This window comes from Triturus cristatus, chromosome 12, assembly GCF_964204655.1.
Source record: "Triturus cristatus chromosome 12, aTriCri1.1, whole genome shotgun sequence".
NCBI classification, from domain to species: Eukaryota; Metazoa; Chordata; class Amphibia; order Caudata; family Salamandridae; genus Triturus; species Triturus cristatus.
Genome location: NC_140595.1, coordinates 78705406 through 78777494, shown reverse-complemented (window position 1 = coordinate 78777494; position 72089 = coordinate 78705406). Strand labels below are relative to the sequence as shown.

Below are 72089 nucleotides of genomic sequence, written 5' to 3'. Positions count from 1 at the left end.
GGCCTCGAAAGGACTGAAAAGCGGACCCCGAGGGAGTACGCGTGGTGGCGAGACCCAAAGACTGGGCCGTAGCCCGAGAGTCCTTAAAACATTCCAGGGTGCTATCCGCCTTAGCACCAAAGAGGCGTGTACCGTCAAAGGGCATGTCCAACAATGTGTTCTGGACATCCCCAGAGAAGCCAGTAGTGCGGAGCCAAGCATAACGACGGAGCGCCACAGTTGTGGAAAGTGCCCTACCGAGAGAATTGGCTGTGTTAAGCCCACAACGAATAGTACATTTTGCAGCATCTCTCTCCTCTGTAATGTCTTGGGAGTGAACCGCCCGTGCTTCCACAGGGCACTGAGGTAGCACCTGTGCCACAGTGTCCCACACAGAATGGGAATGCGGCCTAGCAGGCATGCAGTAATCACCGCCCGCAACCCATTTCTGGCAGATATGAAAATCTTTTTCCCAAATTGCTCCAGTTTCCTAGATTCCTTGTCCGGAGAAGCAGAAGGGAACGCACTCGGCGAGGCAGAAGCCTGGACAAACAGACTCTCAGGTGTCAGGTATTGTGTGAGAAGGCTGGGGTCACCCGGCGCCGGGCGATGGCGGCGCACCACACCCTTGTCCACAGGGACAGCTGTGTTAGGTTTAATCCTGGTGCCTAACAGGAGATCAGTAAGCGCTTCATTGAAGGGCAGTAACGGCTCCACAGAGGAGGACTGTGGCTGCAGGACCTCAGTCAGGAGATTGGTCCTGATAGGTACAGAAGGGAGCTCAAGGTTAAGAGCCTCAGCTGCCCGACGCAAAACCACCGAAAGAGTCCCAACCTCCTCCGTGGCCACGGAAGAATGGGACAGAGTGCCAGGGTGTGGAGAGAAATCCAGATCTACTGGACCCTCCACATCGCCTTCCCACTCAGGCTCATCCTCGCATTGAGCTGCAAGAGGGTCCTCAGACCCCTCCCAGTATTCCCCTTCGTCCACCGGTTGCTGAAGGGGCCGGTAAGGATGAGGTGCCCTGGGAAACGGGATAAAATCCCCTCCAAGAAATGGAATGGGCGGGTAAGATACCAGTCCTGGGTCAGCGCCGTCCAGCGTCAGCGGCGGTGTTGCACCCGGCGCCGGATCCAGGGCTGGCGCCGAGGCCAGAGTCGGCACCGGCGTTGAAGCCTGAGCCGGCGCCTGGTCCAAGGCCGGAGCCGAGGCCGGGGCTGGCGGCGCCACAAGGTATGGTGCCGGCGCAGCCGAGGCCAGAGGCATCGGCATGGGGGCAAACCCTTCCGACGGATCCCTGGGGCCCGAAGGCGCTCCGGAGGGGCCCGAAGGCGCTCCGGAGGGACCCGGCGGAGCAAACAAATGGCGCACGGCCGACTAAACGGCCTGCACCTCGTCCGAAGTCGCATGCGGCCCTGGAAAGGGAGGGTAGGCCACAGGCAACGATGGAGGCTCCAACGGAGCCGCAGGGGAGTTACCGCCCGCCCCCTCCACTGCATCCCGCGACCCTTGAGGGGTAGAAGAAGAGCGACGACGCTTCTTCGACTTTTTATGGCGTCAAGACTTACCTGTCCCCGATTCAGACGAGCGATGCTGATGGCTCCGCGACCGGTCCCTTGACCTCCCACGGGATCGGGACCATGATTGGGCCGGAACCGATTGCCGGACCTCCAACAACTTTCGGGAACGCCCCCACAAAGCTTTCGAGCCATGGCCCGGCAATCGGGGCACGCCTCGGGGTCATGGGCGTGCCCCAAGCAGAAGAGACACATGTTGTGAGGGTCTGACACCGACAGGTTGCGGCGGCAGGCCCTAAAGGACTTAAACCCGGGCATCTCTATTGCACCAGGAGTCAAGCACACAACAAAAGAAGTTGTCAGAAACCAAGTTATACTTTTAACTAGGGGTACCGCTCTCTCTCGGATCTGTGCTGCTGCGCAGAAAAAGAAAGAACGGACGTCAGCGTGCGTGGGCGCGTCTAAGTAGCTCTGACAACGTCATCTCAGCGTCTACGATGCCAGCGACGTACGCGGAGCCGTACGATGACGCCTACCGACACGCAGGGGTACTGCTGACGAAAACTTTCCAGATCCAGTCTGACGCCTGGGGATTTTCTAAGGTAAGGAATCTATCACTAACGTGTCTCTTTCAGATCATAGGCTATACTAGAGATATGTTGAGTACTCCATAAGTGTCATATCTTAAGTTGTGCCACTAACTTGTGTGGAGTTGAGGGCGCTGTGTGTTTGTAATACAATTCTATCTGAGGGAGGGTGCTCCTGTGAAAACTTTTCAACTTAGTAGACTGTAATCATAAGAAATGCCAAACAGATACCTGCAGAGCCATTCAAAGCGGCCAGTTTACTGAAAACACTAAACTGAGCATGTCTCTCACACATCTTCATCCATCGCACTGCTAAGCGCTGAGTCCCATAACATAACCACACCTCAGAGGTCATCACGCACAAGATCGAAACATTTCTCATGTAGGATCGCAATAAAGATAATACCCTTGCAACCACACACCCTACATGGTGCAGCACGCTACCCATGTAGGCAAGTTCTTCAATGCAATGAGTAAATTCTGAACAAATGTTACAGTGCGACACAATACTTTCTCAACATTCTGTTCCCTGAGCGGTGGGTTCTCTCGCTCCGAAGGAGATGCTTGAGCAGGCAGTAGCTGCAGCAACGAAGGGCCAGGAGAGCCGGACCCTCCCATCACTGGAAGTATGAACTGACTTCCCAGAACGAGAGGATGAGGAGGGTGATATAACTCAGGAGTTATGGGAGGAGGTGCTTATTTGCATCAGAGAGAATTTGAAGTTTGCTGTCCCTTAACCTTCCAGAGCCCACGATTCGGGCTGCGCCCGCTTCAAGTCACTACTTGAATCGACAAAATGGAAGGCGAGGGACATTGGCAGGGGCACCCGGTCCCCAAATAACTCTAAATACATTTGAGCAAGTGTGAACCTTTTTGGATGCATTTGTTAGCCAGATCATAACTTCACCCTTAAAAACAAACAAAACAGGACCACTTAATAGTCCTAAACGTACATCTCGTCTATACATTACCGTATAAATCTTCTGCTCCAGATTATGTACCTGTCAAGGTATTATATCTAAGGAGACATCTACTTTGAAAGTCCTAGACTTCAGGTCCTGAAGAATCTGCCATTAACACACAGTGTCACTTGTCGTTCCTAACCCAAAAAGGTGAACACAAGTCCTAAGTTTTCAATATGTTATGTTATACCGTACTTGTATAGCGCATGTACACCAAAAAGGTTTCTTGGCGCTGGGGTAAAGAAAGGCAACATCTAACCAGGATTCTAGCATTATGTTTGTGTAAATGACCAAGCTTCCAGGAGCTTCCTGAAGCTCATGCAATTTGCTGCCAATCTAATTTCAGGCGGAGGTGAGTTCCAGGTATGGGGACCTACCACTGAAAATCTTGCCCCTCCCAGCCTCTTTCGCTTTAATCTTCGTACCATTAAGAGGTACACGTGGGCCTATCTGAGAGTGCGCTTCGGGGTACAGCTCTGGATTCTCGAGGATATAAAATTCTGGCTTTTATTATGAAGTGATAGGTGCTAGGCAACACAATAATTAAAGTAAATCAGTCTTCACTGGACAGGTTTTAATTTAGGAAAAGTCTTTCACACTTTTTAAAGTGAGGACAGACATGTCCACGATCGCGAAGCAATCCATGTCATGCCAAGAAGTCACCTTAGCATTAGGGATTGCCGAGAAGGCCCATCACTGGCTGGAGGGAAGCCAATCTGCCTACTAACCAATGATGCAGTAGGGCCCTGACTCAGAGGGATTGCACCAATGATGAATAGCCTAAACAGAGCAATCGACTATCTGTGTAATATTTGGTTGCGCTCATACAGGTTTGGTTGAAACACAGTTATCTCTCCAAGAAGGCATACAGTTATGTATCATACACATATGCAAGTCTTTGGTATAGTGAAATCAGTGGAAGTAGTCTAGCTGGAAAAAAAACATTCCACACACAATGCCCACACTAAGGCACTGAGGGGCATATGTTTAAGGAAGTGGCGGAGTGAGGCGTTACGCCGTCATGACTCAACGCCACACTCCGCCAATTTGGAAACGCAAGGCTGCACCATATTTACAATGATATGGTGCAGCCTTGCGTTTCCCCCTGCGCTGGCGCTACACTTAGCAGTGTAGCGCCAACAAAGGCACCCTTGCACCATAGTGCAAGGGTGTCTGCGTGCAGGGAAAAGATTGTTTATGTATAGGAAGGTCCTCCTTCCTGCACATAAACAATCTTTAAATGTCAGTTTATGACTTCTATGTGTGCTGCTTAATACAGCACACATGGAAGTCACAAAATGGCATTTTCTTTTTAAGATTGTTCATGTACAGGAAGGGGGACTTTCCTGTACATAAACAATCCAAGGCATTTTGCTTTTTCCATGTGTGCTGCACAAGGCGGCACACACGGAAAAAGCAAAAAAGAGGAGAAATAATGCATTTCTCCTCGTTTCGCCTACTTAAGACCAGGTTTTCCCTGGTCTTAATTTTGACGCTACCTCCTATTTATGCTGACATTGTACATAGGGGGCAGCGTCCAAATTCAATAGGTGTTGCGGTGCAACTCCCACCGAAACACCCTATGCCCTCCCCTTTCACGCTAAGTACAGGGTAAAAGGGGTTCCTTATTTACAAGGTAGCGTTGAGCCACGTTAAGTGGCTTAACGCTGCCTTGTAAATAAAGCTAAGCCCTTATCGCCACCACAAAGTCCGTAAGAGTGGCGTTGTGGTGGCGATAGGGGCTTGTACATATGCCCCTGAGTATTTAGTACCTTTACTAGGCCAGCGCTCTAACATATTCAGAGTGCAGACACCGCTTGCCTGCCGCTTCATGGTCCTGTTCCGGATTCCATTTTGAGGACGGTGTTCCACAATTGCTGGTAAAGAGATACCTAATTCCACACTTCGAGGAGAACTTTCTGTGTCTGGTCAGTATGGACACTCTTTTCCCTGTCCTGTTGGACAATATTGTGGTGGCTCTGGAGGATGTAACCCCAGAAGACCACATTCATGAACGAGGAGAGGCTTCACTGAAGCAGCCATACGTAGGGTGACCAGATGGTTCCACGTTTTCCATTTCTGGATTTTCCATTTTGGTATCGGTGCATTCTGGGAATTGTCGACTTGGCTCATTTAAATTGAGCCAATTGGACCAACTCACCTGATGACAATGATATGTAAAAGCATAGTCCAGGAATGGAAATGTGGTGCCACAGTGACATGGAGCCTTCTGGTCACCCTAGTCATACGCATCACTGAACTACTTCCTAGGGGCTAAATGTTATGGACTGTATTCCTTCCGGTTTCTCCTGGAGAAGGGTAGACAGAAGTATATTCAGAGACAGTGGTTCGATTCTGGTTCAGCCCTCATACCCAAGCCCAGACTCCCCAGTCCTCCGTATTTGGAAGCAAGATGTCTAGTCCCCTCATTATCACTTACAAGTGGGAGAGCAGATCTAGCAATACTTCAGTATCAGGACAGAATGCGTTTCCAGCCAATAGGCAATGAAGGTGATGGAAAGAGGATACGCCATCCTCAAAACTCTCCCATCATGTGGTTCTGTGAAAACTCAGCTTCCTAAGAAAAGAATAAGCCTTAAGCATTACTAATGGAGATCATCAATCTAGTATTGTCAAGGGGGAGAGCGCTGCATCATGGACTTAGTAGTTCAGCCTGAAGTTCAAAGTGTTGGAACAGTTGCAAACCCTCAGAATAAGAAAATCTGATCGCTAAAACACTTTTTGCAATGTACGAAATTCAATTAAACGTCTTGAAAAGGTTTTCCAAATTGTTAAATGTGTTAAGTAAACATTATGGAATCGTTATTTGGAAGGGGCATGTTAAGGGAGTCCCTTCCAAATGCTGTATCCTTAAGGTATGCATTATTGTTTTGGGACCAAAATCCGGTTGCAAAGCATTCCCATTTTACCACCAATTCAAAACTGATGGTTGGGCAGTCACAAACGAGAAGGGGTAACCCAGAGACCCCTTGCACTTTGAGAAAGAGGACAAAATAGATTTTTAGGAAAAGGTAGTGATCCATGGGACCACTGCCTACTCCTAAAAAAAAAAGTGTACATATATATATATATATATATATATATATATATATATTAAACGTGTCCAGATTTCCTTTTAGGAAGATTGCTATATTTAAAAGCAACAACAGACATAGTGGTCTGCTGACCAAGCAGGCCACCATGCCTGTGACTCTAGCCAATCGTAGTGGGTCGCAATTGACGACCTGCCTCATGTATATTAATGAGATAGGTCAAATTGCAACCTATTACAATCCAGAATTTTATGAACCGATCAATTAGTTCGTAGATTGGTTCGCAAATTCCTTTACATTCTCAAAAAGTTCATATGCAATTTGCGACCACTTTTTGCGAATTGAAAATGTATACATCATGCCCTTAGTTTGAAGGCCGGTGCCCCTCCTCGAGCAGAAGCTTCATTTCAAGTCCCTGTTAGAAAGATGCATTTCAGATTTGCAGCCCTGGTCACTTTCGTTTTCGGGTTCTCTTAGATTCCTAGACGGAATCCAGTTGGAGTCCAGCCTCTTCATAAAGAATTGAGTAGTTATTGAAAGTCTCCTCCAAGCAAGTGCTAAACATTCCCACCCGCGGCACTACAAAACGCATCTTTAGGGTTAGACTGCCACCTGCTGGTTTGGGTTGGAGTTATTTGGTTGCTAAATAAGCACCATGAGAAAAAAATTGCCTTTGATCTAACGGGCCTGTATAATGACGACTGCTATGTGAAACAATATTTCAAAAAGGGTTTTCGTTTTTGGTAACCCAATATATGTAGTTTTAAGTCTCCAAAATAGCTGAAAATGTCACCTCTATTTTGTGATACTAACGTGCTGTTTTACCTAGTCTCAGCATTTTGGAGAGTTAATAGTGACAGGTTCTAGAAAAGCATCTATGTATTTCGTCCCAGTTTTCCAGAAAGCGTGGTGTTAGTTGGCCATGTTTAAACCGTTTCCACTGACCACAGCTAGACCGTTCTTATGGTGTGTTATTAATATATCTTCATTACACTACCTTCCATTTTACCCTGTTGTCAGAATATTTTTATAGCAGGAATACAAAGGAGTTCTGGCCTTCTAAGCACAGCGCTGTGGTTCTCTAGGAAGTGGCCGCCATTTTAAATGGGCCTTCCGGCGAAAGGGGGAAAAAAAGTTCTATTTAGCTCCCCCTATAACTAGGAGTATCAATATTTCAAATTCTAGACTGTTCCTTGGTTTGATTGCGTCTTCTTGGGTTTTGAGATCTATTCGACATTATTCACCCATGGCTTCTATAAGGTCTGAAGGATAAACAAATTCCACTCCATACATCCAGGTGCACGTCTCAACCTCCTAAGCATGCATAAGGCCTTGTTAAGCCCGCCTCTACTTACTGCCATGCTATCAGGCATCTCAGTACCACACGACACACGATCATCTCTAGAGGGAACACGCATCTTCTACCCCTGGTATCATAATTGTGCATTTGGAGGATAGTAGGGATTCTGCGGCAGCCCCCTGCTGAGCAACTGTCTAGACTCGTTCAACATTTCTACTTTCAGTGTCTGGCTACAGACTACAGGCGCTAACGCAGCCCGTTAGTGAAGCAGGACACCGGCGTATCGCGGATGAGTGCACGTTTGTATAGTGTGGTCAAAGTAACATTCTGACTTTCTTGTGACAAAGTAGTGCCTGCAATGTAACATGCATGGTATAATGGCACCACCATGTGCATTAAAGGCATGTATTCTGAATGCAAGCCAGCTGCGTTGCATTTGCTGGTGCATGTTCATGTATGTGAATGATACGATGCACAGATCCAGCTAGCGTTGGAGGGGATGGATCCTATGCATACCTATAAGCAGGGTAGGATGGTAGGAAGGGGCTCGCCTGGAAGACATTAGCTCAGCCTTCACAGAGGCAAAACAACAGGTGAAGTGCAGACATCTGCATTCCTTACTTTTGGCCTCATGCCCCAAGTGGACGCCGAAACAGTGCTTTAAATGGGCCGGTACTTTCCCGTACGGAATACCGGCACTTTTTTATTTTGAGAGGGAGAGTACCGGCTATACTTTTAATTGGAGAGTACCAGCACTTCTCAGAAACAAGCAGGTACTCTGCTACAGAGTACCTGCACTTCTATTGTTCCATTTCAAGCACTGCGCGGAAACCAGTTGAGTATGTAAGTAATCTAGGTTTTTAACTGATGTTTGTTTTCAACATACCTAGCAGACGTGTGAGCATTTGCAATGTCGTCTATCATTGGATCCAGACATGTTTACATCAATGCCTTGTGTCTCAAATTTGCTGTTGCGCTGGGTCGCATATAAAGTCTGCCTCATCACCACAATTCTTTGTAGGGCTTTGATTCTGCTCATGTCGGTTTTAAAGTACCCAGAGACCTGCACGGCTGGGTGCCCTACAGAATGGAGAGAGAATTGTTAGTAAAATACATTCTTGCACCCTTTGTTCTCCAAGTCAGGGCCCTCCTGGTTGTTTTAGGGGGTCATCATTTTTGATCCATGCAGATTAACTGCAGACGCCATCTTTCTTTGAAGGGAGAAGAGCAGAAAAGGCAGTTCAGTGTTGGATACCACACCCAAGTCCTGGCGGATAAGCAGAGCCTGTGAGTGATCCTTTGATAACAGAGGACGACTATGGAAATCTAAGAGGGTATTCTGTCCCATGAGGAGGACAGAAGCAGATTGGTCTTAGATTCAGTAGGTTGTTTGACTTTAGGTTAGGCTTAAAGTTGTTTGGCAGATATGTGTTCCAATACTTTAGGGATACAGTTCGGTCGGTGATGTTAATGAATAACGCACAGAGCTCATCATTTGGTTTGTTGGCAGTAGTTTGACTTTGGCAAGCTTAACAACTTAGGGAATTAGACTCACATGAAAGATAATTTTACCAACATCTAGAAGTGTTAATTCAGCACATGGTTTGACCCATAAGATGATTCCACAAGGATCACTAGAATTAGCTCTGCTTTCAAGAATACGGATTATTTTGAACACCACTTTGCGATTCGTAACGGAGAAGCTGCAGGAACAATTTGGGCCAGTTTATGATCAGAACAGGAAAAGTATTTGAATTCACGGTTCGTTTTATTGTGATCGTTGGTCAATTTTCGATGTGAGATCAAAGATTCTGTATTTGGAGACTTTCAAGAGAAAAACAGTTTTATTTTCAGGCTTCATAACCTTCGGCATACAGTTTTTTTAGCCTCACGGGTGCTTGGTGTTCTCCTCTATCATGGATGTTTTGACGAGTTTGTCTTTGCCACTTGCTATTTTTAAAAAAATTAAACTATGATTTGCTTGATTAGTTGACCTGGGTCAGGTGTAAACCATTAGCGAACAAGATGTTTCAGCTTTGAAGTTTGTGTTTTCAACACGGTAGGACGCAACTCAGATAAGATATTTGGACTTGTGAACCCACTCTGAGACAGACATTAACTAGGAGAGAAAAAAGTTGCTTACTGTAACTAAAGTTTTCTAATGTTATCTTTTATAGATTCACATGCTTGAACACATTCCCCATCTTCAGGCTACGAACCATTACTGTAACTAAAGTTCTCTAATGTTATGTTTTATAGATTCACATGCTTGAACACATTCCCCCATCTTCAGGCTAGGAACCAGAGTTCTATGAAAGATCCACTGCTTTAGAAGTTGAGGTTTCTGAGTGTCATTTATACCACTGTAAAGGGAAGCCAGTGGTATTCTGAACAATTCTACGGAATCTTTGTTCACTATAATTAACGTATATGGCAGTGTTAAGTGAATGGTCATTCTCGTCAGTAAGACTGTGGAGATGCAACTGAAGCCCAAGCGGTCCAATGAGACAATTCAGGAACTTCAAAATTTTAGTAAAGTAGGCTAGTGAAGTCTTTATAAACGTTCTTGGTAACCTGGAAGTATATATCGTAAACCAAAATGATAAACTGACTTATTTGGAGTCGATTTGATAGAAATATGATTGAATGCGGAGTCCAGAGGTTTGCAGAGTTGGAAACGAAGGCAGACCCTTCTCATATACGACCAGTTCTAATTTGACATTTAATGCGGACACCTTCAGGAAGCATTGTATTCCCTGCTGTACATTATAAGGATAGTGCTAGTCACCATATAGAAGTACAGGGCCAAGTTCTTTTATATGGTCATGTAACTCAGAGGTGACTCACAGCATCCTTTTAACAGAATATTCAACAGAGGATATTTTTAGTCCTTATAATAAATGGTCACACCATCACCTTTCCGATAAACTGTTTACATTTTTGATGACTTGTTCTTTCAAACGAAAGTAATAATGTGGTGGTCAGACATGAAGAATAAAATCAGAACGTATGGAGTGAAATTAAATACACCAAAAAGCATTTTGTAATCTGTTGCAAAACAAGACATTAGAATGAGTTAAATGTTAGTCAGATTACAAATGCTGTAACTCAGAATGGGCAGAGGCACACAAAAAGAGATTTGCTATTACTTGTACTGGCCTATAACGTGCAAAAAATAAACAGGTTGCCAGATAAATATCTCATTTCAGCTGATCAGGGCTCATTTAAAAAAATTAGATCAGGAGGAAAATCCAGTTCTTATTTTTGTTCTTTTAAACTGCATCTGCAATTATGCTTTGCGACCTGCCTCTCACCTTGACTACTAGTTTAGGAAGCGGGCATTATGAGGTCACAACTCAACTATAATAGCTCATTACAGTGGAGTAGCTACTTCATTTTCTTATTACAAGTGACTAAGGACACAACTCAACAGCAACAGGGAAATTAGAGAGCATTTTTATAGCTGGATCATGTTGCACTCTGTCGTTGCGATGTCTATGGTTCTTAAATTTCTTGTTGATCTGAATTGATACAGTACTATGTGCATACGAAAACAAGCATTTGCAATGCAATAGGGTCGCATTATTAAAGTTTGAGCTACTGGCATTGCTAATAATAATGCAACACCAATAGCTCAAACATTCACTAATGCGAGACCTATTGCATTGCAAATGCTTGTAATAAACTAGCCCTTAGCAAGTTGTGCATAGTGAGTAGACCGAACCCTCCTTTTAAAAAATTGATACCATAAGCAGTAGCCAAACTTGCTTATCAATAAACATGTGCAAATGGCCACGCAAGTCAGTTTCTTTAACCCCTTCTATGCTCATGACGAGCTCAGCTCTTCATGAATCACAGTGGAGCTGTGCTCATGACTAGCTGGGCTCGTCAAAACGGCCGCGGCCCGCCCACGTGCGATAAATTCCCCCACCTGTGCGGGAGAATTAATCAGTGGATGGGGTCGTGACAAGCTCAGCTCATCAGGAGCACAGCTCCACTGAGAGTCATGACGAGCTGAGCTCGTGACGAGCACAGCGGCGCCGCGGCCCCCCCGCACCATGGGGGAATTACCCCCGGAGGGAAGGGGTTAAACTAGGATAAAGGTTAATCGTTCACATTAATATTTATTTTAGAGCAGGTACCTTGCAAGGAAGGAATCTCTGATGTCATTTGCAAATACGGTTAAAAACCGCCCTCATTACTGTATTAACAAGCACGGACAAAGCCAGCAGGTTACGCCTTAACAAAATCTATTGGCTCTGTCAATTGTTTTACATATTACACAGCACTAGAACTGCTGCGCAACATAGCTTATGGTAAAAAAAAAAAAAAGCGCACTGACGCAGTCAATGGTGCGTGCATCATAGCACTTTTTTAAACATTAAGCCATGTTTCACAGAAGCTCAACTGCTATGCAATATGCAAAAAAAAACTTTTGCCAAACCCAATAGATTTCATATAAGCAAAACCTATTGCCTTTAGCCGATGCAGGTTGTTCAAGTTGGCAGGTATGATGGCCTGAGTGAACTTGTTCTCCCTGTTAAGCAGGAAGTCACTATACCGGAGGAAGGGCTTTAAGTGGAATGAAAATAACTTGTGGGGGCTCCCAGAAGGGCATGGTCGATGTAATGAAGGGCATGGCTTAAAAACCCAAACTGAAAATCCATGCCCGGCATAGTGTGTCGCCCCACTGGCATTTTGCTGCTTCGTCATTCCATCCACATACAACAAGTAACATTACATCTACTACAATTAGACTATTGTCTTTGTCAATGGTTGTTCATTGCATAAGATAAATATGCTTCAGCGATGGCTTCGAAGTTGAGAGGGGTGCTGCTAAGAGTGAGAGGGCGCTGCGAGGGGTGAGAACTGTAGCTGGTGTGAGAGCGGCGCTGCGTGGGTGTGATGGGCGCTGCGAGGGTGTGAGGGGCACTGCGAGGGTGTGAGGGGCACTGCGAGGGTGTGAAGAGCGCTGCGAGGGTGTGAAGAGCGCTGCGAGGGTGTGAAGAGCGCTGCGAGGGTGTGAAGAGCGCTGCGAGGGTGTGAAGAGCGCTGCAAGGGTGTGAAGAGCGCTGCAAGGGTGTGAAGAGCGCTGCAAGGGTGTGAAGAGCGCTGCAAGGGTGTGAAGAGCGCTGCAAGGGTGTGAAGAGCGCTGCAAGGGTGTGAAGAGCGCTGCAAGGGTGTGAAGAGCGCTGCAAGGGTGTGAAGAGCGCTGCAAGGGTGTGAGGGGCGGTGTGAGGGGCGCTGCAAGGGTGTGAGGGGCACTGCGAGGGTGTGAGGGGCACTGCGAGGGTGTGAGGGGCACTGCGAGGGTGTGAGGGGCACTGCGAGGGTGTGAGGGGCACTGCGAGGGTGTGAGGGGCACTGCGAGGGTGTGAGGGGCACTGCGAGGGTGTGAGGGGCACTGCGAGGGTATGAGGGGCACTGCGAGGGTATGAGGGGCACTGCAAGGGTGTGAAGAGCGCTGCAAGGGTGTGAGGGGCGGTGTGAGGAGTGCTGCGAGGGTGTGAGGGGCGCTGCGAGGGTGTGAGAGGACACTGTGAGGTGTGCTGCTGGGGATGAGAGTGGCGCTACTAAGGGTGACAGGGGCTCTGCTAGAGGTGAGAAAGAGCTCCAGGTGGTGTGAAAGCTGCACTGCTCGAGCGAGAGAGGGCCTGGTGGGAGTAACAGATGTGCTGAAGAGGGAGCGAAAGGGTATTGTAGTAGACAAGCGGTACTTCGGGGTGAGAAGGGTACTAAGGGGTTCGGGGACGGAGGCTGCAAGGGGCAAGGGATGCCCTGCAAGGGGGGAGAGGGGACATTGCTGGTGTGAGAAGGGCACTGACATGTGCCTGGGAGCTGTGCACGAGAGAGGCTCGCTGCAGACTTCATCAAGGGCATCGAAGAGGTAGGCTGGGGGCACTACCAGAGTGAGGAGTGCCATGGCAGCGGCTAACAAAAGGATGGAGCTGATAGCGTGATAAGTGTGTAAACGGGTGCTCCTCGGGTGTGAGATTGGATGCCCCACGGAGGGAGGACAGGCATCGCGCGAAGGTGTAACTCGGGGAGTGATCAGAGGTGCGCGTCTGGTAGTGAGCCGTCACAGTGAGATCTTGAAAGGAGTGAGTGTGTATGGGGGGAAATCCCGGTCTACCAGGAGTGTATGGAATCACCTTGTGAAGGTTGCATCCGTGCAGGTGGTGGGGAAGCAAGGAGAGGGTGAACCAGTGTTGTAATGACTGTGTGCTGGCGGGCTGTGCGCAGCGATGGGGGGCTGCTCGGTGAAGGTGTGTGCAGCGTGATTGTGAGGGGACAGTGAGTGCAGGTAGTGTCTGAGAAAAACTGTCTGCCAGCAGTGCGTGATACGTCACCGGTGCCCTAAAAGCGCGCTGGTGCAGTAACATAAGGAGTCATTGCACATCACTGATACGCATGCGAAACACGACTGGGGAAAAACCAAAAGTTGCAAGCGCACCTTTGATGCTATCTACCTTACAATGAAGTAAGGGCTGACCAAGTTTACGCATAACTACTGAAAAAGGAAAGCATGATATCATTCTGAGGGAACAATTCATGCTCACCGCAGTGAATATGCAACATTTGCAAAATACAGTCATTATATACAAGAGCGCGCACGAGCACCGAATTACTCCGGATTCACGATCTGTAAAAGCATTGTGTCAGTTTGACAAAGTGCTGCAATAAATGTGCACATCGAACACAAAATCATTCTGGTCATTTATTCAGCTCAAAGTTCAACCAGTGACACGATGGCTGGCCCGGTCCCATAACTACAACCAGCACACAGGCTCGCGTGCACTTGCACACCCCATACAAACACAGAAGATACAAACATTCAACACCCGTACAACACCCACACACACTATAACGTACATCTCTTGTGTAAGAAAATGAAGAGGTTTGGGCATTTCATACGCTCCTGCGCGTGCGCCTCACTCGTAACTTTAGGTGAAGAGAACCGAATGCGCTGCACGTTTCTCGCCATTGGATGCCACAAGACTGGGGTAACTTCCTTTCTTGCCACTGATACGAACATCGAGATGCATTTGATGAGTGCGAGATAGAAGAAGCGGTTAAACTGGCCGCAGACATCCTCTGGCTCCGAGCAGCACGGCGGATTGATAATCTGCCTAATTGACTGCTTCTTGCTCCCGGGGACAGCTTTTAGTTTAGTTGCATCAGTTTAGTTGATATGTAAATAAACCAGTGGTGCGCGCATACCACAGAGGAGCGGGGGGAGGGAGCGCGGCAGCGAGGAGAACGCGCGCTGCTGCGCTTGCTAGCCACCGTCGGGAATGGGCATTTCAAAGGTGATACATTGTGCCGCCTTTGCCCAATCGCGTGCCGTAAATTTTTTTTTTTTTAAAAAGCACGCGCAAGCCAATGCCAGACGGGGAAAAGCAAAACCACACGCACGAGCGTGTGGGTAGCTTTCTAAACCCCGTACAAGAGGTCTTGCGCTGCGCGAGCACTGCTACGCACTGCAATGCTAGGCGCGAGACCTAAAAATAGTCTAAGCTGTGTAGTTTGGTTATTAACTGCACTGTTAATGGATTGAGAAACAACAATTATATCTATATGTAGTTTGTGCGCAAACCAATGGGATGTGCAATTCAGATGGCTTCATCTGTGCCAAAAAAGTTGCAATGGTATATTGGTTTGAAGGCCCAGGATGTACAGTGTATGCTATGATCAGTTCATCCATTCTTCCGAACTTGAGTGCAAGTGTATTTGCATTACAGTGCTATCCTATCAGACGTTCATTTTAAGTAGTAGAAGTGATATACATGGCTTCTGAATCCCAGCATGGATATGTTGTTTTTGCATAGTGGGAGTTAAGAAAGTGGTGACCACTTTGTCCATTCCAGCATTTTGTAAAACACTCTGGGTGGCATAAGTAACATTGGATTGGGTGGCATAAGTGACACTGGATTGGGTGCTCTGGGTGGCATAAGTAACACTGGATTGGGAGCTCTGGGTGGGATAAGTAACATTGGATTAGGTACTCTGGGTGGCATAAGCAACACTGGATTGGGAGCTCTGGGTGGCATAAGTAACATTGGATTAGGCGAGTTAGAGACTTCAATCACAAGGCAGTGTCGCATTTTTTCATAATTATGAAACCCAACAGAAGCAGCAGCTTTCCCTGTACGCAATGAAGACTTTCAGATGGTTAGGGAGCACAGTAGTGCAGGATCAAAGAAGCACAAGGCTGTGCCTCTCTGCTTGACACTCTAGCCTACATCCCAGAAGACTTGGACTCACATGCTCCAGCTGGGACTTTAAGTTAGATGGATGCAGGACCTGTGGGATGATGAGTGGCGACGACGCTCGAATAACTGTACAGCCACAGCAAGAGGATTAGCAAGGCTGCGACATGCACTGACACGTGTTTCCGGATTCTAGCCAGTCTTCCGCAGAAAGTAGCTGGAAGGTTTGGGGTGGCGATTTTTGGACTTCTCCAGGTATTATTTGGAGGACGAGCCTTGGGATGACTACATGCTGTATAGTGGTACTTTACCAGACATACTACAAGCAGCATTTCAGGCCCCCCCCCCTGAAATGTACCTGTTACTTCCTCCTCACGACAAGTAAGAATCCAGAAACTCATGTCCAGAAACTCAAGCACCGGCTGCACCCACACTGGCAGCCGTGTGCTCACTTCCCCATGATTTTTAGGCTTCTCCTGAACTCACTTGCTTGACCAGCCATGGGCTGCGCCCGTATGCTTTAAAGTGGAACTTTACCTAATAAACTACAAGGAGCATTTGAAGCAAAGCCAAATCTAACTGCTATGTTCTGCTAAAGAAAAGCAAGAGCCCAGAAACCTGCCCGGAAATGTAAGCACTAGCTGGCCCACACTGGTGACAAACACTTTTATACTTGTGAGTAATTCGTAAACACTATGAATTGCATCTAACATAATGGAATGGGAGTACTGGTTCTGACTTTATGACAGCGAGCTCCCTCTTTGATTGTTCGGTTTCTTTCGATGCCACATTACCCGGGGATCTAAAACAGCAACAATGGATTACTAGCTCGGTGCAAAAGGCACACAGGACCAAAATATGTGCCATCTTCATAATTCTGACCATTTAAGTGAGTGCCCAGCGCCAGCGCATACATGAATGTTTCTCAATCTGCCTAGCGACCGGATCATACTACAGAATACTAATATATTGCCCCCTTCTACAGAACTGCACACGTCCAAACTATGCAAGAGAAACTGCACAACATGCATATTACAGATTGATTTTATTTTATCCACGACAACTGTGGCCAGTGACGAAAGAGGCTAAGCACTGAGCCTCGTTGAGTTTCTAATCATACATGATCCCGAAGTCCCATCTTCAGCCCCCTGGGATGGCTCACGCTGCGATCCCTCGGACCGTGGATGCCCTCAGGCTCTTCAACATGGAGGATAATTCTGTCCTCTTCTTCCAACCAGGAGACTCCACATTATGAGGCTAGACTCATTGGACAGTACAGTGGTGCTCGTAGACTGCCTTCCATGTCCTTAGCAGGCAATCTGCACATCTCAAGGAGCTTGCTGTGGTGTCTCCATTGGACGGATTGAACGTACAGCTGATTTAGCACATATGAACTTGGGGACATTGGGTTTTGCACGTAAAGCATATCTGACTTCCACATGATCTCTTGGACCGAAGAGTCCATCATCAAATTGTGGCCTCTACAAGAGGCTAGGATGCATTGGAAGGGTCTGTGGTTTCTTCCGTCGCCTTTGAGGTTGACTGAGATGCAGCGGCCTGTGTCTTCAGCCAATGTTTGTAACGCTTCGTCTTTGGCTTCTCGAAGTTCACTACGTGCATTGGCATCCGGACCGTATCAATTCCGTTCACCTGGAGTAACATGTAGAAACAGCAGTTAAAGAAGAGATTAGGAATATATGAATTTGACACTACAATGTGATATCGTAATGACTCCGTGCTTTACCTTTAGTAAAAATTGTTAAAATAAAAAAAGAAGAGATTAGGGAGCGGCATCAGTCAATTGTTAAATCAGTGACCAGCAGTCACTTTTCACAATTATCGCCCTGGTCCAGCTGGCAGGGATTGACGGAGATGCTCAGCTAAAACACACGAAAATTGAAAATAACTAATAAGCTAGGATAAGCCGGATCCCTGCAAGATGGTGCCCACAAGAGCAAAAGGGGTGCAATTCTACAGACAGTGAAGCCGCCACTCTAAACAACGCACACAGTGTAAAGATAATGGGGACATCAACCGATTCGCCGATAGGCAGGGCACCAAAGAAATCCACTCGATAACTACTCCTACAAGGGACACTCCAGACTTTCACAATTTCGATTTTTTTTTTAAATAGTCATCTTTGAAAAACTGCAGAATTTCATGAGAAAAGGGACAGCATGCACATTTTTACATTAACAAGGTGCTGGTCTTCTGAGCGGTGCTTGCATAGACTTTAATGACCGCCTATCTCCAGAGGCAGTACTAGATGCCAGGTTTGAACAGAATATCTAGCACTGCACCAGAAAATAATTCAGCCAGAAGGGGGAACCTGGGAGTCAGAAAAAACCTTCTAGCAGGTCAGGCAACCAGCACAGGTGAAGGACAGCAAGTGGCAAGGAACCGGAGAAGCCGAGAGTCTCCCAGGTCCAGTGATCAAGCAATGATTCAGGAACAATTGCGAATGGATTGATTTTTTCCCAGCAGTTTTATTGGATTTTCCACAAAGTTAAACATTACAGTAATGGCGGTTACAGCGACCTCGTGGCGTGCATATGACCAGGTTATACAGCATGTGATTAAACAAAGAGGACTGCACTCTCAGCAATATACCAGCTCCGCTGTAATCAGGCGTCGTAGCACACCCGGGACATACTAGGTGTCACTGGGTGGGCCCGATGATGAAGCATGCCACCAACTAGGTTGGTGGGTGAGGGCTTCATGAATACACCAACAAGGGGCCCGTGACAGAACTAATTTGAGTACTGTAACACTTTGGTCAACTTAAGCTAGTCCTCTGTTTAATCACATATAAACCCTCGGGGACTCGGATTAGCTACCTAGTCCTCTCTCTCTCTTGTTACACGCACGCAGGTTATACAGCAGACATCTTAATACTGTATATTTTGAAATTACAGGTCCTTCCCCAAGGTCGCCCCCCCCCCCCCTTTAATTAGCAAAACCTATGATGACCGCTTCAACGGACAACAGCACAGGGCAGCGTCATTACCCCATGAGCCCACGGTACAGTACACATTGGAAGCAGCCTAGTGCAGGCCCAACCCCCACTCGGAGTCCAGCATATCTTATCGCCAGATCTACCCCTTAACCGTGTGGGGGGGAGGGGGTGATGGGAGGAGGGTGGGTGTGCGCCAAGCATTCCCTTGCTCACCTAACCATGCTTCTACCATCTTTAGTGGCCATCCTCGATTGTCCTCCAAGGCTATCATATTTTCTCAAACTTTCAAGGTCACCCCATCACCCCAGACAGGAGCTGCGCCACTCTCCCAAAATCTCCTCACATGCAGGCACTCCCAAGCTGTTTGCAATAGAGTACCTCCTCGGACCACAGCGCTTCAGAAAGAAGGCAGTCTCTCCTCTCCTCTCCCCATTATGTATAGCCTCTCTATCGTGTAATACGCTTTATGCAGCAATTTCAACCGTACCAGATGGAAGCCTGCCCATATCGCCACCTCTCTCTGGTAGCACACGTATCCCCACCTCTCGGGTAGCGCCCATATCGCCACCACTCTGAGGTAGCGGGACGCTTCTCCCCACTCATCATACTCCACACTTCTCACTTACACCTGCCTCTAAGGGCATCTAGCGAGGGTGAGCTATGGGCCAGCAGCATGGTGTAGATCTGGGAGATCGCAGGCACATGTAAGGGCGAAACAAGCACCCAGAATTCCAGAGGATACTCCTCCAGTAGGTCCGCAAAAGGAGCCTCATGCTGCCCCAGATTATACCACATCTGCACGTACTGGAGATATTGGGCCGCCTACTTTTCATACTCTGCCTGCAACTCCGGGAAGGGGATCAGTCCCCTGTCCTCATAGGTCTCCCACCACTGTAATCCCCAGCATATCCCAATCACCTTCGATTGCTCCGAGTTCACTCAGCATCTCCGATTCCCACAGAAGCGTCACCAAAGCGAGCCTCCGATTTCAGTCCAAGAGACGAACTGCCCTCCGTCATATGTACAACACTAGGACGGTTGGCACTGGAAGCAATTGCAGTCTCCCTCAGCCATACACATACCACAGGTGGCCCAACGGTCTCAACACCCATCTATCTGCCAACAAGGAGGGGTCCTGCTGGTCTAAGAAGAACCAGTAATTCGCCAGTACCAAGCGTGCTGCCCAGTAGTACAATTCCAGGATGGGCAGGGCAATACCCCCATCCCACGCCTTCCTAGTTAACGGCATCAGGGTGATCTGGGGTACTCTACCATTCTACAGCAAGACTGTAGTAGCCTCCTCCACCTGTCTGAAGAACCCTTCTGGTACCGCATAGGACGTGTTCTGGAGGGCGCATAAAAATGTAGGCAGGGATATAATTTTCGAAGAGTGCAGCCCTTCCCCCATCAATTAAAACCGAGATGGAGCGCCAATGACCCTCATCTCTCTTGTAAGCCTCCAGAATATTCCCCAGATTTTCCCGGAGAAACAAATCATCAGTAGTCACGTGAATGCCCAGGTATCTGAAACCCCGGGGTTTCCAGCGTACGGTGGGATCCTGTGGAAGGAGCCCAGTTGGACAAAAAGAAATCAACCTATTTGCTCCAGTTAATTGGGAGCCCCAAGTAGATCCTGAAAATATTTTGGATCTCCAATGCGAGCGGGAAACAACAGCCCGAGTCCACCAAATATAGAAGGATATCATCAGCATATTGAGATATTGCATCTTCCCATCCTGCGTCCCACCTCACAGTCTAGATTTGAGCATCACTACGCACCAATTCACAAGTGGCTCAAGTGCCACTGGGAATAGTAATGAAGAGAAGACACCCTTGTCTGGTACCACGCCCTTTTCCGATCTGCTTCCACAGCACACCATTCATCCGCACCCGGGCGATTGTATAGCAACTGGAGCCACCCCATAAGGGAGAAGCCAAAGCCCACCTTCCTCATGACAGCCCGCAAGTACGCCCATTCCACCGAGTCAAACGCCTTTTTGGCATCAAACGGGAGGAGGACTGCCAGTTCCCAAATCCGGCCCCTGAGCCCAAAGCACCCAAACAGTAGTTGGAGATTGTGGTGGATCGCTCAATGGGGCATAAAGCCAGAGTGGTCCACAGACACCAAAGACTCCACCACATTCATCATAGGTGCTGCCAGTACCCATGCCAACACCTCTCCCTCCACATTGAGCAAAGAGATAGGACGGCAGGCAGTGCAATCCACCCGTGGCTAGCCCTCTTTGTAGAAGGCCACAATTACAGCCCGCAGAAAATCCTTCGGTAGCGCCTCACCTCTCTGGCGCCTTGAAACATTTCCCCCAGTTGAGGTAACACCTACATCAGAAAATAAATAAAGAACTCGGGGGCAGGCTGTTGGGTCCCAGAGCCCTCCTCTCCATCATATGGGCAAAAGCTTCTGCTATCTCAGAATCTGTGAACTCTGTTTCTAGATTGTCCTTCTCCTCATCCCCCAGAACCGGCATCAGGTGGCCCTGGATGAACTCAAGCAACCCCTCTGGTGAGACAGCCTATAGACCTCCCAAAGATGGGCTGCCAGGACATTCGCTATACCCTCCAGAGTCTCCACCACCATCCCGTCTCTCCCCTGGATCTATCTCTGCCCTTCATCCTGCTTAGCCAGTTGCCAGGAGTTTCCCTGCTTTAGCACCAAATTCAAACACCCTCCCCTGCTGTGCCTAAAATCTGGCCCGGGCCTCTCACTGCTGCACATCTATAGTTCTCTATCAGCTGCTCAATAGTGATTGCAAAATTTGGGGTTGGATCACATACAAGGACTACCTCTATCTGGACCAATCTTGCCTCGAGGTCCTTGCACTCCTCACCTCTATCAAACTTCTTCCCCACCAAATGCGAGATTAATTGACTCTGGATCACCGCATTATATGCCCCCCATAGGACTACCCTGGAACCCACAACTCCCGCTTTTCTACAAAATAGGCCATAGTAGCTTCGGACAAAAACCGCTAAGTGTCCCAAACTGTGAGCTCCTACAGGTCCAGGGTCCACCCAGTCCATCAACCTCTCCCCGGCCCCAAACAAACTGTGAGCATCGGGGAATGATCCAAAATGCCCCTGGGTAAGTACTGGGAGTCTCGTCAGTCCCTCAGTGCACCAAATCCGCCATCATAGGAGTTGCCACCAGTAGTAACCTCTTCTCGCTACCCTCCCTATCTGTGATGCGCAACTTTGCGGGGAACATTAGAGAGAACTTGACATTGAAATGCAGCAACTACCGCTTCAATTCCAGAAACAATTCTAGCTGTTTCTGCACCTTAGCCATATAGTCTGGGTAGATGTTTACAGTACCCCCCCCCCCCCCCCCCCCCCAAATGCCAAAGGCCATGGATATGTGCAAGTTGCAGAATGCTGTACCAGTTCCTGAAATGGAGGAGCTGCACAACAATTCCTCACGGATATGGCCCTGGTGGCGGAGGAACCAGGCGACGGGCCATCTGTCTGTCCTGGGACCCCTCCCCCCACTCTCCTCCATATCCGGATGTTGCTGCGGGAATAGTCCTCCGTGTCATCCATTTTCACTGCCATACCCACGCTTGCCACCTCAAGCTTTTTAAGGCGGTCCCTGGTTCCCACGAAAGTCAGCATCAGCTGCTCGAGGTACCGTTCTGCGATGCCCACCCTCCCCGCCAGCTTTTTGTGGTCTGCCTGCAATAGCCCTACTTCATATTTGTTTTTCTCCAGAGTGGATCTGGTATCATGGATGGCAGCAAAGATTCTCGCTGTGTGGCCCTCTAAACATTTTCCAGCTAGTCCACAGGGGTCCCCAGCAGTACTGACTTCTCCCCTTGGTACGACCCAACCTCAATGCAGGGGTTTAGCCCTCTAGTCCACGAAGATACCAGCAGACACCCTCTGGCTGACAAACACAAACACAGCAAGGTTGGCCCAGGATCTCCTCCAGCACGCTCGTTCCATCGTTGACAGCGGCTCAGTTTTCCGCTGCTGCTGCAGTTGGCTGGTCGGGTCTGCCCCACAGCCGATACACCACAGTCCCCTCCCCAGCCCCCAAACCCTTCAGGCGGCAGCTGGCTCCCAGGCCACCGCCTCGAAGGGAGGGGGGGAAAAAAAAACGCAGCAGAGGGTACACACCAGCCTCCGGCGAGGCACCCTAGCCCTCACCACAGGGAACCACACTCCACTCCTCACTCACCATGGGGCCAGCAGACCAGGGCTACCGTGCCCTTGGCTCCACAGGGGCCTATGTCCCCTCCACTGGCCGTGGAACCGGTGGACACATTCAGGGTGGACCAGATTTCTAATCAGAGGCCCCTCTGGACCTCCAAGTATGTTCACCAAGGGGGGTGGCTCCCTCTTGTATCGCCTCTTGGGCCCCCGCAGTGTCCACTGGCTCCTTGTGGCCACAACTCACCACCACAGCCCCAGGTCCCACAGTACTTTTTAATAGCAATACCTCCTGCCACTTGGGGGCAGAACGCCAAGTCCAGGGTCCGACTGATTCCTTAACAGTGCCTCTTGGAGTGTTGGGGAACTGTGTGCGTTCGTCTGGGGCTCCCGCTGCAGCCGCGGATCCCTCAGAGCTCAGAGCCAATGCCTATCCCCAAGATCACTGCTGCGGCGCCCTGTTTGCCCGGATTAATGCGAGGCCGAACCATCTGTACCTGGGGCCTCTGTAATGCTGGCGCAAGTCCCTGGACGTCTCCGGCTCCACTACTAGCTCCCGGGCACCTCTGGCTACAAGTCTCTGCAGGAGAAGTGTCTCCTCAGGTCGGCTGCACCAGAGCTCTGTTTCACTCACCTGGCTCCGTGCACATCCCGGCCACGCCCCGTGACTGGACTTGTTAACGGAACTCATTTTATAGTGAAAATAATAGGACACAACATCATTGAAGGATTCGGTCATTTGGATTAGCAAGATAAAAACAATAACATTTTCATAAGCAAATGTACGATCCAATAATCAGCTGAAATCCTGTGTCTCTTGTAGTATAACTAACTTTATTCCGGGTGCCTACTGTAATATCTCCCCTGCTTGTACCGTTCAAGTACGCACAAATGCAGAGAGACTCATCTCAATCCTGTGCACTGTCAAGATCTGACACGCGCAGAGGAACAAGATGGCACTGGCCAAGGACGTTGTTGCATCCTCGAGTAGATTGGAGATCCATGGCACACCTACCCCAGAGGGCGCCATCGCAACACCGACCACAAGTGGAGGACTGGTAAGGACATTTTATTTACAAGGTGCAAGAAAGAATACAGCAAACAATAAATCATGCACAACAATGACTACTACTTCACAGCAGCCCTAACACCACTGCCATCATACCAAGCACACTGGGCAAGGAATCAAGGCTGCAGAAAAACTATCTAGGTTAAAGCCAGCTCCAGCATTCCACCAGACTGACAAGATTGCAGCACATGTTAGCCAACTTTATACGAACTATAGACCACTTGGACAGATATTCACCAGATTGGAGCACATGGACACTTTTTCCAAATCAAACGAGCTCCAGCATCATCATGATAGCTGTTCACTAGCGTCCCAGAGAAAACGGACTCTCCCATACCAGCTCCATCATAACCTGACAACTGGCCAATGGGGCAAGAACATATCAAGTGACAAATACTGCTACAGCGCAACAGTTTGTGCCTCACCCAGTCTATTGATCTGCATGGATCAGGGCAGAGGGAGGACATGAAACAGCTGGTTCCACTGCACACTCGTGTTTTTGCTCGTAGATCAGAAATCGCCCTACCCTATCCCTTATCTGCCTACCTCATCCAGTAGCCATGCAGCAGCATTAATACTCACCGTTACTTCACACCAGTACTCGCCCCATCTTGTTATTGGCTCCTCTGGCAGGGTCAGTGCATGTGGAGGCACGACGACTCCAAGCTACAACAAAAGGGAGAGCATTGAATACCAGGTCCCACAAAGACTTAACAGAGTCCTTGTGCTTCTTCCAACCAACCAATATTCGGCATTACTTCAGACAAAACCACATGCGCCTTATGCCACCCATTGAGCCTTTGCAGACAGTCAAAATCCAAAGCTTGAAAAGGGAGGAACTAGGACTAGTAGAAACATGGACCTAGCCGCCACTACTTTTCTTAATCTTCTGTGAACTATCTTTCTTAGGTGATGCGTTCTATGAAATTGAAAACCATGCAAGAAAAATGTTACGGGTTTAGAATTCCTGCCCTCCAGAAATTCAAAGAAGCCATAGCAGTCCAGAAGTTTATAGTTTTACTATTTTTATTGAGAAAGCGAAAACACCCATCCTTCTAACGTAACCAAACAAGACGTAGGGGGAAGATAAATAAAACACTGTTTTACATTTAAATGCCACCTGGATGATCAAAGAGATCAGAAGATGCCAATGGAGCAGTCCTCAGGGAAGGAAATAATGTTCCCAGGAGACACATATGTTCCTGGCTTCCAAAGAAGAAAATGGGAAAGCCGTCGCTGTAAGATCCAGTTCTCAACACTACAGCAGTTTATGCAAGAATGTATTTTCCTATTTAGCTTTAATGGTTTGATAGTGCATCTTTTTAACTATAATGCATAATAAGCATGAATTAGAGACAACTGGGTAGGATCAGAAGAAAACTCACCAAAGCTGCACACTAGCTCTGCAAGTGCTGTTAATTTCTAGTGCAAACTTAGATAACTGTGAGATAGAGAACAGGAAACGTATGCAGATCACGTATGGATAAGAAGCTGGGTGGTATTTTAACTTGGCATTTCAGCGGGCGATGCGTTCCACTTTACTGTAATCCATAGCCAACAATAGTTAATTAGAATTTCAAGTTTGTTTTTAATTAGAATGCGAGCTTGGTTTTTAATAAGCATTCCACAGAGAGAAATGGGGCACTTTTGGATGGAGACTTGAGTGTTTTGATTCCTCTTTGAAATGTCAATAAGCTCTACGCAGCAGCTGTTTGCTGACAGAGGTCAGCACTGAAGAAATAGAAGCTGATACTGTAACAGGGACGAGGGACTGCGTCTTATAATCTCAATATTGAGCAACGCGTCCCGACTTGTATGGTTTAAGAGGACAGGAACAGAGTCGTGTATGTTGGGCATCAAAATATATATCTAAATATGTCATTTGTGTAGTCATCTGTTACATCTAAGGCTTTGACACCAATGCAAACACATACACTAGAACAGAGATCTTCAAACTTTCTTGCTGTGAGCCCCCCTGCGCAAAATGTTTTCAAGTCAGGCCGCCCTCCAAAACTTTATGGCAGTACTTGGGTGAGCGGAAAGATCCTGTCCGAGTGCAGGGGGTGGGACTACCATTTCAGGAGCACTTTTTCTGTAGCTGATAATGCACACTAAATGTGACCCTTATAAAAGAGCAAATATATCACGTAATAACATGACTCCTGATAATTGGGGTGTTGTGAGCCCCTCTTACTCCTAAGACCCAATAGAACTGCACCTGTTGCACTAATGATAACTGCAGCCCTGAGTAGCAGACGGTGTCCTCTGCCTCTTTCACGCCTTCCCAACCATGCATGACCATCACTCCCATCTTGGAACAGATTCTCTGTCCCTTTCATCATAAGATGAGCTCCAGTATGTTACCCACCACCATGCAGCAAGGGTGCCCTCACCTCAAACGTTAGGAAGAAAAGTTAGCCTCCGATCCTCTTTTATAAAGGAAGGGCGTCAATGGTTATGCCGTGGGCCTCTCCCTACTGGGCCAGAGTGCCACTGCACCCGATTCAGTAATGAGATGGACTGTGTTGCGAAGTGGTGGTCTTATCTGCCCCATATTGAGAGAAAGGGCCTCCACCATGCCCTTTTCCCCCGCTCTTTCATCTCTCTGAGTCCTAAGATAATGCATCTCCCCGATTCAATTTTCCCTTCTCTTGGGCCATTGGTCTAAGGCTCAAAGCCATACAGGCACAACAGTGGTGCAATGTACCCCAATGTAAGGAAGAAAAGATAGTAAAAAATACTAATTGGGGTTTATTTTTATGCCTCACCCCCCCCCCCGGGCCCCATGCCACTGCATTTGTGGTCCGAATGATATCAACTACTCTGCCCACTCTCTCCACTGGCCCATCACTCCTACACATAAGGTCCAAAGTAGGTTATTTGCCCCTTTGTGTGATAAAAAAAAAAAAAAAAAATTAAAAAGGAAACAAAAGTAAATCCCACATCTTGCCGACTGTTGCTTTGGACCTGTTCGCCTGCTCAGCAAGGGTAACTTAGGCCCTAATGCTAACAAGGGAAAACAAGCATTTGCAATGCAATAAAGTTTGAGCTATTGGCATTGCAAATAATAATGCAACACCAATAGCTCAAACATTCAGTAATGCAAGACCTATTGCATTGCAAATGCTTATTTGTAAAGGCCAACCCCCGACTGTCCCAGTTACTAGGGTTATTAAACTCACTCCACAGCACATGGGCGCAGTGCACCGCGAGATGTAGTGGCAGAGGGCAAGGTTAGAGGAAAAAGGAGGGACATGGGGACATCAATTAAATAAACGTGAGGGAGGGGGAGAGCGGTAGATGCAGATCTGGATTAATGAGGTAGTGTTTGAGGAGAGGAGAGACAGATATAAGACAAGATAGTCTGAAGAGAAAGGGGGGCCATGGTGACAACATAAAACAGCATGGTGTTAGAAGGCTTGCAAATATGCAGGCTTGAGAAGGGCATGAGGCACACACTGTTTCCAATTCTAAGTGAAGCCTGTTTGGTGGTCACTGTGGGTCAACTGGTTTAGCAGTCCAGTGACTGCTCACAAAGCCACCACACCAAAGTGGGACATATTCGATTAATTTTGCACAACATAAACCAGAGCAATCTACTTCAATATGCAGAGGGGGGGAGAGAGACGTGTGGGGAGAACAGAACTGGAACCTTACAGAGAGGAGATTATTAGGCATCTGGTGATATTCCATGTATCAGAAGCTTTTTTTAGGTTGGCTTTTAATACCTGTATAGACGAGTCGTGTTTTGCCTTTGCAAAGCAATGTGTGCCAAAGTTAAGTACCTGCTGGGATAAGCTGCTTCCCTCAAAGTGCACCCTCTCAAGAGGTTTACCAACACTGGCTCAAGCTAATGAGCGTGACTAAATGACAGGTCTTCAGAGAGGGCTAGGTACACACTTACCACTGAATAGTGGGAACGATTTGCTAAATGCCATTGAGGCAGGCTAGTGGTCTCCAATCCTCGCTGCCTGCGTTGTTCATCTCTTCCAAAAAAGGCACAGAGAAAGCCAGCGTCAGATCGCAAACACAGGGCGCAAGAAGGGCAAATTATTTAATTACAAATTACAATGTGTTCCATGAGCGAGGTATGTCCTACCAAGATTTGTTTCCCTTCGTAGATCATTCTGTCACTTCATGACACAGAAGACCAACTGCCACACACTTGGGCAACAGTAAAAGAGAAATGACGGCTCCGTTGTCCGTTCTGGAAGCAGCAGACCACAATTCTAATCTTCGCTTCCGTGCCAAAATTGTGGTCCTCTTAACAAAATGTGTCATCTCTCTGTGCTACACTTTTTCCATTTCTGAAGTGTCGAGATGTGGGTTAACGCAAAGTATTAGAAACTATAAAAACTGGACATTAGCCTCCAAACCTTTCTAGTGGGTCGCACATTTAACCCAAAAGCAAAGAGTTCATTAGCAATATATCTCCGCAAGTTTTGTTATGAGTCCACAACAACGTCCATAAAGCAGAAGTACCGGCAAGAGGCATTTCTCAATCAGTTCAGAGGAAACACACACAACATAACACCCGACTTGTGTACTTTATTTGCCCATACTTCAGTTCTACTCTTAAGCAGGAAGCCAGCACCAGAGTTGCGTATGAAATGCAGTGATGCTATATGTAGCCCCGGCAGAAAACTAAACTTGCAACACATTGTTGTAAAGTCAAAGCACAAACACAACAAAAGGCCACACACAGGGGGGAATAATCGAAGCATGCCTACTATTCACAAAACATGATATATCACACACGAGTTCACAAAAGCAACAGAGGCCTACAATAACTAGCAGGACCAGCAAAGCCAGTAGACTGAAATATAACGACGGGAACTGGAAATGAGCAGATTCTAGTACTCTTAATGCCACTCTAGTATAATAATTAAGGCGTTGTTTGGTGAAGGCAGAGAACAGAACCAGTATAGTGAGCAGATGCAAATATAAAGTGGAGAGGGCAGGCTGGCAGGTAGAATCGAATGAGTTGCGATACCCTTACTTGCATTGAAGTGTCATTTTTTATTGCTTTGCTTAGGGAGAATGGAGAGTAGATGCAGACCTTAAAATCTGGACATTATAGTTCGAATCCAATTGCAATGAGATTTGGCTCTATTTTCTGCTAAAAAACAGCACTAAGTAAAAGGTCACATACAAGTATTATGTTATATAAATTAACAATGGTGAGTAAGACGACAGGAGAAGGAGCAGAAGAGACGAAACGATCGAGGCATAATGAAAGGACGGGTAACCAGAGAGGATTGCCTGCCACCTTGTTTATTAAATAATTGCCTCATGCATGTTCCGTGACTTCCGTCCTGTCTGCAGCCCGTTAAATAAACAATACTGAGGAAGACGACATGGGATGGGGCAGGAGAGATGCAAGATCGGGGGAAGATGCAACGCGTAAAGAAAAATTGAAAAATATTTTCTCTCCAACCGGCTGGGAGCACTGTTTCTTATGGCACTTACATGAGGAGAAACCTCCACGTTCACAGTAGAGCGTGCGAGGAACTGGATACGGCTTGCAGGACTTTGCACGCACGCATGACAACGCGACCGGGACATTATGAATACATTTTAAAGTCTAAATAAACACAAACAAGCCCATTGCCACCTCCTCATCCCTCCCAAAAAAAAAAAAAAAAAAAAGAACAGCACAAGCAGGGTATGATAGTATTAAGTAACAGTCCTACCTGGTCCCAGTCCTGGCTCCTTGCGAAGTGTGCACAGTTTCCTGATGGCAGCACAGCATGACGGGAACTGTGGTTTTACTTTGCGAGTGAAAGCCGCGTTAGATGCCACCGAAGGACATGTGCTCTTATTTTAGTAGCCGTTAGTATTACCCGCTCGGCCAGAATTGTTACCAGATACGATTGACTGCCATGTTTTTTTAATAAACGCCTAATGTACATTCGAGGTCTCAGAGAATGGCAAAGTGGTAAAGCGGTGACAACCACGAAGTAGATTATATCCCGCTCCGCCAAAAGTTTAACCAGAGATGATTGCTGCCATGTTCTTTTGTAATTAATTGCATGAGGCAGTTCAAAATAAACATGGCAGGAGGGGGAGGCAAATGGTGTGCACTTTCGCGGCCGCTTTGATGTTCTCAGTGGCCGCGCGGCTCACGGAGAAGATCAAAGCAGCCGCAAAATTATCAGGCAAGCTGCCAAATGGTGCGCGCGCCCAGCGCACATGCACTGTAGTTGGCGGCCTGAAAGCACTGGTTTGCACTTCCAAATCCCCCTTTTACAAAAGCTCTTGCTAAAGCGCTGGCTCAGGCGAGACCTAAAAATGCAAGACCTATTGGCTATGCCAATGCTTGTGTAATGTGTAAACAATGCGCTTTCAAAGTGAACACTGGCATAGCTCTAAAGATCGCCATCGCTCGTGACTTGCATCTGTGTCTGTTTTCAGAATGTAAAGATTCAGTGAAATGCCCTTAATCACAGGATGGGAAGCTTCCCACCGCGGGAGAAACCTTGTTTTCAAGTAGTAAATAGGTTTGGTATTGCTATTAAGCCTTATGCTGTGTTCTTTTTGTATAGGTTATATTTAAAAAAGTAAAATGTTAACGTGCAGCAGAGACAAAAAAATAGCACACTTAAATTTTGCTACAGCAGAGGCACAAACAAAAGGTTGTTGTATTTTATTACCCCTTCATTTAAAGGACAACCTATGTGCGGATATACGGATGAAAGGCTGCGTGTCTTTTTTTGTAGTGGTTTATTTGTTATATGCTTTTTGCAGATTAGAAAGGGAGCTTGTCTTTTGTTTCTAGTTTATGTATTTTATTTGCTAGACAGTCGAGGGGTGGTCTGAAAAATGCCACCTGCAACCCATGGGGATTTCAATCAATTGTGGAATGTTTTCATGATGTTCTATTAGGGTAATCCACATGCGAATTTTTTGCTGCTCGTGTGCTCTGCCAAATGAAAAACCCACTATTATTAGCCATGGATGTGCTGCGGCTTGAGCTGGTGGGGAATGCGAGCCTCTTCCAATCTGGAGACTGCTTGGATAAACGAAGCCACGCGTATAAACATAAATGAAACTTGGAACCCACGACTGGGTAATGCAACTCGCCAGAAGATCGGTTTTAGCATCGAAGTCTCAACTAACTTCTCTTAAACGTGCTCGGAAAAATCAGCAAGACAGAAAGCACAACATCTGGGGGGAGGTGACTATAAACTAATATTTACATACAATTAAAAGGCAGTGACTCGGAACGAGAAATGGAAGAGGGACAACGATGACTGCACCAAACAAAAGTAATGCCCCCTGATCTCGGTTCACCCTTCCCCCCTCCCTCTGCTCTCTTGTGAACTAAACTGTGGAAATTGCATTTGAGCGTTCAGTTTTGCGAAAGATACCCCATAGCAGCTACTACCATTTCTACCACTAGTAATCACTACGTTGCGGGTAAAGCTGATTTGGAGCAAGTTGTGCAATTTCATACCAAAAAAAGAACTGCAGACCATTCTGCCTTTGTTTTATTTAAGTAAGAAACGGGGGTTATGTTAGTTTTAAAAATGTTTTGCCCCGTTCATGTAGGCATTTGAAATTAGTTCTATTCTGCCGAGTGTTAGCCCATTCACCAGGTCATCCAAACAGGACGTGCAAGCATGGTGAGTTCCAGCTGTGGTGTGCAGGGTGAAGCGAGTTGCTTTTAGTGCATAAATATTCACTCTCAAAACAAGCCTGTTATTACCCGATCTGTAACAAACTGTCAGGAACAAGTCTTCTAAACTGACAATTTAGGGCTCGAAGTGCTCGGGAAGCATCTGCCATGAGTTAAGAGAAAGTTGTGAAAGAAAAGTCCACAAGCAAAAACAAGACAAGCCCGGCAGAGCGTGGCGCGCGCGTGCTTTGGGGCGGGGGAGCGCATTCCAGGCGGGGGAGCGAACCCTTTGAAGTGCTCCCAAAAAGCGGATTGCATGGCGGCACGATGCGCGTGATTGTGCGCGTGCTAGCCATGCAATCCGCTTTTTGGGAGCACTTTTAAAAGCCCCTATAGTCTCGCTTTGCGATGGCTTACGCGATAGCAAGGCGAGACCTAAAAAGGGGGTCCCATCCACCAATTTGCTAGTAATACTAATGGTAGTGATGGCCATTTAAAATCCACATGCCACATAATCCACCATCTGCTGCACATTTCACAGATTTTAAAAAACAAAAATGTGTTTCCAGCTCTAACGGATCAAAAGTTACTAAAAAGGCAAAAACACATTTTGCCATGCTGTGGGAGGCCCATCGCAAAGGTTGACGACGGTCACCTTTCTGTTGCTTAATGTAGGTGTTACTCTGGCGTAGGTGTTACTCTGGCACTAATGAGGTGAAACATTCGCCCACACAGTGTTAGCAGGAGTAAAATTGAAAAAATAATGGAGCAACACTATCACAAAAAGTAATGCATTAAGCTGCATGGTTTTTTTTCAGCGCATAATTTAGTCAACCCTGAGACATAATTTCATCCTTCCCACCACATAATTCCAGCAGCCTTGCTTCTACAGTGTATAATGCAATTTCTTTAAATAATGACTTGCATATTCACAGTGCTTTGTGTTACAGGCTGGGACTTCATAGCATAATAAATTCACAAGTCAGGATTCCACATTGAAGGATTCAATTGTGTGACTCTCTGGTTTCACAGACAGCTATTGTGATCGCATTAATGAATTGAGGTTTGACAACATTAAAGAAAGAGTTCCCAAAGATTATTTCGATTTGCATGTATTTTTTGTTTATGGCATGAGTATTTTATATGCAGCTGGATAAACGTGAAAAAAATATATATACATTTATAGAAAACATTCTTTTCTTTTTAGCCACGTCTTTGACCCCGCCACCATGGTGCCAAGAATAACGATTTTTATACTTTTAAATGCCCTTTACCAGTTGGATGTAAATGAAAACGGCCTGGAAAGGCGATAAATAAAGAAAGTCGCACTTCCAGGCCATCTTCATTTACAAATATTTACAAAGGTATTGGCACCCCCCTAGGAACATAGCCACGGTCACCCAGGGGGGCGCGCCCCACAGTTTAAAGACCTCTACACTGGATGAAGGAGCAGAGAGGGACACCGATACTCACATTTGTGAGGAACTGGCGGCAGACGATCTCCTTGTTCAATTCCCACTTCACGTTATTCTTCATTCCAACCTCAAAGTGGGCATTTTTCAGGTAGTTCACGGTCTGCAATTGCAAAAAGAGACTGCATCTTAGGGGTTTGGAAAGATGGGCAGACGGAACCACAACGGATGCTACAATACCAGCTTCAAGGAGCCTGAAAGATAGGATGGCAGTCACCACTGAAGCCATAGACAGTGTTCGTTATTTGCCGCATCCATCAGTGGGAAAAATAAATTTAAAAAAAAGGCAATATAGTGCTAAACCACCAAATCACTGGGGTGCCCTTTGTCGACAACATTTCTATTAAAAACTAAAATATGAAGCAAAAGTCATGTGGTGGTGACATGCAAGAGCACAAGATATGGCAACTCAATTTGTTTCACTCAGTCAAGTACACAAATCTTTCCTCATTCTACAGAATCCCAAGATCGCCCGGTCTACAAACTTTGCATGAAGCCAAGAAACAGGGGATACTTAAATAAAAATGTCGGGCAATTTATTAAGTCCAAATTAAAAACAACATATATTTGAAAAATAAGAAATAAACCTTGTTTTCAGCTGGAGGAGGGCTTGCATAACTAGCACACCGCATTAAAATAAGTTGACCTACAGAGATAAGCACTGGTTGATCAGATCAGAATCTTTTTGATCACAAGATCAAGACTGCAGGATCAAGTATAAAGTAAAAGTTGCTTGCGTTAGTAAATAGTGTTCTCCTAATCCTTCAGTTATACATACCAAATGCGACGGTCAGACATTCAGGATCAAAGAAACAGGTACATGGCTCTTTAAGAGCGTGAAAACCCAATACCGGGGCTCTGGTGTTCAATGAAAATCCAGGGACCTCAAGGCTGCCCACTCCCCGACTCATTCCCGCCCTTGCTCACTTAGCTCCTCTCGCTCACGTGCTTTGTAGATCACCTCCAGGGCCTGGGCCAGAATAACAACTTACACTTCAGATAAATGTAGCTTTTCCCTAAGTGAATGGATGAAGGACAGTAATAGAGATAGAGCATCTCTTTCCGGTTTTCTCTTCTGCAAAACGATTTTCGTATTGGTTCTTTATTTTAGACTTCTTTGATTGAGAAACACACATCATCTGTAAGATTGAATTCAGAATTTCGTCTTCTTCCTAATTATTAATACGGAAAGGGGCATTTGAGCGGTTTACAAATGGACTCATGATTTGTGATTGCATATTGTGAAGTACAATTTTCAAAAGCTAAAAATACTTTTTAGGATTTTAATAGGTTGTTTAAATAGGTATAATAAATATTTTTGTACATTAGTCTGCACAGTATGTGGCAATTACTAGATAAGACACTTGATTCATCCTAAATAGTATGGATCCTAAACATATTATATATATATATATATAAAAAAGACATCCGCCTATAAAAGAAATTAAAATAAATAATTCCTTTGCAGCTAAGATTACGAATTAAAACCAAACACTGAAATTTGCGAGCAATGGTTAGGATTGCAATCCCTAACTTGTACAAGAGTCACGCAAACCATAAATAGCACAACAAATGCAATGCCCATGACCCCACCCTTAACAAAACAGATGAAATGACAAATGTTGTAAATCATCTTATCGGTGAGATTATATATCACATTACCCTTACCACGCTAACAGAGATAACTATGAATATAATAATAACAATAATAATGAGATTTATATAGCGCATAGTTACTTCAGCAGAAGTGTCCCAGCACTGAAAGGTCTAGCTCCAGTGGGCCAGAGACGCAGACAACCTAGAGGAATCGGAAAACGGGCTTTCTAAATAACCATATAATTATCAATTGCTTTGATTAGGTTTTGCGGTTTAATCACATCTCACTTTCAGAAGCTGTTATTTAAAAGTATAAATATTAGGAGGTCACAAGCATTGCACTTGGTGTAAGAGTTACGGTCGGCCACTTACCCCCACATTTTATTACAGGCAAAAGGAACTCAGAAAACCTATCCATGCCTTAAGGTACCAGGCACAATCAAAAGAGCACTACACTTCTATTGAATCAGCTACTCAATGGTGGGAGGAAATACACTTTCTATCAAAAGGTTGGTTAAAGACAGTCCTGAATATCTGGTGTCAGATAAGATGTGAGCCAAGTGTGCTGCCTCACTCCAACTACCTGTTTGCAGGAGTCTCACCTTGACTATATTACTTTATTTTTTTAATACGCTCAGTGAATCCATGCATTGGCTGGAAGGCACTATCTTTTAAAACAGTCTTCGCTCTTCCCACGTTTGTAAAGAACATCAAAACTGGCTGCGCATCATACTGACTAAACGCAAAGAAAAGGACAATGCCAGCCTTTTACCTTATACGAAGATGGGGCCAGGTCTATTTCTAGAGCACTTATATGTCACGCAATACTGAGACGGAGAGCAGGAAAAACAACAAAATGAATTATATGAAGGCACATGAATGTACAACTGAAAGACTGAGAAACCGACACAGTTGACCAGGCCTCAAGGAGTTAAACGTCAAGTGGTTGATTAAATCTTGGATTGGCGAGGAATATCGTCCTCTTTAGGCGCTAAGTACATCAGCAAATGGTTTAGTCTCTTGAGGTGCCTCGGTTTTCAATTGACACCAGTGCAGATTGATGCAAAAGGGGCCACATGGAATGCAAACACGCCCCAACAGAACGGAGTCAAGAAAGATACAATAGTTTGAGCCTTGAGAAGGCACAGTTTTAGTGTGGAGCATGTGGACAAGCCTGTACCATATTTTGTATAGGTGCCTGGAGTGAAGAATACATTTTCAACCTCATCATGACAGCTGCCAGGATGTTTTTTTGATGGAGAAGTGGAGGTTTCCTTATGGAAATGGGTCTTTGGGCCTATGGGCATTTAGACCTAGATGCTGCAAACATTTTCTGTGGTGAAAACATTTGAATCAAAGAAAAGTCTTCAAGTGATCCAATTTGCGTCAGTATTGTGACTGCGTGTAAAAGATGGAGCTATTATTTATAAAAGGATAGGTGCAAGAAACCACAAAATTTTAAGTGAAGCATTTGGCAATGATTCTGGTACATAAGGCTGTAAACTGTGTGAAACATCGGCAGCGAATATGCCACGTTACAACGCATGTGTATAGAACGCATGCCATTACAACGACGCGTTGTTACATCGCAGACCATTACAACACCAGTGGTTTCAACGACTTGCTGTAGGGGGGGGGCGCTGGATGTTGGAATAGTATAATTTACTATTCCAACTCCAGTCTGTGCAACAGTAGGGAAGGTGTTGGATTTAAAATCCAACACCTACTGCCCCCTACAGCAAGACATTGTAACGGCTTGCGTTGTAAAGGCATGCGATGTAACAACGCAGTCGTTGTAATGACTGCATCGTAATGAATTTCGGAGGTGGGAGGAGGATGTCGTGTGCGGGGGATGCAAAAAGGTGTTATGTTTTGAAGGCAGGTATTTCAAAATCATCCCCTCAAAAAGGGTGTTTAATGAGTATTTTATATACAAGCTGTTAAAAACTACTTCTGGTTCCAGCAAACATGATCATTTACACTTGTGCAGGAATCCAGGACGGCCACAATTTTGCCGCCTGACAAAGAAAAATACTGCGGATGAGCAAGATCTTTGCAGGGCTCTCAACTCTCCAGAAGAACCTGAAACAACGGAGGATCTTCAGGAATAACATGCTCCAAGACAGGGGTACACGCTGGGGTAAGGCATGGCCTGGTGCAGGCGGCCGAGCCTTCCAGAACCAGATGTACCGAGGAAAAACAGCACAAGTCCTCAGGATGAGAACTGAGGGTAGAGGTGAGCAAAAGAAAACTCCCCGGGAGTACTGCACAAAAGTGGCCAGTGGTAGCAGGATGCCAGATATCAGCATCTGTACTACCCGGATTTCTACAACAAGGAAGATATGAAGAGGACAGGAGATGCACGACGATTTATCCAAATTTTTACTAAATTTGCCCTCAGCTTTTCTTTAAAGATCTCATGTGCACCTCAGATTGCAGTCTGCCGTCAGACCAATCAATGGTCACCTTGCCTGATTTCCATGATAAACACTAGGCAAAAAAATATACTTGGATTCATAATATACAAGTTTTTTATATGACAATTCCAGAATATGGTGTATGACTTCAATCACACTGGTACAAGGTGAAAGAATCCTGCTTAGATGAACATGGAAAAATTGGACTATAGCCTTGAATCATTCCTTGTGGAAACTTTGCAAATTCGAAGGGACTTTGGAGGGTGGTGGTTGGTGATTGGAGAGCTTAAAATTTGTGAAGTAAAGACTTCTTTGGACTGTGGAATAAGAGAAAAGATGACTGCTTAATTCTCTTATTCTGGAAAGCAACTCCATATGAGGCTCACTTTAAGACCCGCGGGATAAGCCCTGAAAACACTCCTAAACAAGGCTAGCGACCAAGCAAGTGCAAATGTTAGCTGAGGGTGCAAGCGATATAAAATAAAGGGAATTCATGAAAACAGTTAATTAAAAATAAGTACTCTTATTAGTGCCCAACTCCAGAATGTAGTCAACATTTATAATGTTCTTTTAAGAGGGTTTCTGGGGAAAATATCAAAAATGTGAACAAATATGCTTTGCGTTTTGAATTGTGAATTTTGCCTTAGTGAAAAGTGCTGGCGCAAGAGACTTCTAGTACGCAAGAACTGTACTCACCATTTCGCCGGTCCTGGTTTGCAGCCGACCTTCCGCTTTCCCCTCAAGATGCATCTGAACAAGAAACCAACAAATTGTACATCATGTAGCAGTGGGAAGGATGTGAGCACTCAAATTAGTAAAGCCAAAACAAAAAACACACCACAGTGTACAAACAAAATATCTCACTAACAACTCTGTGACCGAAGCTAAACCACTGTAGTAACAAATGTAAAAGCAAATTCCTAACACACTGGTCAAAGAAATCACTTGCCAGCAACAAAGGATCAAAATTACCACAAGTGTATGGAAGAATTCATCCCCAACGAGTAAAAAAATAGCACGCTGGGATAAAAAAAAAAAACAAGTAAAAAAACATCCTATTCATAAAGGTCTTACTATGAACAAATCTATACTCCCTCACCAATAAACAAAAAAAAAAAAAAGAATACCACTGTTCAAAGAGATCACTCACCAGCAATGTATGAGACGCACACAAACCAGCCATTTCAAATTTATTTTCACTTGTTACTCCCATAAAGCTTTGAAGTCCAAGAACCATCTATTAAGGCCAATTAAAGCTTAGCGTTTCATTTTACTCTTATTATTTCCTCACGTTCTTACTAGAGTTTACTCAACTCAGTTCCAAGGTAGCAAAGCACAGCCTTTTAAAAATAAAGCTGCCTCTCTTCTCAGCACGTTTGGTTATGGTTTCTTTGGTATGTGAAAAGGTTTGTCCGTTGAATGAATGTGGTACGAGTGGTATGGTTGACGAGCCGGAGCATTAGTGGGGGCATTTACATGGTTATTTCCGAGGGGACAGTTATTCTTTCGTATTATATTTATGGACCTTTGGTATGCCCTGCAATGTGACATGTATGGATATATGTTTATTTATATAGAGATGATTACAATAAACGATATATAATTTTGATAACATTTTGAATGACACTTGATTCTTTATTTGTTGCTTTGAATACTGCTGAAAATATATGTATATATACTATGACTCCTAGATGACTTGGTAAGCATCTTCTAAAGCATGGTGAGATATTCCGGCTACTGAATTTATCAGGCAGCGTGTTTAGTTCTTCTGCGTACGCATTTGTTCCCCTATTTTTTCCTGCCAGTTATCTGTTTTTGATTATTTCTTCCCAGCATCCACATCAGTGCAAGTTTACTTCTCGTTTTAACTTGGGTTATCAATTGTCTGCTCACTTGAATCATTCAGATGGACAATGCTGAATTGGAACTGGGAGTGGTGGAAGAAGCCGCTCAAGGAATTCAGGGCCACATGTACAAACCTTTGTGCCGGTCACAAATGGCCCGATTCACAGAATTGGCCCGTTTGCGAACGCAAAAAGACTTTTTGGCATGCATAAAGCCCAAATAGCGGTTGGGTAACTATTTACCAAATCGCAACTTGGGTTTTGCAATTCAGTATTAGGAATGGGCCTGTTAAGGGCGTCCCATACTAATAGAGACTAGCTGTGCCATGCACATCTGTTTTGCGACCGAAATGCTGTCGCAAAACATTTGCTTTTTACCACCAAATTTAATTTGAAAGTAGCCATTTGAAACAGGAATGGGTCCCCATTAGACCCTTTTGTGAATGCATGCGAAAACGTTTTAAGAGCAGGCAGAGGTCCCACGGACCAATGCCTACTCTTAAAAAATTAAACTGAAAAGTTTCAATTTCCATTTGAAACGCAATCTGTTAAGGAAACTGCGCTGCATTTAAAAAGAAAAAAACGTTGCTTTATTCAAAAGCAAAACACAGACATGGTGGTCTGCTGTCCTCAGCAGGCCACAATCCCTGTGTTTTTAGTGATTCTCAATGGGTCACAGATTGTGACCTACATCATGAATATTGATGAGGTTGGTCTCATTGCGACCCACTGGGAATCGCACATGAAACTCAATTGAGTTTCGTACATTTGAAATTGTGATTTCCTAATAGTGATTCACATTATTATTCTTAATTTTCTAAGGCGCACAGCTACCCTGAGGTTTCCCGGCGCCATTGGACACAACGCTAGAAGAGAGAGAGACACTATTGGTTAAATAACCAAGTTTTTAGGCCTTTACGGAATTTGTTGTAAATAGTTTCGTGCCGGAGTTGTAATGGGAGTGAGTTCTATAGGGAAGGAGCCAAGTAGGAGAAAGACCGGCAACCCATACACAATCGTTTAATCTTGGGGACTCAAAACTTTGCCTGAGCCGAGGATCGGAGAAGATGCGTAGGGAGGTAGGGGTGTACCAAGGCGCTCAGATACTGTGGTGCTGAACCCGATTTGATCCTGTGCATATAGCATAGGGCCTTGAATTTCACGCGATTCTTCATCCTAAGCCAGTGGAGGTCACTGAGAGAACACAAGATGGACGCCTTTCTGGGTAACTGGCAAAGCAATCTGGCCGCAGAGTTTTGGACAGCCTGCAGTTTTCGAACTACCTCCTTGGTGGCTCCTAAATACAGAATGTTGCCATAGTCCAATCTAGATGTAATCAAAGCCTGGATTACTGTTCTTTGTGTGGGACTAGGCAACATCCAGAGTATTTTTTTGAGCCATCTTAGGAAGGTGAAGCAGGTTGCAGCGACCTTGACTGCTTGCTGTTTCATAGATAGTTGGTCATCTATGATTATACCTAGATTGCGGACTGATTGTGACGGTTGAGGGTGCTCCCCCATTTGAGGCAGCCAATGTTGGGGGCCCGAGAGATCTTTATTCTTCCAGAGGATCAAAACTTTAGTTTTTCCCCCATTTAATTTTAACTTGTTGGTCTGCATCCAACTAGCTATCCTTTGCAGCCCACATGGATTTGCAGTTAAGAACTTACAGTTTCTAACATACGTACATGTGGCCCAAAGAGAATTAGAGATTCTAATTAGGAAATTAAAAATAAATGTAATGGGACAAAACAAATTCTTTTGAACTGATGGCGGATATTACTGTGTACTCTTCAGTAAGAATTAACTCTGTTAACAGGAACAATGCAACCTGGACACTGTAAATCTACATTAACACAGCTAGATGGATGAATGAAAGAGGGGAACATACAATACAATGGTAGGTTTAAGAGTTGCTGCCGTCTCATCAAATGCCCACAGACAAGTAAGCGTAGCAGCAGTGCAATCCCAGCCAACAGCCCTCCTCATCGCCCCTCAAACATCTGATGAGCAACTTGAAAACAATGAGAACCCCATACTTTACCAACCACGAAGTTTCTTGGGCAATACAGATGTAACCATGCCCATTACCCATTCCAGCAAAGACCCTTTTCAGATGGGTAGTGTTTGACTGCCAAACCTCGACTACCATAAGTGCCACTCAAGAGCCACTGGTGGACTTCACCCAAAAAGGCAGCCTGTTTTGGGTGTCTTAGGACAAACATGGGAGCCTCCCACCCCTCTAGGGCAGGAAAGGCCCCACCAGTCAGATGAGCTGGTAGAATCTTTACAAGCCCATGAAAGTTGCTCTACTTGACTAGACGACCCACACTTGAGAGTGCCACATGCAGGGGATGAAACATCCCATTTATGCCTCTTAGCACAGCTATGGTCCTCCTCCTGTGACCACCATGAGCAAGACAAGCAAACTCTCCATTAGACACCACTGGGAAGGAGAACCTAAACCCACATGCTAGGCCTTCCTGTAGGGTTGGCGTACCTACTCCTCTGAACTACCCAGAACATTCAGGCCCAAGTCCCCACACGCTGTCGACTCAACCTGAAGAGAGCTCTTGGAACAGTAGGCAACAGCATTCTCAAAAAGAGGCTCAAGCTTACCCGCTTTTCCTCCTCAAACTGTTTCTTGTTTTCTGGAGATGGATACACGGCCAGCCCTTGAGGAAGGAGCTTGTTTCGCCCAACTGACTTCTTCACAAAAACAGTGTCTCCACGGCTGCCCAGACCTGCGAAAGGAGACACAAACATACAGTCAAACGCTCAAACTACGGACTCCACATCGAGCCGAAGAAGAAATATTTATAGAACAAACAATGGCAAAGCCAATAGGTCGTGCCTTTAAAATGTGTGTGATGAGCTTCTGACTTTGCCAGTGTTGGTCTGTAAAGTATTATTTAAAAAGTGAAGAAAGTTATTACAATATATTGGCGGAAAAGCTAATATATCTTATGCTGTCTCAAAACTGAAAAAACTGAATTCGGTGTACAATCTTTGAAGATGGCATGGTTATTTTCCACTTACTTTGCACTCAAGACTAAACAGTATTTAAAAATAAGGAAGTTTCAGAACGAAAAGTAACTGCTTGCCAAAGCTTAATTTATTTTCCACAAGTGTCAGTCTTTTGGTCCCCTGTAGTTGCCCAGGAAGCAGATTTGTGAGGATCCAGGAGGAGTGTCATGCCAAGTACACCTTTTACCTCAGAAACCAGCTGAGTGAGTGCAGTTGAGGCCTTTCCCACAGTGCCATAAAAGCCTTTGAGTGCCAAAGCTTGCGCTTTCATGCAAAAAGCAGAATGCAGGAGATGAAACAAAAATAACCCTTAAAGTCTGCTCTTCAGCCACACCATGGTAGAAAATATCCCTGCTGCTGTGGTTTGAAAGACAAGCTGGGAGAGATAGTGAGCAACACAGTCTAGGCGAAAGGAGGGTCAGTATTTGAAGGGGGGGGGGGGAAATCACATGAGGAAGAGAGCTAGAAAACATACACTCTCTTGAACTGCTGAATGAAAAGGAAAAAAGAAGTTCCCTAAATGTGAGCCTTGTAAGGATATAGGTCAGCCAAAGTCAAAATAGTAAAGGGGCTATGATTCAGTAGGATGACAAAAATAGGAGGCACTAGCATCGAATAAGAAGCGAGCAAATGACAAGGACGAAGCCAACCAATGGTTAGCAGTGCTCAGGCTGTAAGCCTACTGTGAGTTCACAATACGTCTTTCACAACCAGAAAAGCGTGTGCTGTCTTGCACAGAGGCTAAAAATGGTAATTAAAGTTTATTTGTAGACTTTTAATCATAGCTTATCAAATATATGTCATATCCCAGGAGAAAGCATATGCTGCTTTACCTCTTGCTTTGTGGTGGTATATTTTGAGAAGGAGAGAGAGCCGAGTCTTCTGGGATACTTGAACTGTCAACTGTTCATCATGGCCGCTCGGAGCTGATGCTCCGAGCTGAACCCTTTTTCCAGCTTCCCGAGCGGCATCCCACCGAATTGTTTTCACATCCAGAACAACGTTTCTGCAGCCGGAATGCTGGCAGATCACCTGAAGATCTACATCGCCCGTCTCCGATCTAGCATTGCGGTGAAATGAGCCGTGATGTCCCCACATACGAAGAAGCTAAGATGGCGCCTGGAGAGCTGAGCGGCCGTGCCCGGTGATCATGGTGGCTGGGAAAAAGTCCCTGGGGCCGTACATGGTGAACGGCTCAGAATAGCACGAAGGAGAATAACGGTTGCTAGTGAGGTGGGACGAAGAAGGCTAACCCACAGTGGGCATTTGAAGCAGGGACCCTGACGGCGTAGGAGACTGTGCGTACAACAGGTACGAGGGCGAGCTACAGCCACATACATGACCTAAGGCTGCAGCGACCGAACCGAGAGGTGCGAAGACAAAGCAGACAGCGTACCCCGATCCAAACTAACTGCGCATCAAGAATAGCGATTTCCACCATTTCTCAGCGCGCATCCAAGATGGTCGCGTGAGCACAGGGCTCCCCGGACCCTCGCTGCTCCTCGGAATTTATCCTGACTCTATCCTGACTTGGTTGATGGAATCTGGGAGACGAATGCTGGCTGAACACTAAACTCCTTTCGGAAATCAAATCGGACCTGGCAATCCGGAGTTATGGTGGTTTGAACTTTTGAGGCCCACCCGACGGCTGTGCCCGATGCGAGGGTGATCTGTGGAGCCGGGGCGTAGTTGAACGGCAGCGGGGCTGTGCCAGTTGCCGTCACATCACTTTCGGTTTCACTTTTGGTCTTTGAGGGGTTGGACTGTGGACTTGCTTGGTGCGACTGGGCTTTCATTTTGCCTTCGCTTGATGCCGGTGGCTTCGTCTGCTGCCAGTGTGCTCATTGACGGTGGTCCCTTCGCTCCGCCATATTGCGGCCTGTGGTGAGACACGCGTCTGCCTGGCCTGTGCCACCTCGACGCTTCCTCGGTGGTCCCCTTCGGCGATCGAGGTTCTCATGGGAGGCAAGGGAGACCCCGAGAGGCGCAAGACCAAAACATCCCTACGTGGGGGACCGGTCCAGACGAACAACATGGACCGCTACACTCAGGGTAAAGGATCCCCTGGGACGGCCAATGTCCCCCCGGAGGACACCAGTGGTGGCCCGTCCGTTTCTCCGGATCTGTCCCTGCAGGACATCATGGGCGCCATTAAGGGCATCAGAGAAACCATCGCTACGCAGTACGAGGCTTTGGCCCGTAAAATCGACACGGTGGCCATTGACATTACGCTAATCCGGGCGGATCTCTCTAAGACCAACGAGAGGGTTCAATCGCTGGATGTGCGGACGTCCTCCCTTGGTACGGACGTGTCGGACCTGCAGGCCACTCTCGGCGATCTCAAGTCGGCCAATGACCTGATGGCCCGGCGGCTGGAAGACTTCGAGGGACGGGCCCGCCGCAATAACATCCGCGTCATAGGCGTTCCGGAGACCTCCGATAACTGCCCGGTTGATCTCCTGGTCGAGGAGTTCATCCTCGAACATCTTGCTCCCGCTGGCCTGAGTAAGTTTTTCGCTGTGGAGCGGGCCCATCGAGTCCCAGGTGGCCGGCCGCGACCGGGTGCCCCCCCGAGGCCTATCGTTGCGAGACTTTTCCATTACAGAGACCGAGACGCGATTCTGCAGGCCTCACGGGTCCATGGCCCGGTCCGACATGAGAACTCGTCCATTAACTTTTTCCCGGACTTCACCCAACTTGTCCAGAAACAGCGGATGGGCTTCCAGGGGGTGAAGCGGCGTCTCCGGGACCTCGGTCTCAAGTACTCTATGCTTTATCCTGCAAGGCTCCGAGTGGAACATGAAGATCGGACTACCTTTTTTGACTCTCCTGCGACTGTGAGTGACTGGCTGGATTCGCTGCCGGACCGGGGTGACCGGACTGGGCCCTCTGCCGGTACCGAGGGTGGCGGGTCTCCTTTGGAGTGACTTAGGGTCCCGGACTCTGCCATGTTGTACTGTTCGGCTGGGTTCTACTTCTTTTGTGCATTTTGTTTCACTATGTTGTGTGTTGGGAGCGGGCGGGGACGGGTCCCTTCCCTCCTCCGGGATCTTTTCATAGAATGGGGTTTGTAGGGCGACAGGCACACTGCAAGTTGGGGTGGTTTTTTGGACCGCAGGGGTGCAGGGTGGGGGGTGTTGGGGTTGGGGGGGGGGGGTTGGTGGGTGGGTGGGGTTGTTTGGATTTGTGTTTTTTGTTTTCAAGGCGAAGTATTGGCTATGGTTCATCCTTGGGTGTTGAGCTCTTTGCTAGGGGGCCCTTGATCTACTGGAGGGGATGGGGGGGGGGGGACGGGTTGAGATTGATGTCTTGGAACGTCAATGGATTGGGGGACCGTATCAAATGGGGTGTTGTGCTGCAATATCTGCGTCGTCTGACTCCTGATGTGGTGTTCTTACAGGAGACGCATCTGGTTGGCAATGTTTGTCGGGCTATGAACAGGGGGGGATATCGACTTGTGGCCCACTCTGGTTTCACCACTGGTTCGAGAGGGGTGGGCATTCTCTTGCGAGCTTCACTTCCGTTGGAGATCACCAGGGTGGTCCCAGACGATAGAGGGCGCTATGTGGCTCTGACTGGGAGGTGGGAGGGGCAGTCCATTTCCTTGATCTCGGTCTATGTTCCCCCGGGCCTCCAGAACTCCACCTTCTCAGACTTGGGTCGTATGATGCTTGGGCTTCCTGACAGTCTTTTGCTTATGGGTGGGGACTTTAATTCGGTTGTCTCGGGTGACCTGGACCGTCATCCGCCCAGGGCCCTCCCTGCTGCCCAGGCGTGGCTGGGCGGGCTCCTGGAGACCTTCGGTCTGGTGGACTGTTGGAGGTTAATGCATCCGACACAGTGTCAGTACACCTTTCACTCTGGGGCCCATGGGAGTCTCTCCAGACTGGATTATTTCCTTATGCCCGCGGCCCAGGCTACTCGGATTCGAGAGGTCAAACACCTGGCCAGGGGTATTTCTGATCATTCCCCACTGTGGTTGCTTTTTGACACCGGGTCGCGGTCCGCTGGGCGGATCGCTCCTATTAACCCTTGGTACCTGCGAGACTCCAAGATCCGTGATGGCCTGATTAAGTCGATTGATCAATATTTTTCTGAGAATGAGGGGTCGGTGTTGTCCTCGGTGTCCCTGTGGGAAGCTTTCAAAGCAGTGCTCCGTGGGCATGCCCTGTCCCAGATAGTGGAGGCCAAGAGGGTTAAGAGAGAGGCGGTTGTGACGCTGGAGACTGAAATATCGGGGCTGGAGGCAGCCTTGGAGGCGGGTGTCACCCCGGATGGGCTGCATGCCCTCAGCCTGAAGCAGTTTGAATATAAGTCTCTCGTCACTGATGCTGCCAAGACTGTGTATAGGGAGCAGCAGGGTAGGTTGTATGACGCCGGAGACAAGGCGGGTAAGCTGATTGCCTGGTTGGACAAGAAGGAGAGAGTGAATCGTGTGGTCCCGGAGCTTCGGGTGTCAGATGGAGTGTGTGTGACTGAGCCTGGTGAGATTGTTGAGTGTTTTGCTGACCACCTCCGTGCAGTGTACTCCCCGGTGTCTGATAGAGATGACGGCTCTCGTCTTCTGCTTCGGGATATTGCCCTGCCCGGCTTATCCGGCGAGGACCGCGAGCTGATGGATGCCCCTTTGTCTGTCGAAGAGATAGCTACTGCGATACGCTCCCTCCGCTCGGGCAAGGCTATGGGCCCCAACGGTCTGCCGATTGAACTATATAAGTTGCGCCCGGATAAAATCGCGCCTTTCCTCCGTCATATATTTCAGGAATCGCTCGAGAGGGGTTCCCTTCCTGACGACCAGCGTCTGGCTACTATAGTGGTGATTCCCAAGGAGGGTAAGCCACGTGACCGCTGTGCCTCCTATAGGCCTATTTCCCTGCTAAATGCCGAACCCAAAATCCTTGCTAAGGTCCTCGCCAATCGCCTGCTGAGCGTTATATGTGACTTGATACATCCGGATCAATGTGGCTTCATCCCACATCGTAATACCGCTCTCAACTTACGGCGTCTGCACGGCGTCCTCGCTAGGGCTGAGTACTTCGCTGAACCGGCCATATTGGTTTCCCTAGACGCCACGATGGCCTTTGATACCATTGAATGGCCATTTCTTTGGGCCGTCTTGGCGAAGTTTGGTTTTGGGGAGGGGTTCCTTAGCTGGGTGAAGCTCCTTTATGCTGGACCAATGGCTCAGGTGGTTGTCAATGGGCGGGTTTCTCGGCCTTTCGCTCTCGGGAGGGGAACTAGGCAGGGGTGCCCGTTGTCCCCGCTGCTCTTTGCTCTCGCCCTGGAACCGCTCGCTGCCTGGCTCCGTTGGGAGCCCTCGATTAGAGGGCTCTGGTGGGCCCCAGGCTTCGAGGATCGGGTTTCATTGTACGCGGATGATATTCTCTTGTATCTCACCTCACCGCGGAAGTCGCTCAATGTTCTCTTTGATGTCCTTACTTCCTTCGGGAAAAACTCGGGTCTGATAATCAACTGGTCCAAATCTTGCGTGTATCCTATCTCTGGTGGTCTTCCTCTCTTGCCGCCTCGGCTTCCGCTCCAAATATCTCAGTCCGGCTTTAAATACCTGGGGGTGTACGTTTCGTTGGATCCGGCGGTCCGCTATGAGCAGAATCTCCTGTCTCCACTCCGGCGTTTGAGGGCAGATACGGCTCGGTGGTGTAAGCTGCCCTTGTCTCCGCTTGGTCGCGCAGCGCTGTTTAAAATGATGTCCCTTCCCAGATTCCTTTATGCACTCCAGAACTTCTTCGATGTCATTCCTGCGGCCTACTTTAGGGAGGTGGAGAGTTTGCAGAGGAGACTGGTTTGGGACGGGCGATCGCGTATCGCTTTGGCCAAGCTGACTCTTTCCTGGTATGACGGGGGCATCGCGCTTCCTGATATTAGACGGTACTATTGGGCCTCCCAGCTGTCTGCCATTAATCATGCTACGTACGCTCCTGGTTCGAACCCGGCATATGAGATGGATAAATTCCTGCTCCCCGGCGGTAACTATAACAGAGCGCTTTACTCGCGGTCTGCTGGTAGGGCCCTTACGGGCCCTACCAGGATTGCGGTCCGTGTATGGAAGGCGGCTAACGTAGCGATGGGCTGGAGTGAGCGTTTAACGTGCGCCACTCCTCTATTCGACTCAGACCGCTTGGGAAGCCTCTGGACAACGAAAGGCTTCGAGCGCTGGGATACGATCGGCATCAGCAGAGTGGGGGACCTGTGGGTTAAAGGTGCGGTTAAATCCTTCGCGGCGCTTCAGCGCGAGTATGAGCTTAGTGACAGAGAGTTCTTCCGTTATGCACAGGTTCGGCACGCCCTGCTTTCGGTCTTTGGGGAGGGGACCACGGTCCCTTCTTCTTCGCCTCTCGAGGACCGCATACTCGATGGTCACGTCCCCGACAGTACTATCTCCCTGATTTACAAAAAACTGATAAACAATCGGGCTGACCTCTTGGTGCGTCTTCGGGAGGCATGGACGGGAGATGGGGTGGAGCTGGACGATGAGGACTGGCAGACTGCACTGTCATCCCCTAAGGAGGTGGCCATCCCGGCCCGTCTCCGCCTGGTCCAGCTTAAGATTCTCCATCGTGTATATGTGACGGGCCCCCGCCTGGTCTCGATGGGGTTTTCAGACGACGGACTCTGTAAGCGTGGCTGCGGGCTCAGTGCTACCTTTCTCCATATCCTATGGGAATGCCGCGAGGTGGCGGAATACTGGCGCCGGGTGCATGATATTATGAGACGAGTCACCGGGGTCGCTCTGCTGCCGGAGGTGCGTCGTTGTGTGCTGAATGTATGGGAGCCCAATGACTGCAATGCGGCTCAGGCTCGGTGGGCGGCCTTGGGGAACATGATTGCAAAGAGAGATATTGCACAGCTTTGGGGTTCTCAGCGGCCTCCCACCGTGTCCGTCTGGAAGGAGAACATGGACTGGTGCATGTTCAGGGAGAAAACGGTGTATGTGGCTCGTGGTAAACCGGGGGCTTGGGGTAGAATTTGGGGGCAGTGGAACGCGTATCGTGGGTCTATCTGAGCTCCCCCTTTGGTGGATACGTCCGGGGTTGCCTCGTCCCCCTGATCCTTGAGGGTTCCTTGTGTATCTCGTACTTTGGAGTACAGATTTGGTTCTCTCGTGGCCCCCCCCTCTCTCTCAGGTCTTCTTTTATTGACCGCCCTCGGGTGGTTGGGTGTTGACTCCCCCGGCTGGTGTTCGCCACCCTTCATAAGTCGTTTCGCCTTGTTTGTTGTATTTTTGTATTTTTCTTTTTTGTTGTTATTTATACTAAAAGTGTGTATTCTGATTTCCCTTATGTGCAGTCTGATCTACCGTGATAGTGCGGAGCCCCTTTGGGCCAGTCATTGTTTTCTGATATGCTGGAACACTTCGACTACTAGCGGCCGGCCCTGGTGGTTGTAGGCCCGTGTTTGTAACCCTTTTTATGCACAATAAACTTTTCAAAAAAAAAAACAAAAAAAAAAAAAAAAGAATAGCGATTTCTTATGGTAATGAACAGAGTTGGCACAGAGGGAAGGGAAGAGCCTGTGACCAGCAGCGCCTGAGAGAGTCAGCAAAAAGCTACGGGGTTCGAGGAGAATACGTGCAGGCGGGACACACAGCGTTGCAACACAGGAGAAGATGCAGTGAATAGGAGCGGTGCAACGCATGCAGCAGCAGGCAATAATACACCGAGTCACAGGAGCACAACACAACTTGAAGCAGATTGAGGTGGAGAGTGCCGCAAGTCATGTACTACTGCAACCAGGCACACGCAAGCTATTAAGAGCGGAGAGGCTGCAGGGAAGCATTGTGTGGACCCAAGTAAATGTAAAGTAAATGCAGAACAGCAAAGCTTGGGCATCGCCGACGGGAGACACAGGAGCGGCCCAGCATGAGTGAGCGGTGTGCCTGACCTTAAAATGGCGCCCACGAGGGACACTGTTTAAGCGGCTATGAAATTGAGAAAACGGGAGGATCTTGAAAGGGCAACAGAGAGGCTTGGACCCACACATGGCTGATGAGCACATTGGTGCCCCCCCCACACGCTTGTCCAGAGATCGCAATAACAAACCACAATCTCCCTATATGTAAAGACTCAAATGACTGCAATAACCTGAGCCACAGGGTGGGATGTGCATACCACAAGCAGTGGGAATTTGAACAGCAGAGGCCTGAGGCATTAGGGGACGGCCCCCCCTAAGCGCCAAATAGAGGGGACTAAGCACCAGGGAGACCTTGCTACGGTCTGGGCCTATGATCCGCACCGCTCTCCTCTCATAGCTGTTGACTGAATGCTGTGGTGATTGCTTGCGCATGCTGTTTGCCCGCACGCCCCCACACATCCTGATACTTTTTTAATTACTGTTCAGATGTCGTGCCTCCACGTACCATTATCTGTCCCTACAATCATCGCACTGCGATAGCCAGCTTTCCTCTGCCTTGTAAGCTTTAAAATGGCGAGGCCCTGATTGCTTTGAGTGTCGTGCCCGGTTGCTACCACCAGCATCTTGTTCAACGCTCGGTCCTCCTCAAAATGGCAGCCCTCGACTGCTCCAAAATGTCTCCATCGACCCACTTCTTGGACGCCTGCGATTACCACGCTGCGATGGACGATGCTCCTCCACCTTGTAAGCATTAATATGACACACCAATTTTCTAATAATGGCCACCATGAGTGGGCACCTTTCCAAAGCACTCCTTCTCCCCTTGTTGGGAGGGATCCAGCATTTATGTCCTGGAGTCTCAGAGATCCCTCTGAGAGAGTCCACAGCAACAAGGGAGTCTCTCACAGCGGAGGCCTGGGTTTTTAACCCATTACCACTGGGAGCACAGCACCGTACACCGTGACCGGCGCGCTCCATGGAACTTTTTGGACTATGCCCCCCCTAGGCGGAAACTATAACCTATCTGTATGTACTGCGGTGCCCGAGCAACCTCTGGCCGATGACCGGTGGAGTTGTCCTATGCAGCTATAGAGGAGTTTGGCTCTGGTTCACCCCTCGGCCGTCACATACCCAGCCTGACGTCGGACACTGTTTTTCCTCGTCTCCCCGTTGTGCCTCCTATACCCTCCCCCTCCCTTAATTATTCTCCTCTACCTCCCCTATTCCTTCCCTCTCTCCTCTATTCTTCTCTCCCCTTGCCTATTTTTTTTTTCTCCTCATGATTATGCTATGCCTTTGTACTCATGTAATTCCTGTAACTACGCTCCAGTAACTGATGTAACTTTGTAACCATGTTCTGAAACAATGTTTCTTCCTCATGTAAAGCGCTCCGATACCTCCGGGTCTAGCCAGCGCTATATAAAACTCAAATAAATAAAATAAATGAACTGTAATATATATTAGAGTCTCATTTTAATTGGTTTTATATCCTTCCTATGTTGTGTGTACTTATATTTTGTATTTCTGTTCCACTCTGCACTATTGTGTATATTATTAGCAGATGTGATTTGCTAAAGCTCCTCTGCATTGTGCTCAATGACTCTTCGGCCACCAATGATAGTCCGGGACATAAACCCCAGCAATCAGTATGAACAGAACCACTTTTTAAAGTGGATGGAAAGAACTGACGCCAACTACTGATTTCTGGAATATCTCCTAACTCACACTGCACTCCTCAGCAGTCTAGCAGATAGGCACATCTGTAGACTTGGAGACAAGCAAGTGATTCAGACTGGACAAATGAGCCTTTCATCAAATTCTTGGACATTATCAGACTAGTCTTCCGCAGAAGTCAAGCAGTATCTCTACTTCGTGACCCTGAAAGCAAGCTGATGAACTTTAGAGCAAAAGCAAAAAACAGAAAGCCTTTTTGTAGATGTTGCTGAGGCTTAAATGTTGCCCTCGTTGCAAGCCCATGCCCAAACACTGCAGAAAACCATGCTGCTGGCCCCTCCTCAGAGAGATTCAGCAAGATTGTGCTTGCTGGCTGACCACGTATAAACAATGGATAACCGTAACGCATCCAGGAAATTAAAAATCAAGTAATAATCGGAGTTTTAGGCACCTTGTTACTCAAGTAACATCCATCCCTAAGGATAGATTCTTATAAACAGAGGAAAGAAGAAAATGTGATTTTTAAAAGGTGGGATGTGCACCCCCTTTTCACGATTAGGAGTATTAATACTACTCAAATATTTATTCTGCTGCAGTTATTTTGTTTCAGTCCTCCGTAACTTAAGTTCCAGACACATTTCTGCGCACTTTACAACAGGTGATGTATAGATCACCTAGAATACCAGTCCGCGTGGAAGGAAGCTCAATGGAGGAATAGGTGCGGTTTGGTTTTAAGCTTCGATTGTTTCTGGGCCCAGTGGTAGAAATTACTGCATTTGTCAAATTGCTTTGGACAGTGACTAAACCTGTATCTTTATTCAGATAAGTATTTCTCGTACTCCTTTAAAATGCCATGTTAAGATGCTGAGGACATGTTTACTCACACTGCCAGCCCCTTGCAAAAATAATTCTAAGTTACTTTGTGGGCATAATTTGGTTAGGGCTTGAATTTAGATGTGGGGGGGAAATGAAAAATCCACAGGAAAACCTAAACCAAGAGAAGAATCAACCAATGTCATTTCCTCTATCATAAATACAACATAGTTTCAACAGAGAATTATCCTGTGGGTTAATTTGTTTCTCCAGAAATGTGACGATTTTATACTATCGTCCAATTCTCTATCAGGCCCATAGTTTTTTCCTGATCTAGCACCAGATCTCGGAAGCCAGCATAAGAGATTCACTTTGAGGCGTTTTATTTCAGAAAAAATAATTAAAGAGCATTCTTGACTCTTCAAAGGCTAATGATTTGCATATTTTATGATCAGATATTATGTTCTTGATCTTAGACACTAAGATCAATTAGGCAACTGAGTTCGTCCAATCACCTTTTGTGTGTTTGCTGTATGGCGGTAAGAGACTAGGGTATGCCCAGACATCGGTCTTGTGCTCACTGTGCCACTTGAACTAAGCTATACCAGACTGATGAGCTCTAATCAGGACAAAACTGGTCCTGGGTTGCTTGTGTTCCGAATCTGGGAGGACCTGGCCAAGAAGTTCAGGCTGGACTGTTCCTATTGGAGCAGGGTCAAGACTGATTTGCATATGTCTGGGTTCAAACTGAGGAGGAATGGTATGCAAAACAACGATGGGTTGTAATGCTACACAAGTGAATGCAATTGGTTAGACAAGTTGCAACCATTCCTCCCATCACCTTTTGTGTGTTTGAAAATAGCTAGAAGAATGAAGGTCAGAGAAACGGGGTTGCCCTACCCATCAAATGACAACTGAATAACATTGTGTCCTCTGGCTAGATTTTGAATACGCTAGTCAATATTTAACGTTCTGTCACCCATACAATGCTCAGAAAAGAGCGCGCATATTCTTAAATATGGGACAAGCATTATTTTCATTATTTGTACAGCAAGAGCGTGGACTCACTCTGAACGTTCTGTGTCAGGATCAGCTCCATCTTCTCCGGGCGTCGATGCTTTGTGTCCTCGACCAGCCGGTAGATACGCGACCTCCTTGGGTGCAGATAGGGTTCCTTATCTTTAGGTGCCAGCGGGACCTGCCACCACCTCTCCACAATCACAGTACCCTGCAAAAAGGTAAGCAGTCAGCAGGCTGCATTTACAGAATACATGGCAAAGGATGTTTGCATCAGAGGCGCCTGCTTACAAAGCACTTAGATTCAATTAGAAGGGCTCCTTATCACTTTAATGTGAGAGGCTTGCACTATACCCAATTAAACACATTTGCCGGCTCACGTTTTAGGCTATTTCTAGACAGTAGTGGTCACAGTAATCCTAACCATGAACTTTGCCAGACTGAATGTCTAGACAACTTCAGCTCACTCTGAGGAGTCTTACTTGCAGCTGCAGGATCTGGACAGTGCTTCTCAACCTTTTCTCTTCTGAAAGCCGGAGATGCCTGCCCTAAGCAATTTCAATTATTTGAACCTTATAAAAGTACAAAAACTACAGACACAAAGGTATATAAAAAATACACAACTTATGAAATATATTTTCAATTAAACAAAAAATATACAAAATCAAAATCTTAAAAGGGAGATTGGAGCTTTTCAAAACTCGGTTTATTTCTAAAAGACAAAGCAATATGCTAGACTCCAGCATACTACTTTGTCTTTCTTGCTCCTAAATGAAGCATGCCAGTGCTTCAATTGAGGCCACCAATTGTTCAGACTTATTTGCCACACTTGCATTGCTCCCACAAACCAAGCTAAGGAAACCAACTTACATTTTAGCCTCAGATTCCAAATTCCTAACATTTATAAAGGGTTTTAAAATTTAACGTTTTACATTTTGCTTTTTTATAAGTATATACTTTATCAATCTGCTAAATTTTCTTTTCTAAATAGTTGCAGCAGTTTCTTCAAACCACTGTGCATTACACCAGTTCAGGTTCTAGGCTTCCTCTAAAGAATGCTGAATAAATCAAACATTCACCCCCAATCAAGAGATCTAGGTTACATCCACGTTTTTACATTTCCATTCTTTTGCTCACTACACCACCCCACTTAGTGTGCACACCCATCCCACTTAAGTTAAAATTGCTGTGGCAACAAATGATGGATAGAACGCTGAATAAATCAAACATTCATCCCCAGATAAGAGATCTAGGTTAAATCCATTGTTCTTATGCTCACTATGCCACCAACGTTTAGCCCCAGCCATATGCAAATCAGTCTTGACCCTGTGCCTCATGGGAACAGTCCAGCCAGAACTGCCAAGCCAGGTCCTCCCTGGACCAGAAACAAGCATCCTGTGACAGGTTTCGGCTTATCACGCCTCATCAGCCAGGCTAGCTTGAATCCAGTGGCACAGCGAACAAGGGACCCACATCTGGGCATACCCATCCCACTTGGTGCGAAAAATGCTGCAGCAAAAAATGATGGACGGTATGCTGAATAAATCAAACATTTACCCCCAGTCAACAGATCTGGGTTAAACAGTAGAACAAACCACAACGTTCGCATAATTATGTTGTTGCTTTTGTAAAGGGGGTCCGTTCAATTTTAAGCTAGTAATACTGCAAGGTTATGACATTACTTGCTGTGAGGTCTGCAGTGAATTAGATATGCTACTTAGCCCCCCCTATATTTCACAGGACTTGTGCTCTGCATCCAGCCCTTCCACGTTTTCCAGATCCATGCACGATAAGCTGCTGCAATACAAATTTTAACTATGTATTCTGGGACCTGTAGTTTCGTTTGTTCAACCATACACCAGGACTTCAACTCCCAGAATGCAAAGTAAAAGGCCGGTTCTGAGCAACTAGTCAAGCGTGGACCTGGGAAACAGCCAGGATCGGCACCATGTCCCATTCATCTTCTCCTCTCATACCGCTCTCACGCACGTTGATAATCTTGCTAGTGCCAATGGTTAATTATCCTAATCTGCGAGTTACGTTCTATATTGAGCTCTCTACTTACTCTGCTTTGCGTCGTGCTCAGGCACCGCTCTCCCGTCACCCCAAGCTGGCTCAGCCCCCGCAGGAGCCCGCGGCCCAAGCCCTGCATTCCCTCCCGGTGTACAGTATCCTGCCCCAGGAAACAGAATTCAACCAGAAATGCAGCTGCCAAGGGGGTCGGGACGGACACTGCACTCTAAGCACGAGAACCGGTAAACACAGAAGAAAGACGAAAGGTCTTCTACACAACTAGAGCGCTAACAGGGCTCGTACGGTGTGCCAGCGATGGGCGCCATGTTGATAGACGTACGGCTCCTGAATCATTCATCTATTTTATTTTATTTTTTATTTAATGCGTTTTTATATAGCGCGGACTTTACCCGAAGGTGTCAGAGCGCTTCACAATAGCAGCAGTAATGATACATACGGAGCAAAAATACAAGTGAGCATGTTACAAAATCAAATGGTACGTTACATGAGGCAATAGTGACAATTGTGCACGTATCAAGGGCAAACAAAATACAAGAGGTAGCAAACGATACGTTACAAACGGAAAAAGTGCCGTGTGCAGGTTACAAGAGCATACAAAGTACACGTAGAGGTAAAAAGAAAAAAAAATTGCAATAAATGGCCGACACTCAGAACACTAAAACAAAAGTTACGTTACATGAGGCAGTGGTGGCCGTAGTGCATGTATCAAAAGCAAACAAAATACAAGAGGTAGCATACAGATACGTTACAAAAGGAGAAAGTGACGTGTGCAAGTTACAAAAGCGATCAAAATACAAGACACTCAAAACACAAAACACACTGAGAAGGCACTTCTATAGGCATGGAGAACAGAATTTCCTATAATGGAAGGACTTCCTTCAGAAAATATAGGGCGTGAATTAAATTTGGAAGTGTCTTTGAAGGGGGAGAGATTTGAGGTCAGTTTTGAAGGCCTGGGAAGAGGTGGTGGTCCGGAGCTGAGGCGGAAGTGAGTTCCAAATTCTCACCGCGTTGCCTGAAAAGGATTGGGCCATCGATCTTTCCTTCTTGAAAGTGGGAGGTTCAAGCAATACATTTTCTGCATTCCGTGATGGTCTGGAGCCACCAGAGAGTTTCAGTTTATCCGCCAGGTAGCGAGGGGAGGATGAGTGCAAGGCTTTGTGGGTGATACAGGCAGTCTTGTAGATAGATCTTGCCTCTATGGGAAGCCAACGGAGGGTGGATAAAATGGGTGTGATGTGGTCGCTTCTTTTGGCCCCATATATGAAGCGAGCTGCTGAATGGAGAACAGACTTCAGGGGGGACAGGTGGGATTTGGGGAGGCCAGTAAGAAGAGAATTGCAGTAGTCCAATCTGGAGAGAACCAGCGATTGGACCAGGGTTTTAAGGTCGTGCTCCGGGAAGAAGCGACAAATCCCCCAAAGAAGGTGCAGTTGGTATCGAGCAGACTTTGCAATGGAATCGATGTGGGAGAGTAGATTGAGTTTTTTGTCGAGTATGATGCCAAGGGATTTTGCGCTCTCAACAATGATGGGTTTATTGTTCAGTAGATTAATCGGATCCATCCATGATTGCACTGGGGGAGGAGAGAGTGAGGAGGAGAGGAGGAGGAATTCAGTTTTGGAGGGATTCAGGACCAGTTGATGAGTTAACATCCAGTTTTGAATGGAGTCGAGAGTAGAGCTTAGGAGGGAGAGATCGTGAGTGGAGGCCACCTTGAGGTAGATTTGAGTGTCGTCCGCATATAGATGATAGTGGATCCCGGATTTACTTAGGAGATTTCCCAACGGTTCTAAATAGAGATTGAACAGTGTGGGTGCAAGTATAGAGCCTTGAGGGACACCTTGACCGACCGCTAAAGGAGATGAAAGACTGTTCGCTATTTTGATCATTTGGGATCTATCAGAGAGGAAGGAGGCAAACCATTTGAACACAGTGCCCTCCATGCCCATTCTCTGTTGCAGAGTGTTAAGGAGAGTATTGACAGTGTCAAAGGCTGCAGAAAGGTCAAGAAGAATTAGAAGACAAGACTCCCCTGAATCGAGTATCCGCAGTGCGTCATCAATCACTAGCAGCAGGGCTGGTTCAGTGCTACAGTTTTGAATGAAGCCGGACTGGAAGTTGTCCAGAAGATCATTGTCCTTGATATGGCGAGAGAGTTGTTTCGCTACACATTTTTCTGTGATTTTCGCAAGAAAGGGTAGGTTAGTGATGGGACGGTAGTTGTTAGGGTCGTTCGCATCAGCGGTGGGATTTTTAAGCAGAGGGGTGACCTGCCCAGTTTTGAAGGAAACAGGAAGGGAGCCTTGACTGAGGGAGAGGTTGACCAGAGTGGTCCAATAGGAGAGAGAATGGGTATAGAAGTCAACGGCAATGGCACTAGGGATGGGGTCAAGAGAATGGTTAGAGGGCTTTGTATCGAGGATGCATTTAAGGAGGGCATCATCAGAGATGGGGTCAAAGTTTTGCCAAATGGTTAAGGATTTGCGCTCCTCTGTAGGGGTAGGATGAATGACCTGATCTACAAGTGATTTCACCTTTTCATCAAAGAATATAGCGAATTCTGCTGCTTTCTTTGTGGAATCCTTCAATTTGGAGGTTGGGGGAGAGCTGTTTGGGTTCTTGATGAGGTCGAATAGTTTTTTGGGTCTATTTTTGGCTGAGTCAAGGAGGGATTTGAAGTGCGACGCTTTTCCAAGGAAGATGTGCTTGTGGTACTTGGATCTTGCTGAACGAAGCGTGGCCAGATTTTCGGTGGAGGGCGCTTGTCTCCATTGTTTCTCAAGGACTCTTAGGTACTTCCTTTCTTCATAGAGGGATTTGTTGAACCAAGGTGCTGAGGGAGTGGGCCTTTTCTTTTTGCTTTGGAGAGGAGCGACATTATTGATTTCGACTGCAAGGACTGTGAGGCATTGGGAGGTGAGTTCGTTAACATCTAGGTCCGGGTCTAGCCTTGGAAGTGATAGCAAAGCAGAATCACAGAGGGTACTGAGGTCAATGTTTTTAGTGTCACGGAACCAGGAAGTAGCCCTCTTAGGCTGGCCGAGAGTTATAGAGTGTGATAGCTGAAGAGAGAATGGGATGAGGAGGTGGTCAGACCAGTCTACATGAATAGGGGTAGCGATGGTCAGCAAGCCTGCTTTAGAAATGACAAGGTCCAGGGTTGAGCCCTTAGAGTGTGTTGTTTCAGTGCAGTGTTGGATAAGATCGTTTGCAGAGAGGAAGGTGGCCAGTGAGCTCGCATAGGTGTCTTGAGGCGAGCCCCAGTGGACATTGAAGTCACCCACGAAGATCTGATTGTCACTTTGCGAGTATTGGTCGCTGATGCAGTCCGTGAGTTCCTCCATAAACGAAGGGCTGCTTCCAGGCGGGTGGTAGATAACATGGAATCTGAGAGGAGAGCGGTGGTGCAATTGAAGCTCAAGAGATAGGCATTCAAAAGTGTGGAAGGAGCTGTTAGGAAGAGCCTTAAGTTGAAGGGAGTTTCTAAAGATGACTGCAACACCTCCCCCAACTTTGTCAATTCTGTCATTTCTAAGTATAGAATAGCCTGTGGGTACAAGGAGATCAAACATAGAGTGAGAGGTATCGTTGAACCAGGTCTCTGTGAGGAAGAGCATGTCAATATTGTGCAAGTTGATGGTATCGGATATTTCAAGTCTGTGTTTTATTGCAGATCTGCAGTTGTGGAGCATACAGCGCAGCTCTGTCGCGACTGTTTTGGTGACGGGGGCACTTGGGCTATGAGGGGTGATGGGGATATTGTACCTGTATGAGGGTGCTCTGGAGGGTTTAGGTGGACGAGTGGTTCTGACAGAGGAGATGGTCGGAATGGTGTAGATAGCAGGGTTACTGGTAAGTGAAAGTGGAAGAAGGGTGGCATTCGAGTGCTTCTGAGAATTTGCAGATGACAGGCTATGCTTAGCTATTATGGGGTGTGGGGGCGAGGTGCATCTCGTGGGAGGGCAAGTGTTTTCCAAAGGAATTGAGGTGTATGGAAAAGTTGAGATCTTGGAGCTTAAAGCTAAAATGGTAGCTTCAAGTGAGCAGGAGGCTCGGTTTACAGCATAAATGTTCTTGGCAGCCCGCAATCAACTGCACAAGTGGGAGAGGGTTTGTTTCTACCACAGAATAGTCATAAACATTTATACTTTGTTTTTCAGGCCGTGAATTTATGTTAAGATTATAGAATCAATTGGAGTTGTGTTTTAAACAAAATATCTCTTTATGGAATATGAGTATGGCATAAAAAGTAAGGGGTTCATTCGAGGGGGGGTTCATACCAACAGACATATGCTACCATTCCAGAATTTCAATGCAAAATATGATTATTTTACTCCTCTCTCTTATATCTTCCTGTGCTACAATGTATGTTAGTAAACATACATGCCAACCCTCCCGATTCAAGCGGGAGACTACAGATTTCAAAACTAGTCTCCCGCCTTCTGATTCCTGCATTCAAAAACCAGAATTCCTTGGACGGCGTCAGCCGTGACTGGTCCAGTGAGACTCGTAGTTTTCATTGTCAGTAACCTCCAGGCCATTGCACAACATTTTTGTCACACACACTCTGCCTGCTGTATAGCGCTTTCTCCATGCTCCTGACAGGTATGGGGGAAAAAAAACATGACTGCATTTCTGATATCCGATCCTGCAGCAGCACACTTTCAAGTCCAATACATGACAATAGACACGATTCAGGCCTCAATAGAAATCAATGGGAGAAAAATAATCTCCCGATAATTTTTCTAAAATCTCCCACTTTCTTCTTCTAAAATGTTGGCATGTATGAGTAAGTAAGGTGTAGATGACATAATTTCTCAGCCCCTGGCCAGGCTTTAACAATCTGGTGCATTCGACTGGTGGGAGACCTTGGAGTTTCCTGCAGAGGTGGCCATACAGGCGAGCTTTCGCCTGATCCAACTCAAAATTGTACACTGGGCCTATTATACCCACACACTGCTCTATAGGACAGGCAGAGCGGCAGATGGAACTGCCTTAGAGAATGTGGCATGAAAGGCACATTTTTCAACACATTTTGGATCTGTCTCCGCATAAGAGACTACTGGGATGCGATTAGGAGCTCCCCTGAGGAGGCAACTGGCATGCCCCTAGAGCTTCCACCTCAGCTGGCTTTGCTAGGCGCATGGGGACTATTGGATTACTCCCGCTCTCAGAAACTTTTGGTGAATTTGGGCTGCATTGTGGCGAAACGAGATATTGCTCAGCAATGGGGATCGGGAAGCCCCCTAGACATCAGGACTAGGAAACTGGAATGGAACACTGCAGACTCATGGAAAGCAGGGATTAGTTTGAGTCGGTGGTTTCCGGTGCTCAGCACTGACACTTAATCAACAACACCAGCGCTTTTCATGAACACCCATTAGACATATTAATTTACGGGGAGATCAAATGATTAGCCTAGAATCACAGGATGTTGAGCCAACGCCGAGACTTGAGCCTGTTTCCCCAGCTCTGAAGTTGGCACCTCTGGCTATTACGCCACATCCTTCCCCAACTTTCAGGGTTAGTAGTTGGTTCTGTTTTAGCACTTATCTTTTTTACAAATTATCCACTGATTGAAAGAGAGATCTATAAAGGTCGAGGGTGCCAGAGGAAATTTGATAGAATTTGGGGTGGCTGGGAGGGGTGGGGGAGGGTCGCTTAGAAGTGTAGAATTGTGGGGCATTTTTGCATTTAATACAGGTAGGGAGGGAAAGGGCAGAGAGCTCCATGGATCATGTGCAAAGGGGATAGGGGCATGGGTGGCGTGGAGAGATAACGGACAGCGGCCAAGGATGAGACGAACATTGATCTTGCAATTACATTGCACCCAGATACCGGGGTCACTGTGATGATCGGAGTTTTGATTATGACATGTTTATTAATGTGCATGTAACTCCGTATAAACAATAAACATATATTTAACAAAAAAACAATCTGATGCATAACAATCTGGTGCATTGGGGTAGTTGAAGTCCCGGTTCATATTAACTGAACATAGTTATTAGCTATTACATTGAAATAGTAAAGCCTAGGACTGGAGCGCATATCCTTGATGACACAGAGTCATCTAGTAACCTTATTATGGGAAGGATTCTCAATCTCCTTCTTATGTGGTCCCAAATGTTGGAATGTATGCTTTAGGGACCCTTAAGAGTATTAAACTGCCCCTCTCCAAGAGGAAAGGTATGTCTTCATACTTCATACTAGACTTCGTAATTTACTCTCATTTGGAGAGTGTGACCTGCACTGGGTCATTTTCACCTCTCAATATGGCAAATGCTTCCCATTTACTTCCATTAGAGTTCCCACCCTTTGAACCTTCTTTAAACATCAAAAATTGTTAACCCCCATTAACATGATTTGCAAACCCCACAATAAACACCTGTCTTCTCACTCCTAGGAGACTCATTTGGTTCAGCAGTAGTGTAGGAAAGTCCCCTTTTTGACATGGCTAGCCCACTTTTTACCTGGTATTTGATTCAATTTTGACTGAGGTACACTGGCTTCTTGCTAATCAGGTCCCCTGTGCCAGTGCTCTTCCCCTAAAACAAGGTAATTGTGAATTGGTTTCCAACTGGCCAGATCTCTAGCTACCCTGTAAGCCCCTAGCAAGTGGTACCACTAGGGCATGGGTACTAAAGAGGGTCCCTAAGGGCTGCAGCATGTATTGTGCCACCCTAAGGTACTCACCACCAAATTCATACAGACTGCCATTGCAGGCTGTGTGAAATGGTGCAGACAAAAGTGAAAACACAACATGGCACACACTCTGTGTGCCATGTCCACAGATCTGCATGCAATATATGTAAGTCGCCACTACAGCAGGCTGCACAGCCCTAAGGCAAGGTGCATTATATTACATGTGTGGGCATATCTGCATGCGCAGATATACCCTTCTCCTGTCTAGTCAAATTGCTAAATAGTGCAAGTGAACAGGGAAGCCATCTTAAGTATATGTACTGGTAGTGGTCATTATGAGTTTCCCAGCTTCATGATGGCTTCACTGAAACATATGGTGTTGTGTATCAAACACCTTGTCTTCATAAATCCATACTGATGCCAGTAGTGGATTTATTAAGATATGCACCCAGAGGGCACCTTAGAGGTGCTCCCGAAACCCTACCAGCCTGTAGTATGCTGGCTGACTGGTGTAGTCCAGTATGCCACCACAGACAGGTTTCTGACCCCCTGCAGGTGACAGTACACACTCTCTGAGGCCAGAAACAATGCCTGCTCCAGAATAAGTTGTTAGGTAGGATGGCTAATGATTTATCATATCAGAGCCAGGTACTTCAATGTCCCGGCTGCCTTTTATATTAAATCCTAGCTTCCCCCAGACTTGGGAGATGCCCACCCCCTTCCCTGCGGCCCATTTGGCACCAGGACAGGCAGGAAATTAGATATGCAAGGAGGCGTGGTGCACAACCTGGCCAGTCATACCCCTAAGGTGGGCTGCCTGATGTGACCCACGAAAGATGGATTACACCATTTTAGTTTTGGTGGAATTAGGAACTCTGGGACAGGGTTATGTCCACACCCCACAGGAAGTGGTCATATAGGGGGTGCAGTGACCCCACGGGTAAGTAGTTTATTGACTTCCACCCTTCTCTCCCCTTAACACCACTAAATTCAGTATTTAGGTGGACCCCTGACACCAGGAACTCAGATTCATCAGAAAAGAAGAAGGACCAAGAAGAGCCAAAGAAGTGAGGACAGCGGAATGCTGGTGTAGTTTTGGTGCCAAACCCTGCCTGTCTACCTGTTCCTGTCTCGACAATTGCGACAACCTGACCTGTCCTGCAACTGTGCATCCTCCAAAAGCCCCCAGCACTTCTCCAAGCCGTCAGCATCTTCCCTGAAGTGGAGGAGTCACTTCCCTGCAACCAGCAGGCACCAACAGGACCCCTTGCAACAACCAAGGCTTGTTTAAGTCCGATACAGACTCCAATGGCGCAAAGACCGAGCAGCTAACAAGGGACACCAGCACTGCAAAGGCCAGCACAGAGAGTGGCCCAGCTATCCTGTTTTGTTCCCCTTTGCAGATCTTACAGAGAACCTTGGGTGCCTTTGACACACGGGGACCAACCAACTTAAACCCTCTGCACCCGAGCTCCCTTGCTCCCAGGACCCCCATGATCTGAGCTCCCCATTGAGAACTCCCGAACTTGTCTCCAGGTCCCCCTCTACAGCCTGTTTCTAGGTGGCCACTCCTCTTCACCAACAGAGTAACGTGCAAGGCTACCAACCCATCCAGCACCTCTGCAGCCAGACATTCCAAGGCAGGTAAACCTGAAATGCTGGTGGTACTTTGGCCCCCTAGCACCTCAAGTCCTAAAGGGGAACCCTGGAAACTGACTGCAAATACCTGAATGCTGTAAATATTTTTTTTTCCATAGGAAAGCATTACCCTGTAAAGTGCATCTTGTGCTACAATTTTACCTATCAACACAGAAGGAGCACAAGGGGGGAAAGGACAGTCCCCCACTCAACAATTTACCAACAAAAAAGGACCGGACTGATTTTGAACAACAACCCTGATCATCAAGACACTCGAGAAGTCTGTAACATTTTTTCAAAAACTTCCTCTAAGGCAAGACTCAATGCCACTACTCCATGTGTCTACTTGTTCAATTTTTTAAACAAATGTCAATACACCACAGAATACACCACAGCAAAAAAGAAAATGTCTTACAAGATTCGTGAAAAAATGTGAGAAAGGAAGGAAAGCACCTCAAGGTAGTACCTACCTGTAAAGACTGCTGTTTTCAAAAAGTACTTCCCAATCACGAAGTTCTTGGTGTTAAAATATCTATAAAAACACGGGCTATTTTTCTAAATAGGTCTCGAGTTTCTTCTTGAGTGTGTGTCTCAATTATTGTCTCTGTGTGTGTTCAACAAATGCTTAACACTACCCTCTGATAAGGCTAAACTGCTCAACCACACTAGTAAGTAAGTAAGTAAGTAAAAATTATATTGTATCAATTAACAAAAATTGTTACAAAAATATCTCCAATATAATATGCAAAAGCTTAGTTACTACAATAGACACAATTAAATACTACAAGTCTAGTCAGTAAATTCTAAAAGAAAAAAAAGAAAATCATCAATTTAAAAAAAGATAGTAGAACTCGTGTATCAAGTTAAAAAAGCTCAGGGCATCTGTCCCCCTGAGCAGGAGCGTCACGATACAGAGAAGCTCATGTAAATAGAACATTCGAAGACCTATTTAAGAAGTGAGATATAGATTCAATAAGTATTAAATGCGTCTTGTCGCAACATACAAATCAAGTCTAGACATGCCCGAGGTGCAGTCTTAAAGTTCTAGATTGCAAGATGCGTTGTTTAAGCAGTCTTTTACTTTGTACACAAATTTAGCAAACCTAGCTAGTTCCGTAGGTAACTCCAGACTAAACAAGAGAGTCATAGCATCCTTGCAGTTACGTGTTCCATATTTCAAAAACAATGGTCTTAAAAAAGTACGACGTGCATGTGTTAGGCAATTGCATGTACAGACCAAATGTACCATGGATTCAACATGCTGGTTACATAGTCTGCAGTTGGTAATCGTCTCTAGTGTTTTCCATTGCCTGTTGATGTCTTTTATCGGCAATACCATGAGCCTTGCTGTTAAAATGTGCCTTAAGATTGACTTATTTAGTGCAGCGTCGAGGTATGCTTGCCATTGCCGATCTTCGTAGGAGGTGATGAGAAACCCGATGTTAATTTTAGATCTAGTCAGCTCTTTCATGTCTTCTTCCTTCGAGAGTGCCCTGACCTGCTTCTTTAGGATAGATTTTAATGTGCCTGGCAGGTGGGTTAAGTTCTGCAGTTTAGTCATGTCGAGATGTAGTACAGTGCAGGCAATTTTCAGGCCATTGCTCCATGAGTTGTTAGGTTGCATGAAGATCACTTTCAGAATTGACTTCAGAGTATTGGGGGTAGCCGCACAAACTCCTCGATAATACCGCACAAACGTTGCCCAGTGCTCGTAGTTTTGCTTATTCAGCCCGAATTCCAGTCGCACCAGGACGTTACGTGTATGTGATGGGATCTGGAAGATTCGCTTGTACGCTCGGCAGTTGATGTGTTCAAGGCTGTTGTCAAAAGCAGTTGGGAATGCTAACTGGCCATATGTAATTGAGGGCAGCAGTTTTGCCCGTATAACTTTTCTGATGGATTTTGTTGTCTGGCTGTTTAGTTTAGCATTGAGCTTACAAAAAGCAAACGTTACTGCCTTGGCCTTTGTTTTGGCTGAGGCAAGGTGAGCGGTTGGTTTCCCATTGCTCATCAGCCATACCCCTAGGTAATTATACTTGGATACTGTTGATATCTTCAAGTTGCCCAACCTCCAGTAGTGACCGAGTTTGTTAGCATACTTTCGAAATATAATTACCTTCGTTTTGCCTGCATTTGCTCTTAAATCATTCTTGTTGGTATAGCGATTTAATGCGTCCAATAATCTTTGCATGCCTACTTTTGTATGATCCAGCAATACCATGTCGTCTGCATATTCTAACAAAGAAAATTTATTAAAGCCAATTTTCGGAGATAGAAAGTTTGCGTTGAAAATTGTTTTAGCCAAATCTGCTGTATATAGGTTAAAAAGCAGAGGTGCCAATACGCAACCTTGTTTTAGGCCACAGTCTGTAGAGATCTTTTTGGTGGCCGAATTTCTTGAGGTTTTCACCCGAACCCAGGTTCCAGTATAAAGGCTAATTACTGCCTTTAAAAGGGTCTCTGGTATCCCCCAGCCATGTAATTTCCGCCACAACAGGCCGCGATTGACTCCATCAAAGGCTGCGGAGTAGTCCACAAAGCATGCAAATAAAGGGAGAGACTTTTTTTGTGTTGTTTGTTCTATCATGTAAGCCAATGTTATGATGTTATCCATTGTAGATGCACCAGGTCTAAAGCCATTTTGGCATCTTGGAAGGATTTCGTTTTCATTGGCCCACGACTGGAGATCTTGTAGTAGAAGACTAGCGTATCCTTTGGCTTCAATGTCCAAAAGGGCTATCAGCCTGTAGTTTGCGGGATCCCCAGTACTGACCTTTTTGTAGATAGGTTGTAATAGAGATCCTTTCCAGGACTCTGGGATTGTGGAGTTTACTAAGCAGTGATGGTAGAGTGGCGTTAGTATACTACTCCAAAAGTCGCAATCTTCTTTAAACAAGTGACCAGGTAACCCATTGGGGCCCGGTGCCCCATCTTTTCTAATACTTGTTAGAATTTTTTTCACACGTTTCCCTGCAAACGTGGCGTTTCGGAGAGTCTCCATATTTGATGCAATCCTTGCCACTGCCTGTCCAGGTGTATCTTCTATGGCTACTAGTGGAGCTTCAGGCAGGGTAGCGGGTAAGGACTGTTCTTGGCTATGCGCAGGTGAAAAATTTTGTGCAACACAATATAATGTTGTTATATGGTTTATCCATATTTCGCAAGCGATCGTATTGCACCTATCATGGCCTTGCCCAAATAGTTTGTTAATATGTGTCCAAAACTCTGCCTGTTTGTTTGGTTTTAACAAAGAAAAAATATGTAGCCACTCCAATTCTTGTTGTTTTCTTTTATTATTCCATACATTTTTCCTATGGTTTTTCTTTGCTAGAAGTTGGTTTTGATAAGTTACATGATTTCCATTTTGCTTATACAGCCGTGTTGCTGTTCTGAGAAGCTTTTTACTTTGCTCCACTTTTTCACATTTTTGCTGAAATTGGCGACCAGAGATTTCTATAAAGTGAGAATGATGTTTCTTGCCTTTCAGGAGTTGATATACTTTGGACGTTAGTTTGGTCCAGTTTGCATTAATATTGCCTGTCATGAAATCTTCGGCTCTACCAGGCCAATTATTTTTCCACCACGTTAATGCTGCTGTATCTATTTTTGTCCATTTTAACCTCCTTGGCAAGACGTATATTTCCTCTCCATTAGTGTTGCCCAAGGTGCTAGTGGACTGAAGGCGGGCAGTGTTTAGAGTAATAGAAATGGCGAGTGGGAAATGGTCGCTGGTTGGGATGAAAGGTTTTTGAGATTCTGTTACTTGCCCAAGAAGACGACCACATATGAACATATAGACAATTGGTGATTTAGGATGGCCCTGTGTATCATTGCTAGGGGCCAATTTGGTTTTGGAGAACATTTGTATTGATTTCAAACTATGTGTACTTAAGAATGTATTCATCGTCACTCCAGCCTTATCGAGGGGCAATGCTTCTTCTAAGTTTGTTCCAAGGTTTTTCGTATTGAAGTCTCCGACGATTATGATCCTGCAATTAGGTCGGCTACTCAGTAGTTCCTCTAGGGTAGCCACTAGTAGTTTCATTTCAGTATGTCTGGGTGCCTTTATGGGATTAAAATAGATATTCGTGAGAATGATCTTAATTGGGCATCCATTTAGTTTCAGTCCCTGTACTAGGACTGCCTGAGCCATAACCGTGTTTATTAGAGGTTTTATTTCTATATTACTGCTGATCCGTGTACTAATTGATAAACCCCCTGACGGTCTTCCAAATATGTTATGCTTTCTTGCGGGCTGTTGAAATTCCGTAAAGGCTGGTATGGTCGTCGGAGTAAGCGACCAAGTTTCTTGCAAACATAACAGATCACCTGACTGCAAGAATTCGAAGGCTTCCTTATTCTGTAAAGAAGCTTTTAGCCCATAGATATTCCATGATATTATTTTAACAGTGTTGCCAAGTCTATTATTCATGTATCCTTTACCTTGTGTGCTAGGAGCACATATGCTTTGTTTGGAGGGAGTCGGTCTGGAATTGTATTTTTATATTGGAAAATGCTGTTGTACGAGGGACATGTTTTGTCCCTTTTAAGATGGACTTTCGTAGGCTCTGTGATGAGCTTTTTTGGTGTCCGCTTTTTAGCATAAATGGGTATTTTTCTTCCTCTACAATATGAACGTTAATCCCCCAGTGTGCGAACCTTTCTTTTTCTTTCATGATTTTTTGTACAAACGAATCATCAATCCATTTTAGTATTGTTGATTCTCTGGTTGTGTTATTGTCCAGGATTTTAAATTGGACTTGGATTAGGTCTTCACTAGAGATGGTGGAAAGCTCTGGGATGTGGTGGAAGATTTGTAGAATATTTGACTGATTTAGTATGTCCATACTTCCACGTGACGTATATTCTGGTGTAAAAATGACTGTGTTGTTCTTCACCTCCATATGCTCTTGTACTAGTGGGTTAACTGCAAGAGAATGTGTGTCCAATCGACGTGTGTTTGTTGGAAAAACATCCTGCTTGTTAGTAGCTTCTTGAAGCACGCTACTACTCAGCGATTTACATGCTGTCACTGTTCTATTTGGTCTAGTCTGCTGAGTTATTATTGAGCTTTCTTCGTGCTGTACCCTAGTCAGGCAGCCTGTACCGGCCAATTGCAAAGGTTCATTTGGTTTGTGCTGTGATCGCTTTTCCTCATTATTATTGGCTGGTCCATACGAAACTATTTGAGGTATCTGATCGTTTGTGAGATCATTTGATATAGTATGATGTTTTACCCGATTTTCCCTTTGGAAGATCGGGTATAGTTTCTGTAGTTCCAGGTTCTTATTAGTAGGCGCTTGTACTGCCAGTGTTTTTTTTAATCCAGCGTTAACCCCTTCAGCGCGGCGCGGATTTCCGCGCCACGCTGAAGGTTCCGTGCGCGGGCGGGGCCATGACGGAACGGTTCCGTCATGCGCACAGCGCAACCGACGTGCATGACGGAACCGTTCCGTCATGCGCGTCGAAGGGGTTAATAAATTCTCTCGCGGCCAGTTGTTGTGCCTTTGCCTTTTTTTGTTTTTTCAGGTTTTTAGCCTGTTTTTTCAGGCGTTTCTTTGCCCTTTTCGAAAAGTTTTTGCTCAAATCTGCAGTGTGCTCTAAATTTATAGCCCCACTATTATTGCCACGTGAGCTCTCTTGATTTGTGGGTTCCTCAAACGGTGTTTTAGTTTGGCTGGAGGCTGCTAATGATTGCTGAGCAGGCGATGATGTGCCCACACACAAGGTTTGTGTACTTCGTTGGGTATTCGTCAGTGTCTTATCGATTTCTATTATGCCAGTTTTCCCCTCATAGTCGTATACGATACTCCCTTCAACTTCAATGTCTGATCCATTTGGGGGGATTGTGGCTGCTGCCGACCTAGTCTTAGTTTCTGGAGTAACATTTTTTGCGGGCCCTTCAGCTTCTCTTTGCGTGCTCTGAGCTATGGTTGCCTCTTGCCTTTGCTTTAACTCTTTTATGATTGATGTTAGCACTTCCGGCAAAGTGCTAAGTTTTTCCACAATTGGGAGGCAGGAACACCTGGCGTTTGGTTGCAACCTGAGCAACTCCATCTTTTTATCTAAATGATTGATTTTGGTTTCAATATTAGCCATGGCTACTGCAAGAGCCTGTATTATATCCATTTGAGTTTCAAGTTTTTGCGTTTGCCAAGTAAGAGCATTAATGGTTGTTGTCAATGTGGAATTTATAGAGGATAACAAGGAGTTTTGATTCATACATCCATTATTTGATGTGCATTTTGATTCAGTGGTAGAGTGGAGGAGGTCCTGATTTCCCATAGCACTAATCTCTTTCTGCCCCTCCAACGACATATATGGATTTTAGTCCAAGGCGAAGCTTTGCATTATTGATGGATGCGGTTTTATTACGGCTTCAACACACATTTCTGGAGTGTCGCTTTTTATTTGGTCCAGTGTTGAGGATATTTCCAAGACTTCTAGTCTCCCCTGATTTGATTCCTCTTGTGCCCTTCTCGAAGCTTCAATATGCTCCACAACCGATGAGATTTCCAAAATTTCTTGGGGTGCCTGCCCCTCTGAGGCTTGCTCTGTCTCCCCTAACAAGGGGGGATCTGAGGCTCCTTGCCTTATCTCTTGCGTGCCCAGGCGTTCGGGCCGTACCGCAGTTTCAAAAACTTTGGAGTCTCCCAGCTCCAATTCGTCCTTCTCCAATCTAATACAAGACTCATTAGAATGCCATTTGTCATAATCATAATCCATGTTTCCTATATCGCAACTCAAGCCATTAGCGGTTTGTGGTGTTGAGTGTACTAGTGCCCTGATGTATAACATGCTTTTTCCTTGTTGTTTTTCGGCGGGCTCCACTAATGCTGGTAACGGTGAAGATACTGACGTTTTTAACTTTGGCGTTGGTGTTGTTGGTTATTGTTATTATTGTTGTTGTAGGTGTTGCGGGCATTGCGGGCATTGCTGTTGTTAATGCTGCTGGCATAAAATATTTACTGATCGATTTATTTAAAGGGTGTGAACTTAAAGTTGATGATTGCACTGTGGGTTCCAGCCTTGACTGCCCCCTTGTCAATGGTTTTGATCTGGAGCCTATGCCGTTTGATTTGCCCATGCTGGTTTCTATAAACTTGTGTGTTTTCCCCTCTTGTCTTCACCTCTTGTTAACCTAGCCGCCAGAAACGGGGGGAGAAAGAGCTGGAGCAGGGCACACTGAGGCTCCGCAGGCCGGACCCAATCCTAGTTGGGACACCTACACGGAGACCCCGGGCACTACACTATGTACCCCCCAGTAGGGAGAGCACTCTCCTGCTCACATGTTCCCAAGGTGCTCGAAAAAAAACCAGTGATGGCGTCTTTGGCGTATTTAGGCGTGTTTAGATTCATAAAAGTTCGTACTTGCCTCCTCTCTCGGTCAGCCCAGCCCAGTCTCTTCAAACACCTCAATCATCCAGGCACAGGACGGAGAATGGGGGGAGGAAAAAAGTAATGGAGTCCCAGCAGGAGGAGCCTGGACCCTCGCGCACGTAACTCCCAGAATTAACCGTCCTGTGGCCGTCCTACGAAGCTGAGCTCCCAGCTTGCCTGCTTCCCCCCTGCCGCCACTGACCAGGCACGCCAGGCTGGAACAAAGTGCAGAGCAAAAAAAAGCAGCGTCTGTCCTGCTCGCCAAGCAAAAGTGGGAAAGCGGGAAAGTGACTGCCTAGTACACTAGTACAAAAGAGAGCATTTGGGATTATGAATTTAATCCCTGAAGCCAAAAAGGGTCATCTACAATTTTCAGGAAGTAGACAGAATTCCCATCAATGTCTGAGCAAAAGACTCCCTTTGGGATGAGCGATCCCCAGGAGAATGCCTAGGCCAAGGGTAGGCAGCCTGTGTGGGCTCCCTGCCAGCTCTCAGATACACTAGAAGATCAAAGGAACATCTTCGCGCACATGGAGAATCCTGCAACCGGTTCACGACAGTCAAGAGAGCGCAGATCACATGCTGAGAGCAGATTCTCAGCTCAGAGGTGCAACATATGAGAAGGGGCTGAGTTTGTGGCCCAGCAACCAAGCAGACAAAGGAAGCAGCCAGAAGACAGCAATATCTGGAGCGATTACCTAACTTTTGGACACCAAACCCGGTGAGGATCACTCAGCTGTTGCCTTTAACAGGTGGTGGAGCTGCAACAGCGGACAAAGGATGGAGCGGATCCTGACATAGTGCAGATTGATGATGGTACGCAGGGCCAAACCGGCCATTCTGCCATTTTCCCAGTAAGTTGCAGACAAAGGGGCTACTTTCAGAGTATCCATGACACAGCAATGCTCCCATGGCCCCATTCTAGACAATCTTTCTGCACTGTGGGTCTGTTTGAACCTTTTTGCAACGGCTGATCTTGGTTTCCAGTACTTTCCTGAGAATAAGGGATGGCGTTGTATGGAGAACTCTGTGTCTAGTGAGTGGAAGAAATTGTTCTGTGAACTGCAGAGTTCAGGGCACAGTGGTTGTGCCTGCTGAAAGTAACCAACAAGTAACCAATTTCTAGAGAGTTTAACGGTACTGTCAGTCGTTGAAAGAGAGTAGGCACAGGTTGGACTTGGGCCTGCTGACACAGGTCTACTACTCAAGACCTGGCTCACCAGCAGTAGCAGCACCCCCCTCCTCA

At 46.4% G+C, this 72089-nt stretch overlaps 1 protein-coding gene across 1 annotated transcript; it reads right to left on the bottom strand.

Moving 5' to 3' along the window:
* Window positions 1-16636: 16636 nt before the first annotated feature.
* Window positions 16637-55408, bottom strand: MRPL9 (mitochondrial ribosomal protein L9). The gene is made up of 7 exons (XM_085637820.1): window positions 55212-55408; window positions 53198-53357; window positions 41363-41487; window positions 37597-37650; window positions 32889-32990; window positions 24380-24463; window positions 16637-17258 (listed from the first exon to the last, which is right to left on the bottom strand). The coding sequence occupies exons 1-7, from the start codon at window positions 55296-55298 to the stop codon at window positions 17100-17102; spliced, it is 771 nt and encodes a 256-aa protein (XP_085493946.1). The 5' UTR covers window positions 55299-55408; the 3' UTR covers window positions 16637-17099.
* Between the last annotated feature and the right edge of the window lie 16681 nt (window positions 55409-72089).

Coding starts and splice junctions, on each gene's coding strand:
- MRPL9 (XM_085637820.1), bottom strand. CDS start 55,298: ATGCAGGGCTTGGGCCGCGGGCTCCTGCGGGGGCTGAGCCAGCTTGGG. Junction 53,358..55,211: donor TGAGCACGACGCAAAGCAGA/GTAAGTAGAGAG, acceptor ACCTTTTTGCAG/GGTACTGTGATTGTGGAGAG. Junction 17,259..24,379: donor AGTACTGGTGTGAAGTAACG/GTGAGTATTAAT, acceptor ATGTTACTCCAG/GTGAACGGAATTGATACGGT.